The 71,677-nt window shown below is 46.6% G+C and overlaps 1 long non-coding RNA gene and 1 pseudogene across 1 annotated transcript; both read left to right on the forward strand.

The window, feature by feature from the left end:
* Positions 1-3,960: 3,960 nt before the first annotated feature.
* Positions 3,961-5,795, forward strand: LOC100971175 (protein FAM151A-like; annotated as a pseudogene).
* Positions 5,796-19,731: 13,936 nt separating this feature from the next.
* On the forward strand, positions 19,732-30,560 carry LOC130541400 (uncharacterized). The gene is made up of 3 exons (XR_008955451.1): positions 19,732-19,947; positions 20,567-20,682; positions 27,856-30,560. It is a non-coding gene; the product is annotated as an uncharacterized LOC130541400 (long non-coding RNA).
* The last annotated feature ends 41,117 nt before the right edge of the window (positions 30,561-71,677 follow it).

Below are 71,677 nucleotides of genomic sequence, written 5' to 3' on the forward strand. Positions count from 1 at the left end.
GAAAAGGTACAGTAAAAATACAGTGTAAAAGAAAATAAAATGTATACCTTGGCAAGGTATAGATTTTAAAATGTGTACATAGTAAGTGCCCTGAACCTATATACCTGTACAGCACATTTACCATGAATGGAGCTTGCAGGATGGGAAGTTGCTCTGGGCAAGTCAGTGAGTGAGTGAGTGTGGAGTGGATGAGAAGGCCTGGGAGTTGCTGTACATGACTGTAGACTTTATAAACATAAGACACTTCGGGTACACTACATTTACTCAGAAATTTTATTTTTCGAAATAAATTAACCTTAGCTTACTGTAACTTTTTTACTTCATACATTTTTAACTTTTTAAACTTTTTGACTCTTTTGTATTATAATAACACTGAGCTTAAAACACAAATGTATTGCACAACTGTATACAAATATTTTCTTTCTTTCTTTTTTTTTTTTTAGACAGAGTCTCACTCTGTCACCCAGGCTGGAGTGCAGTGGCACAGTCTTGGCTCACTGCAACCTCCCACTCCTGGGTTCAAGTGATTCTCCTGCCTCAGCCTCCCCAGTAGCTGAGACTACAGGTGCATGCCACCACGCCCAGCTAATTTTTTTTGTATTTTTTTTTTAGTAGAGACCGGGTTTCACCATGTTGTCCAGGCTGGTCTTGAACTCCTGACCTCATGATCCACCCACCTTGGCCTCCCAAAGTTCTGGGACTACAGGCATGAGCCACTGCACCTGGCCCATATTTCCTTTCTTTATATCCTTACTCTATAAACTTTTTCTATTTATTTATTTTTATTTTATAAATTTTTTGTTATAAAGATGCAGACACACACATTAGCCTAGGCCTGTACTGGGTCAGAATTATGAATATGGCTACATTCTACCTCCACGCCTCATCCTACCGGAAGCTCTTCAGGGGCAGTAGTGTGAATGGAGCTCGTGTCTCCTATGATAATAGTGTCTTCCTCTGGAATACCTGCTGAAGGACTACCTGAGGCTGTTTCACAGTTAACTTAAAAAAAATACAAAAAGTATACTCTAAAATAATGATAAAAGGTGTATTGTAAAAATACTAGACGATAGGAAGTTTTCGGCTCCATTATAATTTTATGGGACCACTGTTGTTGATGGAGTCTGTCAATGACCAAGATGTTACCATGTGGCACATGACTGCATATAAAGAAGGAAACATTTAAAATTCTAGCCTGTTTTACAGTGTTCTAAGCCAGTTTTTTCAACATTGATTATCAGATTAATTCTCACGACAGCCCCGGAGTTAGGTATGGACTTGAACTCCATACCTCATTTACAAACGAGGAGGCTGAGGCCAGGGAAGTGAAGAGACTGTTTCTACCTGGGAGTGGAGGGGCCAGCAAGGGACCAGGCTTCTGGCTGTGGTGACAGGGCTCCTGCCATCAACATGCCTGCCCCTTAAAGCACAATGCCAAGACTAACCAAGGATGGGGCAGGGCGAATTGTTAGGCAGCCTGAGACCTGTATGTGAGTGGGACAGACAGCAGAGGGGGTGCCTGGGGTTCCTGACCCCCTTCCTCTGGCTAAAGCAGAGAAAGGGCTAGACACAGGCAGTATCCACAGAGAGGCTACGTGGTGCCTGAACTTGGGCCTGTGACTTTTTTTTTTTTTTGAGACGGAGTTTCGCTCCTGTTGCCCAGGCTGGAGTGCAATGGTGCCATCTTGGCTCACTGCAACCTCCGCCTCCCGGGTTCAAGCAATTCTCCTGCCTCAGCCTCCCAAGTAGCTGGGATTACAGGCATCTGCCACCATGCCCGGCTAATTTTTGTATTTTCAGTAGAGATGGGGTTTCATCGTGTTGGCTGGCTAGTCTTGAACTCCCGACCTCAGGTGATCTGCCCGCCTCAGCCTCCCAAAGTCCTGAGAGGCATGAACCACAGCGCCCGGCTGGCCTGTAGCTTTTAAAAGCAGGGCTTGGGCCTTGAATTCATAAAGTGGTCAATGAGTTGCATCATCGGGGGGTGGGGGGTGGTGGGAAGAGGGTCAGCAGTGCCAGGAGCAGGTAGGATACCATTTCCAAATCACGTACCACCAAACAACCATTTTCCGGTCTAGAAAATAATAGCAGCCGGCCCTCATCTGGCAGCCTCTTTCCCTGGGGTTGTGGTGCCCCGAGGGTCAGAGAGCCTATTAGAGGTCCTTGGTGTTTCAGGCTGCCTTCACTCCCCCTTCTCACTCATTCTACTCCTTTTTGGAAGCTTAGAGCTCCCCAAGAGAGGAATGCAGGCCTGGTGGCTCTGGGTTAAGAAGGCTGAGACAGAAGGTCCAAGCTGTCTCAGAAACTCACACAGAGGCTGGCAGGAGAGAAAAGACAGGCCACTTGGGCTCACAAGGTTGAGGGTCCAGGTATCGGCAAAGGGGAGGGAGCATGCGGCTTTGAACACACGCTTGAGTGGTGCCTCAGCATCTCACCCTGCCCAGGTAGCACCGTTTTGCAGCATCCCCTCCTGTATCTCTAGGTAAGGTCCGCATTGCCTGAGCCCCTTGTCAGAGCACCTCCAACGTATGGGCAGAGGCTATGTCATCAGTGCCCTGAAGGATAAAATGTCGCCTTGTGGTGAGCATGGGAAGACAGCCCTAGCAAGAGCCGGAGAAGGCACAGGCCTTTCCTGCATTTGGGTGTCTCACAGGGTCCGTCTGGCTGCAGTGTGGATGAAGAGTGAGTGTTGCAGGGAAGAAACCTCCCCGGATGCCTGGCAGTGCAGGGTAACGGACAGAGCTCTTGAGGGTGAGATGCACCAGGATCCCCTGCATCGTGGGGAGCTTATTTAAAAATGCAGATTATGGGCTGTCCTCTGAGATTCTGGTTGAGTAGTCTGGGGCGGGGCCTAAGCATCAGTGTTTAAACATGTTCTCCGGACGATGCTGATGCATGTGGTCTCTGGACCACACTTGGGGATCCCTTGACTAAAAGGTTAGCCTGACTTGCCCACAGCCAGATAGAACTACACAGGCTCCAGAATATGTCCTTGTACTGACACCATCTGGTCTCTGGTCCGGAAGCCCAATTAAGGCGCCCATATAATCCACCCCAAACAGGCATCTCCTCATTCTCCCAGATGCTGCTGAGATGTCTTCCTGGGAATTTCTGCATGTTCCCATGGGAAGGAGGATTTTATATATTCTCAGTGTTCAGTTTTGGGGGACAAAGTACACATAAGTGCTTCTCACCCTGGGTTACCTGGAACTCTAGTACTCCACGGTGCCATAAGCAAGTCCTTGAACTATTCCAAAAACTCTTTATTTTTTTATTTTTGAGATGAAGTCTCACTCTATCGCCCAGGCTGAAGTACAGTGGTATGATCTGGGCTCACTGCAACCTCCACCTCCCAGGTTCAAGCGGTTCTCCTGCCTCAGCCTCCTGAGTAGCTGGGACTACAGGCATGCGCCACCACACCCAGCTAATTTTTGTATTTTTAGTGCAGGCGGGGTTTCATCATGTTAGCCACTGGTCTTGAACTACTGATCTCAAGTGATCCACCTGCCTTGGCCTCCCAAAGTGTTGGTATTATAGGTGTGAGCTACCATGCCTGACCCCCCAAAAACTCTTAACTATAATAAAACTGTAGGGCTAATGTTGCTTTTGGTGCAAAACACACCCATTTAGTATGCAGACATTGGGCTGAATCCACTGCAGTGAACGTGTATTAAGTCCTCACTGTGGGTTAGGCAGGGCTGGCCTGGAGTTTACATGTTTTTGTGTCACTGATTCATTGGCACATGGGTAAACAAGTTATTAATTAATGCACTCAAGCAGGCAATGTTGTCCGAAAGAAAGATTCCACACAGGGAACAAAATAATGACACTTAAAAGGTTTGACTGGTGGAGAATGAGGTGCTGCTGGGGCCTCCTGCCTCCCACGGGATCCCAGCTTGCAGGGAACCTTGGGGACTCTGGGTCGTGCGGAGTTGGGGGCGTTCCCCAGAGAGCGTTGTCATGGCCTGCATGGAGCAGTTATCGAAGAATCAGGTCAAGTGGGGGTTTGCTGGCATTACCTGTGTTTCTGTAGTGGTCATGGCCGTGATAGTCCTTGCCATCACCTTGCGGCGGCCAGGCTGTGAGCTGGAGGCCTGAAGCCCTGAGGCTGACATGCTGGATTACCTGCTGAGCCTGGGCCAGATCAGCTGCCGAGATGCCCTGGAGGTCACCTGGTACCACGCAGCCAATAGCAAGAAAGCCGTGACAGCTGCCCTGAACAGCAACATCACAGTCCTGGAGGCTGACGTCAATGTAGAAGGGCTCGGCACAGCTGACGAGACAGGAGCTCCCACCGTGGCACACCCTCCGGCTATCTACAGTGATGACGCACTGGAGCAGTGGCTGGATGGTGTGCTGGGCTCTTCCCAGAAGGGCGTCAAACTGGACTTCAAGAACATCAAGGCCGTGGGCCCCTCCCTGGACCTCCTGTGGTAGCTGACAGAGTGGGGCAAAGTCTGGCGGCCCATGTGGATCAACGCTGACATCTTAAAGGGCCCCGACATGCCCATCTCAGCTGAGGTCAGTGCCACACAGTTCCTGGCCCTGGTCCAGGAGAAGTATCCCAAGGCCACCCTGTCTCCAGGCTGGACCACCGTCTACGTGCCCATGTTCCCAAACAGGACGTACACCCAAGCCATGGTGGAGAAGATGCACGAGCTGGTGGGAGTGGTGCTCCAGAGGGTCACCTTCCCTGTGCGGTCTTCCACAGTGCGGGCCGCCCAGTCCCACTCCAGCTGGCTGCTGAGCCAATCTGAGAGGTACAGCCTGACGCTATGGCAGGCTGCCTTGGACCCCATGTTGGCAGAGGATCTGCCCTACGTCCAGGATAACACTGCTGTCCACCACGTCTACTGTGATATCTTTGAGCCTTTCCTGTTGCAGTTCAAGCAGGTGGCCTCTACTTGGCAGGGTGCCATGAGGCTTAGAGAGGATGGCTGTAGAGCTGTGGCCTACAGAAGGTGTTTCATGAATAGCAGCCACCTCACCTTGGTGATTTGGGGCCCCACAGTGAATGCCACATGGAAACAAATGTACTACACGGGAGGCAGCCTGATCCCTCTTCTCCAGCTGTTCGAGGGTGATGATCTTCTCAATGCTGCCCCAGGGGTACAGCAATGGTAACCCTTCCAGACACAGAAGGCATGATCCTGCTGGACACTGGCCTCAAGGGAACTGTGGCTGAGAACCCCGTGCCCACTGTTTGTGCTCCAAGTGGCAGCATCCTGAGGTTGGAGTCCTGCCTGCAGCAGCTGGCCACACATCCCAGACACTGGAGCGTCCATTTGCAAATAGTGGAGCCCACAGCCCTCTGGCCGTCCCTGGCCTTGCTGGCATCCCTGTCCAGCCTTGACCTCTTGCATCGGCCTGTGTGGATGGTGGCCAACATCTCCCACGGGAGTTTTTCAGTCCCTGGCCACATGGCTGGCAGAGAGCTGCTTACAGCTGTGGCTGAGGTCTTCCCCCATGTGACTGTGGCACCAGGCTGGACTCAGGAGGTGCTGGGCAGTGGCTACAGGAAACAGCTGCTCACAGATATGCTAGAGCTGTGCCAGGGGCTCAGCTTCCAGATGCAGGCCAGGCCACGGGGCCACAGCACGCCTGGAGCTGTTGCCAGGCTGCTGGCATCCTCCCCTGGGGCTACTGTCACAGTGGAGCACAGCCCAGCTGGGGGCAACTATGCCTGTGAGAGGACAGCGCTGCTGGGAGCCAGGGCTGTAGACAGAACCCGAATCTACTACACGCTGCCCCAGGGGTACCACAAGGACTTGCTGGCCGATGTTTGCAGAAACTGAGCACCCAGGGGTGGTGGGCCAGCAGACCCCAGGGTGGAGTCTTCCCATGGGGAGGCAGGAAGAAATAAAGACCTTTGCCTTTCTCCAGGCAAAACAAAACAAAAAAGAAAGGTTTGAAACCCTGGTCTGGATATCTAGCTTATTGTGTGTGGTCAATAGAAGCTCTTTAATAAATGAAAAATGTTTTACTCACCTTTTCACTCCTTTGCTAGAAAAGACAACTTGGAGTTTCCAAGAGAACAGTCTGTGCCCTGGCTATGTTTCAGAAATGTTCATTCTATTCAGTCCAGCTGCAGGGAAAAGGATTGTTGCTAGAAGAAAGGGCCTACTTTACACAGCTGTGTCTAGGGAAGGCTGAGGTAGTTGCTCCCCATGGCCGTCTGATTCTCCCCCTGGCCCTCTGATTCTCCCCCTGACTGTTTTATGGTCAGGCCCATGTGCAGCTACTGGGATCCCTAATGATGCCTGATATATGGGGAGCTTAAGTGGCTACATTTAAGGCTTAGATATTAGCAGGGGACTCTTGCACTGTCTGAAGACGAGCAGTTGATGTATTCCATGTGCTGTAGTCTGCCAGCCCATTAGAATTTAATTAAGCACATTCTTTCCTGACAGCCTTATGGTGCTCAGGAGCAAGATGCTTTTGGCTTTGTGGCTGCATTTGGAACTCATTCTTTCTCCTTTTTTTCTGGAAGCTCTCAGCATCTCCTCTGCCTTCAGAGAACCTGTGGTGGTGTGTATCAGAATCACTCCTGGAGATTTTGAGTCAGTTGGTCTGGGACAGCTATCTTCCTTTTAATAATCCTCCATAGGTGACTCTGAATTGCTCTGAGGCCTGAGACCTGCTGACCTCTGTAGGTTAATGATCCTCAAGCCAACACCTCCACTCCAGACCTCCCGAGCTTCAGACATACGCAACCTTCTGTCTTTTGGGCAGCTCCACCTGGAATGTCTACGAGGCGCCTCAAGCTCCAAGTAGATGTCCTATAAGTTTTGGAGTCCCTCACCTGCTCTGTATTCAGTTCATTCTATTTATTTATTCTTTCTTCCAAAATATCTCTTCATTCTCTCACCTCCTAAGGAAAATTCTGCCTTTTGTAAACAAGGTCTAGTTGTCACTGGATGGAGAAGCTGTTTCTCTGATTCACCTGATTTCCCTTTTACTTGAGAATTTCTCCCTAACCATTGCTCCCATCTCATAAATAACTTATAATAACTTCGGTAGGGGCCTGTGATTTCCCCTGCATGCATGCATGCTTCTTCCCTTAGTTTCCTCTAGCACAGCTGAGACGAGGCGGGAAAACCTGACTGGATTTGTCCCACTGGAGACTCAGTGATAAGTGAAGGGAGATCGACACAGGGTGTACTGTAACACAGGGTGTACTGTGACCCAGGATACCTGGCATTCAGCACCTTTCCCTTTGAAGCCTGAAGGGCCTGCCTCACCTGAACTCCCCCTGGCATCCCTGTGGCGGGTACTATCTTGGCACTTGCCAAGTCGAGTGTGTGCCCAGAACAGGTCTTTACCCAGAACAGCTGGAGCAAGGTCCTCTCCCTGCTTCCCCGCTTCATTTCTGCTTCTTGTCAGAGCATCCATCTGGTTCTCAAATGGCTGCTGTTGGATATAACCACTCCCTTCAGAGGAGACCATGCCTATTCCAGGGCCAGGGTTGCATAAGGTTCAGCACTGCAACCAAACCAAAATATGACATAGTGACCCCGATTTTAATGATGAACTCACATGACACCCCCTGGCCATGCCATTGCCGCTGCCTTAGTTCCAGGCTTCAGTAGCTCTTGCCAGCCAGTAGCAGAAGGCTCCCCTCCCCCCTCCCATCTTTCACCACATCCAGTCTTCCCACAGTAGCTGGACCGGACCCACAATCCTAAAACTACACAATATCACCATTTAGCAGTTCTCAAACTATTTGGTCTTAGGATTCTTTTACGCTATAAAAAATTACTGACGAGGCAGGCGGATCATGAGGTCAGGAGATCGAGACCATCCTGGCTAACACAGTGAAACCCCGTCTCTACTAAAATATGAAAAATTAGCCTGGTGTGGTGGCATGTGCCTGTAGTCCCAGGTGCTCAGGAGGCTGAGGCAGGAGAATCGCTTGAACCTGGGAGGCGGAGGTTGCAGTAAGCTGAGATCGCGCAACTGCATTCCAGCCTGGGCGACAGAGCAACACTCCGTCAAAAAAAAAAAAAAATACAGAAAACCCCAAAGATATTTTGTTTATGTGACTTATATCTGTCCGTATTTACTATATAAATTAAAACACAGAAATTTAACAAATATTAACTTACTAATTCATTTAAAAATAGCAATAATAAACTCATTACATGTCAACATAAATAACACGTTTTAACTAAAAAGTAATCGTATTTCCTAAAACAAGAAACAAAATTGCTTACAAGAGTGACATCGTTTTATATCTTTGCAAAACTTTTTAATGCTTGAATCAATAGATTAAGCCAGTGACTCATCACTGTTCCTGCATCCAATCTGTTGTGCCACGTTGTTTTGGCCAAAGAGTGTGAGAAAAATCTGGCCTTATACAGACATGTAGTTGAAAAGGAGAGGAGTATTTTAATAGTCTTCTTGACAATTATGGGTTTTTTGTGTTTTGTTTTGTTTTGAGATGGAGTCTCACTGTGTTGCCCAGGCTGGAGTGCAGTGGCACGATCTTGGCTCACTGCAACCTCTGCCTCCCGGTCAAGTGATTTCCAGCTAATTTTTGTATTTTTAGTAGAGATGGTGTTTCATCCTGTTGGCCAGGCTGGTCTCAAACTCCTGACCTCAAGTGATCCACTTGCCTCAGTCTCCCAAAGTGCTGTGATTACAGGTGTGAGCCACCTCGTCGGGCTAAGTGGTTCTTTTTTTTTTTTTGGATTCTATACCCAAACTCAAGAAGTGATAGTTTCTTAAAGGTTTATTACAATATGGAATCTGAAACTATATCAATAAACTTCTTGTACTATCTCACATTAAAATCCATCCATTTCTCCTGTACTTTGAACGTGTCTTTTGCTTGCGCGTGGTTGCCTAATATTAGATGTTGATAATTTGAAAAATATTGGTTCACTGTGTGGTATACATTTTCTAAATGTTGACGTTTTTACTATCCAATATTTAGATAGCACAATTTGTTAGTATTACCATTGGAATATCATTGGAAAACTCCTTAAGTATTATTGGGAAGCTGTCAAGCTCACAGTGGTAAACACAAGTTTTCCAAAATTCTGATTCTCACTGGAAAGCTTGGATTTTATTATTGGCAACAAATACCATCAGTTGTTTTCCTTGAAGAAACAGTCTCAGGAGATCCATTTTTGAGAAAACAGCTGCCAAAACTCCAATCTGAATATCCTTAATTTGTCTGCCCGTCGTTTCTCTTAAGTAAAAATGTATCTTCTGAAAAAAAGTGATTAGTTCACTTAACCGAAGCAGTCACACAAGTCATTTTTCCTTGAGACAATCATTGTACATCGATGTGTGGCGGAAGTGGTACTTCTAGTGGTACTTACCAGTCCACACAGAATGTTAAAACAAGGTGTTACGCAAGGGTTGATATTTCATAACGTTAATAACTTCTACTCTTTGATCATAGAGAAGCTTACGTGTGGCTTTTTAAATAATTTATTTTTTAAATGAGTGTGTGGTAGTGGAGAATACGACAGCTGTCAGTACAGTGTAGTGTCACTATCTTGATCTGTGCTGAGGGAACAGCAGTTTTACCCCCTGTTGCTTATGCACCATTATTACAAACGTCAGCATAGGGAGAAAAGGCAAATAACACCTTCATCTCATTATGAAAAGTTTGACCTCATGGAACCCCCACCACAGGGTCCTCTTGGGAATCCCAGGGATCCAGAGTGCACATTTTGAGAACTTTCCATGTTTCCCCACTTCCAATAGGCTAAAAAAAGGCTAGACCAGTGGTGGCATTTCATGAACCCCAATCTTCTTCCTATTCTTCTGCCAGCACTGTCCATAAAAATGTGATATGTAAGGAGGAATAGCTGGGAGGGAGCCTGAGTCCTGTCTGTGGGGGAGAGAACTTCAGGAGTTGCCAGCAAGCCCAGCTGTAATTGAAACATCTCAGGGAGGCTGCTGGGGGGCGGGGGTTGACATCAGCCAGGTGGCAGTCAGCCCCGGGGCACTCAAGGCTTCAGCAGTTTTGTGGAAAGTCTGGTGTGTGCTTTGCTGGAATCCTGAGGCTGTGGGAGTTGCCAGTTCCAGCAATGACCTCATTACAACTGAGTGATTGAATAAGGCAGGGACCTTTCAAGGAGATCAGCAGGTTAGAATGACTGTCAATTAAAACGCAGAGCAGCATCTGCAGCAGGTGGGAAAGGAGTGTGATTTGGCTTTTGCAGAAGGGGAAATGGCATTTACAGAGGTAAAGTGAATAGGCGACAGTCGTGGAGGGAACCGGCTTCTAAGATCTAGATTCAGAGACTTTTAGGGCTAAAAGAGAACTTAGATGTCAGCCAGACAAATTGAGTTGGAAGGAGTGGGAAGATTGCTCAGGACTCCAGCAGAGCTGCTTCGGCACATAAGTCAGCCAGACAGCCCAGCCGGTTCCTGTCCCACCTCACCAAGGTGGCACTGTACCCCTCTTTCTCTCATCTCCCAGCGGGACAGCCTCCCATAAAGGAGGCCAACTACTCCATGTATCTTTGGTCTGGTGACATTTTCAGAGTGAGGTTGGCCAGAAGACTCCCAAGTCATAGAGAAGTAATCAGGCGGGACACAGAGTTTTTAATCCCCATTTTACAGATGCAGAAAATGAGCCCCAGAGAATACGTGACTTGCCAAGATCACATTAGTAAGTGGCAGAGGACGAACTGGAACTCAGGTCTTGAGGCTTATGGTTCCACTGACATGCGATGGTGTAGAGAGGAGAGTTCAGGGTCTGAAGACAGAAAAGCAGGATTTTTAGTGCCTTTGATATTTAATAGCTGGGTGACTTTTGGTCAAGCCATTTTATTTTTCTGAATCTCGGTGTCCTCATTTACAAAATGAGCATAATATACATCGTCTATCCTAAGCTCATTCACAGGGTTGTTTTAGAGCGTCAAATTACATGGTTTTTATAAATATGCCTTATATACTGTGAATCTCTTTAACAAGTTTGAGAGGGCTCACACGCCCAGATAATTAACCATGCCAGCCCTATCAAGTGGGGCCATTCTTTTGCCCACAAGGATGATATAGACCCCTGGACTGGCATTGCCTTCCTTAACTAAGGCCCTAAGAATCCCAGCGTTTGGAAAATGTGAATCAAGAGATCCCAGAGGCTGCAAGCAGGGCCTGGTAATGGATGGGAATGGACACTGTTATTTATACCAGCTCCCTTCACTTTTCAGGAGATCTGGGGGGATGGGGACGGCTCTGGTTGTGATGTTCCCAGTGTGGCTTTGGTGCAAGGCTCCACAGTTCTTTGTCCCCCAGCTTTTGCACCACTCCGAGCTGTGACACTCTGACTGCTGTTCAAGCAGCACCGTTGTGCACTATCCTGCCTGGCAAAGTGGTCAGACGCATGTTTTCAGGGGCCCTCCCTCTAAGGAAGGAAACTGAGGTGCTGGTATTTGAATGTGGTTCTCAGATACTTGCAAAGAGCATTCTAATGGCTGCTTCACTCTGCTTTCTCCAAGGCAGCCTCTTATGGAGAGGCCATCTAGGTACAGCAGTTAGGAGCCTGAGCTCCAAAGCCAGATGGCTTGAGCTGGAATCCTTCCTTCTACTTCTGTCTGTGCCCCCTATTTCTTACCCTTAAAGTGGGGTTGAACACAGCACCTACCTGATAGCATTCTTGTGGCAAATCAATGAATTTGAATGCATATGAAAACAGGACCGCCAGGTGCAGTGGCTCACGCCTGTAATCCCAGCACTTTGGGAGGCCAAGGTGGGTGGATCACCTGAGGTCAGGAGTTCGAGACCAGCCGGGCCAACATAGTGAAACCTTGTCTCTACTAAAAATACAAAAATTAGCCTGGAGTGGTGGTGTGCACCTGTAATCCCAGCTACTCGGGAGGCTGAGGCACGAACATCACTTGAACCTGGGAGGTGGAGGTTGCAGGGAGCCGAGATCGAGCCACTGCACTGCAGCTAGGGTGACAAAGCGAGACTCCATCTCAAAAAAAAAAAAAAAAAGAAGGAAGCCAGACCACACACCATCAGCGTCTTCACAGGCCCCTTGGGATATCATTCATGATAAATATTTTATTTATTTATTTATTTGAGATGGCATCTCACTCTGCCGCCCAGGCTGGAGTGCAGTGGTGCGATCTCGGCTCACTGCAACCTCTGCTTCCTGGGTTCATGTGATTCTGCTGCCTCAGTCTCCCAAGTAGCTGGGATTACAGGTAGGTGCCACCACACCCAGTGAATTTTTTTTGTATTTTTTTAGTAGAGATGGGGTTAGGCAGGCTAGTCTAGAACTCTTGACCTCAGGTGATCTGACTGCTTCAGCCTCCCAAAGTGCTGGGATTACAGGCTTGACCCACCAAGCCCGGCCAGGAAGGACCTGTTTCTAAGACCCACTTCAGAGGAGGGGAGATTCCTCTGGGCTGTGGGGGTAGGAGTTGGACCATAGGCCAGAGCATCTCGGCTTCTCAGGAAAGAACATGGGAGAGAGTTAATGTGTTGCCCATGCAGTCTTCCTTGACCCTCTGATTTTTCATCTTTTCCTGAAAGGTGTGGATTTATTTTATTTTATTTTATTTTATTATTTTATTTTTTGAGACAGAGTCTCGCCCTGTTGCCCAGGCTGGAGTGCAATGGTGCCATCTTGGCTCACTGCAATCTCCACCTCCTGGGTTTAGGCGATTCTCCTGCCTCAGCCTTCTGAGTAGCTGGGATTACAGGTGTGTGCCACCACGCCTGGCTAATTTTTGTATTTTTAGTAGAGTCGGGGTTTCACCATGTTGGCTAGCCTGGTCTCGAACTCCTGACCTCGAGTGATCCACCGGCCTCGGCCTCCCAAAGTGCTGGGATTACAGGCATGAGCCACCATGCCCAGCCCTGGATTTATATTTTTGACATATGTAGTGAGTTGCTTGAATGAATTATGCTTCGCTTGAGTCTTAATCATGTAGTAAAATTGACTTCCTCTTTGAGGTGATGTCAAAGAGTGTAGGATGAAGACGGGGAGCGTTCCGGTGCTACTTCTGTTTGGGAAGGAGAGGAAGAAATGCTGTTTTCAACACTAGAAGGTCTTCTAAGTTGGCACGATCTAAGTGTATGTTCTCATCTTCTCCGTGCCTCTAGGCTTAGAAGCAAACCAAAATAAAGATGTTATCGCCAGTTCTTTGTTGCCCTTTCAAAAATATCACTGGCTGGGTTTGGAATGATATCATGAAGCCTCTTAGATCTTAATTTTGTTTTCTTTTTGCTTAGTTTTTTTTTTCATTAAAAAGATGATTAAGGAAACATCCTCTATATGATAGGCCTATATAAGATTCCCTTTCAGTAAGGCTTTTGTACCAATTTAAAACATTTAGTAGAAGCCAATAGCAGTGGATGTATGGGGCTGAAATTGATCTAATGCTGTGCTATTTAATTTGATTATAGGTTAGATCTCATTACTGAAGGTTCAGCTTTGGCCTAGATTTCTTAGAACAGAAAAGATTTTGGACTCCAGACACTGGCCCACTCATATGAAGCCGTGTGCAATTCCGTGTTATTAAAGTGCAGGACCGCAAGAACACGGAGGCGTTTGTTATTTCAAATCCATTTAGGAATAAGGCGAGGGAAAAGGAAGGAAAGAGGAACGGAGGAAAGAAGAAAGGAGGAAAAGTTGGAAGAAAGGAAGGAAGGAGAGATTCTAGTGAATTTCTGTAGAATTTTTTTTTTCTTTTAAATTTTATTTTTATTTTTTTTGGAGACGGAGTCTCGCTCTGTATCCCAGGCTGGAGTGTAGTGGCGCGATCTTGGCTCATTGCAAGCTCGATCTCAGCTCGTTGCAAGCTCCGCCTCCCGGGTTCCCTCCCGGGTTCACGCCATTCTCCTGCCTCAGCCTCCCGAGTAGCTGGGACCACAGGCGCCCAGTAGAGACAGGGTTTCACCGTGTTAGCCAGGATGGTCTTGATCTCCTGACCTTGTGATCCACCCACCTCAGCCTCCCCAAGTGCTGGGATTACAGGCGTGAGCCACCGCGCCCGGCCAGAATTTATTTCTAAGGGCTTAACATACTGAACACTTTCTAGTATTCTCTGGAGGGAAGATTCTGGAAAATAAAATTAAGAAATGCTTCACTGAAACAAAGCCTCTTCAGGAATTCATCATGAATTTTCCTACCATCAATTTCCCCTTCCTTCTCTTGAGACAGTCTGTCACCTCATTGGCCCACACTTTGGTCCTGCAAATCCTGCTCCAAGGTCTCAAAGAAAAGTTTCAATTGAGCGATTGGCTCTCAGAGTTCTTACATTACACGCTTAGGTTTCTTTATTTTTTATTTTTTTTAAATTGATGCATAATATATCACATATACACCATGGAATACTACTCAGCCATAAAAACAATGAAATAACATCTTTTGCAGCAACTGGGATGGACCTGGAGGCCACTATCCTAAGTGAAGTAACTCAGGAATGGAAAACCAAATAGCATGTGTTCTCACTTATAAGTGAGAGCTAAGCTAAGCTATGGGTACACACAGACACACAGAGTGGTATAATGAATTTTGGAGACTCAGATGCAGGGAGGGAGGGAGGTGAGGGATAAAAAACTACATATTGGGGCCGGGTGCAGTGGCTCAAGCCTGTAATCCCAGCATTTTGGGAGGCCGAGGTGGTTGGATCACCTGAGGTCAGGAGTTCGAGACCAGCCTGGCCAACATAGTGAAATCCCATCTCTACTAAAAATACAAAAAATTAGTTGGGCATGGTGGCGGGCGCCTGTAATCCCAGCTACTCAGGAGCCTGAGGCAGGAGAATCGCTTGAACCTGGAAGGTGGAGGTTGCAGTGAGCTGAGATTGTGCCATTGCACTCCAGCTTGGGCAACAAGAGCAAAACTCCATCTCAAACAAACAAACAAACAAAACAACAACAACAACAAAAACCACAAAACAAAACAAAAAAACCCTACATATTGGGTACAGTGTACACTACTCAGGTGATGGGTGCACTAAAATCTCAGCCTTCACCATTATACAATTCATCCGTGGAACCAAAAACCACTTGTACCCCTAAAGCTATTGAAATAAAAAAAATAAAACTGATGCATAATAGGTATACATATTTTTGGGATACCGTTGATAATTTGGTATATTGACATAGTGTGTAAACATCAAATCCGGGTGATTCAGATATCCACCACCTTAAATATTTGCCTTTTCTTTATGCTATAATCATTCAAATTATTCCTATCTAACTGTTTTGGAATGTACAATAGATTATTGTAAACTATAGTCATCCTGCTGATCTATCCAACACTAGGTCTTATTTCTTCGATCTAATTGTATATTTGACCGGTTAATCAACCTCTCTCCGTCCTCTCAGGGCTTTCTTTAAACATAGATCAAAGAAAAAAAATTTGAATTGGGGGCTAACCCCTCTGTTTTTCTACGAAACCAGAAACCTTACGCTGTCTTCACACTTTCGCAACTTCCTTTTATTGGCATAATTTGAGCAAGTGTGTGTGTGAATGCGACTCTTGCCAGTTAGTTTTGCACCACTGGAGAGATGTGAAAGTATTTGCTCTTGCTGAGATGCAACGAGGGGTCGGGTCAGTGCTAACTTGACTACTCATTTCTATTTGACCTTGCAGAGAAGGTTCTTCCAAGAGCACTTAAAAACAATAGCCTTGCTGGGACAAAGTGAAAAACACTGTGAGAGCCTAGAACGTGTACACTGGAGAAAGACACAACGGGACACGAGAGCTGTCCCAGATATCCGAAGGGGGCTACCTGGGGAAGGAAGCAGATTCATTCTGTGCAGCCCAAAGAGGTGGAACTGGGCTGGGAGGGAGGATGTGGGTCTAAGGAAAGTCCCCCACGGACGCCGCTGTCTAAGAGCAGTGCTGTTAGCTCCCCATGGGTGGGGTTGTTGCAGCCGAGGCTGGGGGGCTAGTTGGCAGCCATGCTGCAGGAGGGGATACCAGCCTTGCGGGAGAGCCGTCTGTTAGCTCCTCACTTCTCGGGTCTTGCCCAACCCTGCCTTCATAAAAACTAGAAGAATCCTCCTTGTGAGTGGGATGATATGCCCAGGAATGTTGTGGTAGGGCTAGGAGAGGACAGGGAGAGTCAGCTGGGGCCTTGCCAAGAGCCCAGGAGGGGAGGTCCTGGGCCGGGTGGATAGCACCTCCCTCAGCCTCAGAACTCAGAGGCTGGCTCAGAGCCAACACCATTCTGCCCAGTTGTCAATGAAGACTTTCACTCTTAAGAGGGTGAAAGGCAAAACCTAAAGGATTTTTCCAACAGTTGTACTCTGTGGAAACCAAAGGAAAGAGTCATGGGTTCTGACAAAAGGTTAGAAAAGCTTTTGGGAGGAGAAGGCATTGAACCTTGATGAGTGGGAAGTTTAACTTCTGGGAAAGTTAAACTGAAATTCATCTGAGCTACATTATGCTCTTGGCTATCCTTCCTTTTAGCCTATTCAACCCAATTTAGTCAGCTTACCTCCCATCTTGGGCAGGGCCTGGAGTGGGAGTAGAGCTGGGGTGAGGTGGGACCACAGTGAATCAGACCCAGCCCCTGCCCACCAGGACCTGTAGTCTGGTCACTGATAATCCAGTAGAAGGCAGTAAATTGTGAGTGCCATAGAAAAGGTACCTTGTTGGGGGCTTGCAGGACAGACCATCACACCTGGCTGGGGATCAGGAATGCTTCATGGGGCAGTTCCTCTTTGAGATGTGTGCTGAGGGATGGGCAGGGCTTTTGAGTGAAGGAAGGAGGGTAGATGTGAGTCTCTATTATAATTCTTCGGCAAAAATATTCTAGTTTCTCTCTCTTAGTGGGTAGATTGGTAGGAAGATAAGGTTGGCTTTGGTAGGCTTTTTCTCTTTCAGGTATCCGATACCCACTCCTCACCTTAAAAGGTATCTGTGTCTGTAACTGTCCTTCTTAGGTCCAGAACAAAACTCATCTGTCAATGGGCTCCATGGATAGGGACCAGCAGGGGAGTTAATGGCCCTGGAGACAGAAGGGGCAGGAGGTCAGGAGTCAGGGCTTCGGGAGCAGCCAAGGGGCATTGGGAGGAAAGAGACTGCAGAGAGACTGAAAGGTAACTCATTACGTGACAAAGACTTATTGTTATTACTGATAATTTGCAGCAGGCACTGTGTTGGGAACTGGGTATCCTAAGATGAGGATAGCAGGGCGTCTGCCCCAGGGACCCCCCGCACGGAGGTGGCTGTGTCGGCAACAGTGGTGTCACAGTAGGTAAGTGCAGCGAGCAAAACAGGCCACAGAAGTGCGCACTGGTCCACGGTGACCCCAAGGAAGACATGATCCCCCTTGTCTGGGAGGTAAGGACAGCAGGCAGCCCACCTGCAGCTGGGAGTGGTGATGGGAGAAGCTGCCGGGCTGGCTTCTTGCAGGTCGGCTCTTAGAGTTGGGCCTTTTTGGCCAATTAAATGGTCTAACCTCTCCCTTACATTCAAGAACTTTCTCCATGAATTCTCAGTCCTGTGCTCACCCAGCCTCTGCCGCCTCTTTTGCTGTTGGGTGGCTGTGGTCGCCACAGGTTCTGCTGCACTTTAGAGACCGAGTCAGCCTTCTGGACTTCCCACCTGCTGGGTAAAACGCAAGTAACATGTGAGAGCCGCGCTCCTCAGGCCCCACCCCCTGTGGGTGATTGATTTCTAAGTAGGGGAAGCCCGCCCTCCTCAGGTCCCACCCCTTGTAGATGATTGATTTCTAAAGTAACAAGTGAGAGCCGCGCTCCTCAGGCCCCACCCCTTCTGGATGATTGATTTCTAAGCAGGGGAAGCCCGCTCTCCTCAGGCCCCACCCCTTGTAGATGATTGATTTCTAAAGTAACAAGTGAGAGTTGCGCTCCTCAGGCCCCACCCCTTGTAGATGATTGATTTCTAAGCAGGGGAAGCGCGGCCGCCCCGGGTTAGACACGCGTCTATTTGCTTGCAGATGTACACACACTGTCTCCGGCTTCTTCTGTGGCTTGGTAGAAGCCCCAGCTTTTTAACTTATTAAGCACAGCTCTTCCCTCTGTAGGACTGCAGGCAGGACAGTCCTCTTCCCGGGCTCACCGCAGCATTCAGTAGCTGCTTTGAAGGAACAGAATAAGGTTGCCACATGCCAGTCTGTCCTCCGGTCACTTCAGGGTTCCACTCACCGTGGGTTCAGGGCTTCTTTGATTCTTTGTTTCCTTTAGTTTTCATTCTCTCCTCTTCAGAACAAGAGTAGATGGTTCGGTGTATGCAAATATCACAGTTCCAGGTAACTTGAAGGAGCAGTTTGGATTTAGGTATTCATTCTTACTTTTATATGACCGTAGATATCTCTTTATGCAAATAAGACTTACTATTGTATTATAAGAGCAATAACCATGCACTGCTTCAAATGACATCATTTACATTTTTATTTTTGCAATAATAATATATTTAGGCAACAGAATCAATGCTACTTTCTGAGAGGTATTTTCTAATTTCTAATGTTGATGGGTTCAAAGACTTGCTATGAGTACATGGGTCACAGACACCACCTCATGCAAAGCAGAAAGGAAATAAATCAAGGAATGAGAACGAGAGCCAACACCATTCTTTCTTTTTTTTTTTTGAGACAGAGTCTTACTCTGTTGCCCAGGCTGGAGTGAAGTGGTGCAATCTTGGCTCACTGCAACCTCTGCCTCCCGGGTTCACACCATTCTCCTGCCTCAGCCTCCCGAGTAGCTGGGACTACAGGCGCGTGCTACCATGCCCAGCTAATTTTTTGTATTATTAGTAGAGACAGGGTTTCATCATGTTGGCCAGGATGGTCTCGATCTCCTGACCTTGTGACCTCCTGACCTCGTGATCTGCCTGCCTCGGCCTCCCAAAGTGCTGGGATTACAGGCATGAGCCACCGCGCCCGGCCGAGCCAACACCATTCTGCCCAGTTGTCAATTAAGACTTTCACTCTTAAGCAGAGTGAAGGGCCAAACCTAAAGGATTTTTCTCACAGTTGTACTCTGATTGTTTGTGGAAACCAAAGGAAAGAGTCATTGGTTCTGATGAAAGGTTAGAAAAGCTTTTGGGAGGAGATGGCATTGAACCCTGATGAGTGGGTCATTTGGGTAAACTAAAAAGTGGTGGTGGGGAAAGGAGGAGGGACGTAAAGGGGGAGCAGTCCCCTTGGCCCACTGCCTGTGTCCCCTTGGCTTTTCACTGGTGCAAGCTGAACTTGCATGCCGAAGAGTCCATGTCCCTCCCGCCCAGCAGAAACCCACACCTGTGACTGATGGGAGTGGTGGACAAATACCCACAACTTCCTCTCTCTACTCTTGGCTGAGGACAATTCTGAAGTGAGCCCTACACTGTCTCCCAGGTAGGATCAACTGTTAGTTGCTACAATGAGAACCTGCTGAAAAAGTACCCTTTATTGACTTCTTTTTGTTCCCCACTATCCTGCTGGTTTTTTCTGTCCCAAATATACTTGCACTTGAATCCTTGTCTAAGGGTCTGAGAATCCAACCTAAGATAAAAGATGTTTCAGTAGCTGGAACAAAACATGTAAATGGAATGGGTTGGGTGTATTTGAAAGGCATGAATGCTCCAAGGGGGCTAGTGGCTTGGAAGTTTAGAAGGAGATGAGACTAGAATGATAGGAGTCATGATGTGAAGTGTCTGAATCCTGAACAAAATGATCTAACTTTTTTGTAGACAATGGGAAACCATGGGGCTGATGAGGGTGGTGAAAACTTTCTCCAAGGTCTGCAAGCATCCGCTTCTCTGGCTCAGGCTCATGGGGCTATTTGCTTCTCTTTCAGCCCCTCCATTCTGAATCACTTACTTGTTAGGGATTCTGCAGGATGCACCTATGGTCCACCAAGTTGGTGTCTGCTTTTGAGGAGAACACTGAATTTCTTCTGGAGCTTCTTGAGCTTCTATGTGGAAAGAGCTAGGGTTTTTGGAAAAGGCCAGACTTTTCGAACAGTATAGGCTATTTTGGCATTAATTGGATTCTTCCTCATAGGCAGAAGAAGGTGAGTGGCTGGAACTAGTCATTCTAGTTCTTACAATCTCAGGAGGAACGTTTGATGCAAAGGAGTCAGACAGCTGTAAGAAGAGCTCAGCTCACTGAGTTTGGCATTCCTGGAGGCAAATAGGAAAAGACTTCCAGCCAGTGCTAGGGAGTCAGATGGCAGTTGCTGGTGACATTAGAGCTGTTCACCAGGGCTTCGCAGGAGGGAAAGCTGTCCATCAAACACACCCTATCTGCTGAGGGCCTCCTGGGCTTTGGAGAATGCCCCTCAGCCCTGGTGATTATCTGAGACAGTGGTGGGTGTCCAGGAAGTTTGCAATAAGGAGGCCCAAGAGGCTGTTCTTGTTCATCCAAAAGGAGTGGAAAGGAGACAGGGAGGTATGTCTGCTTTGTGGGGAAGGCCCTGGTGCTGGCTAACAGTAAGCAATGTGGTCTTGTAATGCTAGTGGGCAAAAAGCAAAGGGATGTCAGCAATCCAGCCTATGTTTGTTGAATGCATTTGAGTCAGGTCCTAGGCTGGGCATTGAGCGAGGGAGTCAGGAGAAGGAGCAAGATAAGCCCAAGGAATTCATGGTCAGGGGTCATCAAGAAGGTATACGCACATCTAACTGTAATTCCAGATGCAGTCTGACCTGAGCCACGAAGAAGTGCAGAGTCCCCAAGAGGCCAGAGAGCTCACGTCTGGTTAGAGTCAGGGTGTTTGATGGGAAGATGAAAGGAGGAGCTGGCATCTGAGGTGAGCCTTGTGGGATGTGCAGGGTTTGGATATATGGAGAAGGGCGTCGGGAGATGGGGAGTTTTATTCCCAGGGACATTACTGGGAGGGACTGAAGAATCACTCTAGGTCTAGCTCCTGGGGAGGGGTTCTTGGCTTACTGCCTGCCCTAAGGCCACCTTTCCCCTATGTGAGTTCCCCCTCTAGTCTTTTAGTCCTGGCACTTGGGTCCAGGAGCAGGAGTCCTGGCTCATCTTAGCATTTAGGGAGGCCACATCCCCTCTCTGGGGCACTGTTCCACCACTTAGAACACAAGGAAGTTGGGCTGGTCAAAGAGTATCTGTGTTAGGGAAGGGCCGTCTAGTTACATCCTCCACCTACCCTCGGTGAGAGGCACCGCCGGGCTTAGCCTGGTTTCTGACAGGAGCAGGGATGTCCCATCCCTCAAGGGTGTTCAGGTGTGTGTGGTAGGAAATTCACTGGAATGGCATTCTCTCACATTTTAGAATTCTTTCAGAGTAACACTTACCCCATACATCTACTTCCCCCTCCCACACTTACCACCCCCAATGAAACCACAAAGCCAGGTTGCCGGCGATACATGATGTGCTGTGCCCAGCCGACTCCGAGGGAATGGGCCTGCTGCCAAGCTCCGTGCAGGCTTGCCTTGCGGGGAGAGCTGCCGGCTCATTAAACCCCTTCATTTGTGAGCCCATGAATGCACACTCCGCATGCCGAGGTGCAACGTGAGTCTAATGAAAGAATTATTAATGTGCACACCTCAAATGCAAATAGAATAAGGCCCCCACAAAAACACTCTCGGAAGTTAACCGGAATGCTTATGCACTGCCAGTAGAGGGGTGGCTCACCCTTTTTCTTGCCAGCCCATTCTGAATCTGGGCATTTCTCCTGGGAAGTTCTTCCTCAGATGGAGTGGAGGTCAGTCTTCCCGTGACTCTGACTTCAGGGCCCAGGTTATCTTGTGGCAAGCCCGAAGCCCTGCTCTTTCTTGTCTCCCAAATCCTGCTCTTCCATGCTCTTCTCTGACACTTCCTGTTAGTCACTTCTTGGAGTTCCTGGCTGGGTCGTCTCTGAAGGGCGTTCCTTGGCTCTGTTGCATCGTCTGCTCTGCAGTCTTTGGCTTGCCAGTACTGACCTCCTCAGGTCAATAGGACATTTAGTGTGTGCTGGGCAATAGGGCAGAGGAGGGATAAAGGATGAGTCACACAAGCCCTATGGGGGCTCACAGTCCAAGAAAGGAGAGAACATCCACCTGCAGATAAGTGCACAATGCTAGGTGCCTGAAAAGAGGCACAGAGGGGGCTCTAGAAATTGTAGGTGGGAATTCAGAGTCCTGTCCAGCTCGGTGGTGTTGGGAGAGAGGGAAGGGGATGGGAATGGGATGTTAGAAGAGATGTCTGGGAGAAGGTGGCTTTGAATTGGATCAAGTAGGATATACAGGATTTGGTCAGGCAAAGATGTGGAATAATCTAGAGAACAGTGAGCAGGAAGATGAAAAAGGCAGGGCAGATACATGAGACTGTGAAGAGGTCAGTTTGGCAGATGCAAAGTACACAGGGTGTGGTTGGGGTTAGAGAGAGTTGACGCTGGGGAGACAGGTGGTTCCCATTATGAACAGACTTGAGTGTCATTTTATGGACTTTAGATCTGGGAGATGCCTATTGTCTGTCTCACTAGATCTAGTCTCCACTCCACGGTGGTAGACTGTTTGCAAACCCATCCTTAGTTATTCCCCTCCTGGATCCATGCCCCCTTGTGCTGTAACTTTGACTGCTCTCCCACTCTGATTCTGAGCTCTGACATGTAACTTGCTTGGTCAATGGGATGTCAGCAGTTGTCTCTGCATAAGCAGAGACTTGAAAAATGATTGCGCACTGGTGTTTGTCCTCTCTTGCTGCTCCTGGAATCCTGCTGCCACATGAATGAGCATGCTGAAGGCTAAGAGGCTATGTGGATGGAGAAGCACTGAAGCTCCCCGTCTGGCACTCAGCCGACCATAGATGCCTGAGTGAGTGCTAGCAGAGGTCAGTGGGGCCTGGCCCAGAGCAGCGGAACTGCCCAGCTGAGCTCAGCCCAAATTGCCAAGCTGCAGAATTGTGAGCTAAAAAATGGTTGTTGTTTTAACATTCTAAATGTTGGGGTGGTTTATTATGCAGCAAAAACCAACTGCCATAGGTATAATCCCAGATTCAAAGGATCCAGGTTTCGAGGTCCTGGGATATGGTGGAACATATTTTGCATGTGGGAGGAATGTGAGCAACTGTGGCTGCAGCACAGACTATAGGTTGAAAACCAGCCACTAGCCACATATTATTCCCCTCCTCTCAAGTGATAGAATCTATTTTTCTTTTTCTTTCTTTTTTCTTTCCTTTTTTTTTTTTTATTTGAGTTGGAGTCATGCTCTGTTGCCCAGGCTGGAGTGCAGTGGTGTGATCTCAGCTCACTACAACCTCTGCCTCCTGGGTTCGAGTGATTCTCCTGCCTTAGCCTCCTGAATAGCTGGGATCACAGGCACCTGCCACCATGCCCAGCTACTTTTTGTATTTATAGTAGAGATGGGGTTTCACCATGTTGGCCAGGCTGGTCTTGAACTCCTGACCTCAGGTGATTGCCCCATCTCAGCCTCCCAAAGTGCTGGGATTACAAACATGAGCCACCATGTCCAGCCAGAATCTGTGTTTCTAACCCTTGATTTGGTGATGACCATGTGACTTATTTCATCCAAGTGGACAGAAGCAAGTGTGATGTAGGCAGAAGTATGAAAAGTGGTTGTACTTTGGGGCTTGCCTGCTTGCTATTCTTGAAACTGTTTGGCTGCTTTATAAACAAGTCCAGGCTAGCACTCTGGAGAGTGAGAGATCCATGTCAAGAGAGGCCCCTATCTTTCTAACCATCTCCAATAAAGCCATTCTAAAGTGACTGGTCCTAGATAACTCGCCAATCAACTGCAGATACATGAGTGAGCCCAGCTGGGATAGCCAAGATCAGCCTACAGCAGACGAGAAGAACTGTCCAATTGAGCCCAGCTTTAATTGCTGAATTGCTAGACTGAAAAACCAAGGGCTAAATCAATGGTTACTGTCTTAAGGCACTACATTTTGGAGTGGTTTGTAAAAGAACCCATGCTTCCTGCTCTGTAGCCAGGAGGCTGTCCTGTACAGGTTGCATCAGTGGGTTCCCATGCTCTTTGCCTTTGGCCAGCAAGAAGATATTGAGACCGAGGCATTTGTTTCCCTGATTCTTATCCTGCTGGACTGTGGTTTGGCCACAGCCTCTGTCAATGGCTCTGTCCACAGCTCACTTTCAGGGTGCTAGCAATCACTCCTTTCCACGTCTATTCAGGTCCCTGGTGCTGCCAGCTCTGGGGTTCTTCAACATTCCTCAACACTCCCACACCTTTGTCTCTGCTCCGTTACCCCATTTGCATGGCCACCTGTGTCCCGAAAAGACCCTCACTGACTACTTTGTTCTGTGCACAATGAGCAGCTGAAGATTGTCCAGTAAATAGAAACATCCGGTTTAGGAAGAGTGAAACAGAGCTCCTGCTCTAACGGGTCCTGCTGTGGGCACCCCACAAATGCTGCCTTGGCTTGGGCATTTGGAAAGTCATGCTGGAGAATGAGGCTGCCAAGGAGCAACTTTTCCCAGCTGGCTCTCAGGAGCCATCTGGATCTTTGCTTTCTGCAGGGAGTAGTCATCACCCCCTTTCCTGCCAATTCCCCTAAGTTAAAGAATAAAAAATGAGCCCTTCCAGTGCCCCTGGCACCCTTCCTCTCCTTGACAGGATTTTTCTTGAGCACTTTTAGTCAAGCATTAGGCAGCGCATTAAGCAAATCAGGAAGTCAGTTTGGCTCCAGGACATTTGTTCAAAGGACCACAGCCTTGACCCATCTTTTCCACACAATCACCCATGCAGTTAGGACCCTCCAGTGACAGAACTCCCACCAGTGTCTGCCTCTGTGCAAGGCCTCATATGGTTAATAATAGTAATAATTAATGGTGGTGGTGGTGGTGATGATGATGATGATAAATGGCAAGGCAAACTGAGAATCTGCCTCTTCCACCACCATGGCTATTACCTTTGACGGAGATGAATTTGGACCTCTGTGTCAAGTTCATACGGGAAGTTTGTAATGGAAGTCAGAGCTGGAATGAGGAAGCGTTAGTAGGGGTGATATATGTTTCTCATCTAGAAGGGTAGCACTTGGAAGGACATGTATCTCCTCAGTGGTGAGAAGTGTTTGATTCTAGCTACTTCAGGGGAGAATCAACCACACACAGCCCAGCTTGGAAGCCCTTTCCACCATTTTTCTCCACTGGCCCAGACACAGGATTAGAGCTGACCCCTCCCTTTGAGGGAGCCGCAGGTACTCAGAGTTGCTCTTCCTCTCTTGGTGGAGCAGTTAGAGCCACTTGGGGATGGAAGGCACTGACACTGCACATGTGAGGCTGTCCAATGGACAAGACACACTGTGGGACTTGGGAGACTGAGACTTGATTTTTTCCTGAAGAGATAAAGGACAGAATCCAGGTAGGGAAGAAGGGGATTTGGTAACATTTGAAGGGATGTTGAGAGATTCATGTCTGCATTCACCTTTTGGGCAGGACAATTCTTTATTATGTGGTACCATCTTGTACATTCTAGGGTGGATTGTGTTCCTGATCTCAGTCCACTAAAGGCCAGTAGAGTCTCCCAGTCATTGTGACCATTAGAAATGGCTTATTCCTCTTCCAAGCACTCCTAGGATGGGCTGGAAGGACAATACCGTGCCTGGTTGAGAAACACTGGAGGGAGAGGGCTGCGGGAAGGGAGAAAGAAAGCAGAGAGCTAGGGAAGAAGGGAGATACGTGTGGGAAATTTGGATCGCTAGTTTCCAAAGGCCTGGAGTACCCTCTCCTGAGAACTCTCACTCCCTTCTTTGACTCTGTATGGCACATGACAGTGACAATGACCCTTGAGTACAGAAATACTTAAACCTTCAGTGGAGACTAGAGAAGATGAGGCAGTGAAGCAGGCGAGGCAGCATTTGGAACAGATAAGCGAAGTCTCCCTGATCAGTGATGGCCAGTGGCCTCCATTACCATGGGTTCCTGTGTGCCGAGGATCATCTATCTGAAGGCAAAGTCCTGAGTAGACTGAAGATAAGGTTCATCTCCTGAGCTTCCCCTAGATCAGAAGACACAGTCTGAGGGGCAGAGGAAAGGAAGGACCTGGCCCCTGGGTTACAAGTTAAATTAACTCAGACTGATTCCTGCTGGTCCTGCCAGAAATGTTCTTCCGCCAGGTCTTGCATGGCTGGCTCCTTCTCTTAATTCAGGTCTTTGCTAAACTAGATCTCTCCTCCTTACTCCTCAAACCTCTATCCTTTATCCTAGTTTCTTTTCTTTTCTTTTCTTTTCTTTTGAGATGGAGTTTTGCTCTGTTGCCCAGGCTGGAGTGCAGTGGCATGATCTGGGCTCACTGCAACCTCCGCCTCCCGGGTTAAAGCGATTCTCCCACTTCAGCCTCCTGAGTAACTGGGACCATAGGCATCCACCACGCCTGGCTAATTTTTGTGTTTTTAGTAGAGAGGAAGTTTCACTGCCCATTTAGGTCCCCAGTGCTGCCAGCTCTGGGGTTCTTCAACATTCCTCAACCCTCCCACACCTTTGTCTCTGCTCCATTACCCCATTTGCATGGCCACCTGTGTCCTGAAAAGACCTTCACCGACTACTTTGTTCTGTGCACAATGAGCAGCTGAAGACTGTTTAGTAAACAGAAACATCCGGTTTAGGAAGAGTGAAACAGAGCTCCTGCTCTAAGGGGTCCTTCTGTGGGTGCCCACAAATGCTGCCTTGGCTTGGGCACTTGGAAAGTCACGCTTTCCAGTGATCAGCCTCCCAAATTGTTGGGGTTACAGGCATGAGCCACCACACCCAGCCTCTAGTTTATTTTTCTCAAAGTACTTGTCAGTATCTTATGTTAGATTTTAAAAATTCATTTATTACCTTTTATATAATTCTGCCCATGAGGGCAGTGGCTTGGTCTGTCACATTCACTTCTGGCATGTAATATGTGCTCAACAAATGAATAAGTGAGTGGATTACTCAGTTTGTACCAGGTGCTGTGCTAAGTAATTTGCATCCATTGTCTCATGAAAATCTCAAGGATTCTTTAAGGTAAGTATTATATCATCTCCATGTTTTGCAGAAACCAAGACTTAGTGAGTTTAAGTAACCCCCCCCCAAGGTCATATAGCTATTTATTAAGTGGTGCAATAGGATTTGATTGACTCAAGTGCCCACAGTCTTGCAGGAAAACAAATACAAAGATATAAATCATTGTACTATAGGGAAGCAAATTCTTAATGTCCCAAGAGAAGAGCTGGATGCAGGACTATGGCAATTTAGGAGGGGACAAGTATTTTCAGTTGAAAGTGGGAATGAATTGGAGGAGGAGATTAAATTTGAGCTGAGCCCTGGAGGATAGTATGATGGCTAATTTCCTGTGTCAGTTGGCTAGGTTATGGTGTCTAGTTATTTGGTCAAAATTAAATCAGCAGACTTTGAGTAAAGATAATCCTCCATAATGTGGATGAGCCTCATTCAATCAGTTGAGGGCCTTAAGGGAAATGTCTGATATTCCCTGACAAAAAAGGAATTTTGCCTCTAGAGTACCTTAGGACTCAAACTGCAACACCAACTCTTTCCTAGGTCTTCAGCCTACTGTCCTTCCCTGTAGGTTTTGGACTAGCCAGTCCCCAAAATCACATGAGCCAGTTCTTCAAAATAAATCTCTCTCTCTCTCTCTCTTTCTCTGTATAGATATATATGCATACACACATCCTACTGGTTCTGTTGCTGTGGAGAACCCTGACTAACACAGATGGACATTTAGGTGTTTAGGTGTGTGGAATTGGGGCAGGGAAAAGAACTGTGAGCAGGAGCTGGAGAGGCGTGGACGGAGCTGTAGTGATCTGGAGGCTCTGGAGCAGAAGATCACCATAGGGAGGGAAGTGGTGGGGTGGAGACCGCCCTGGACAGGAAGCTGGGGCCAGCATGTGGAGGGCAGGGAACGCCAGAATAAGGGTTTTAGGAACTCTCATTGTCTTAGGAAGTAGAAGATCCTTGAGTGACAAGGGTAAGACAACAGGGTCCACTCCCCATCAAAGGCCTCCGATGCTTCTCTTTCAGCAGGAAATCAACATTCAAGGGGAGACCCAATGAAGAAGATAGTGCCAGAACTTAATGGAGGCAGCCCAAGAGGAACGTGTACCTGGGGAAGTCAAGAGCTATTTCTTGGACATTTGTGCCTCTATTCCAAACTCTTCTCTCAGAGTAGATGACAACTCAGGAAGGAGCCAGAGATCTTCCTCAGTTGACTTGTTCAGAAATATGATTTGGGATTCAGTCTGGCCCGAAGCCATGCTTCCAGCCTCATCTCCACTGTGCACTTTCCATGGCGTTCTGTCTTGGTCCACTTGGCTTGTGTAGCTGCCTGGCCTGGGTTGTCCTCCCCACCCTTGTCTGCTTGGTGGCACTTGGCCCTGTTCTAATTGCTTCTGCTCGGGCAGCTTCTCTCCTCCCTCCTCTGTGCTCTGAGCACACTGGACAGATTCCTGTTAGAGCTGTCACTGTCTTCCTGCTGTCTGCCCACTGACCTTGGAGCTCCAGGAGGACAGGAGCCTTATCTTACCCCACGACATGGCTTATGCCCAGCCTGGTGCCAAAGTGGTCTGGAGGTATCTGTAGGCTGAATGAAATTCTTCCCTCTGGGATGCCCTTTAAAGTTGTTTTCTTTCTGGAACCTGGGGCAGTGACTGGAATGGTTGGAATGTGGCCTTGGTTTGCCATTGGGTGTTTTGTTCCTCCGAGCATTGGCTGGACTCTCTGGTGATTTCTGGTCTTGGAGGACTTCCTGTTTTAAATGTCCGTGGGGTTGTGGTTCCCGAGCTGCTGCACTGTCTCCCATAACCTTTCTCTCTATCCTGGCCTGGTCTCTCTTCCACACCAGAACTTTCCTCTAGATCAATGGTCCAGGACCATCAGAACCAGTGAACCACACTCCTGACCATTCTCCAAATAGTCATTTGGCCAAATACGAGGTACGTGGCAGCTCTTTCTTTTCTGGACCCCAATTCACCTCTGAGCAGCTTCCTTCTCCCAGGAGCTGAAGCTCCCCCACGATGTCTCAATGCCAGGCAGATGCGTTTGACCTTCTGCCTCTTGGGGCCCTCACCAAGCTAAGGGATTTTTAATCATTCAACTAATGTATTACAGTGGGAAAGACACCCCACTAAGGGGCTTCACTAAATATCCTTTCCAGTTGATAAGATCATTTTTTTTTAATCCATCTACAGACTCTTGAGTTTTAAACCCCATAAGTTATTTACCATACGCTTGTATCCCCTACAGTGATTTTTAAAGTGCCATGGCTGTTTCTCCACTGGCTGTGGAGTGAGCTGATGTTACTGCAGGTTGAGGTTGAGCCACTTTGCTTCACCGACGGTTCCAGGAGTCCTTTTGGGCACTGACTGTGGGTCCGGTCCTGAGCTGAGTGCACAGAGGGGAGGTTGAGGGAGTCAACACAACTCAGAGGTGTCCTTGTTCTCCAGGGGCTCTAGGTTCTGACCTGCACCCAACCACAAGCTGACTTGAGTCAAAAAGTCACAAAGTGTGACTTGGGGTTTTCTATCCCAGGATCTTGGCCAGAGCTTCATTTGGAAGCCCCAGAGACCTGGACCAGACTTGCAGGTAGACATTCACCAATGTGTGATTTGAGGGCTGCTCAAAGGGACCTCCCCACTTCCCACATGGAGCACTGTCGGGATTAGCCATCACCAGAAACTCCTTTCCCACAGGACAGAGCCCAGACAACTCATTCTGTCTTCAAAAGCCACCACTGTCTGGCACCAACCCACTTTTCCAACCTCCACCTCCTGCGACTTCAGCCACATGGAACAAGCATGGACTGATGTTCTCTATACCTTTCCAACTCCAGCTCTTGGCTTCTGCGGTTTTCTCTGCCAATGAGGCTGTGCTGTCTATTACTGAGTAAGAATATTACCATACACTTAGCACCTTTAAACAATACACACTTATTATCTCATAATTTCTGTGGGTCAAGAATTCAGGTGTGGCTTAGCTGGGTCCTCTGAAAGGCTGCAATGAAGATGTCAGCCAGGACTGTGGTCTCAATCCAAGCTTCAGCTAGAGAAGGATCTGCTTCCCAACTTCGCATATGTTGGTAAGATTCAGGCTCTTGCAAGTGATCGGACCAAGGCCCCCAGTTTGTTGTTGGCTGTTGGCTGGAGGCTGCCCTCAGTTTCTAGCTGGTTGTGGGCAGTTGCCTTGAGTTCCTTGCCACATGAGCCTCCTCACCATGAATGCTTGCTTCTTCAAAGCCGGTGAGAGAGAGGCTCTTCTAATAAGATGGACTTTACAAGCTCACATTATGTAATCACAGAAGCAACACCTGTCACCTTTGTTATACTTTATTGCTTAGCATCAAGTCACAATTCCTGCTGATACTCAAAAGGTAGGGATTACATCAGGGCGTGGGCACCAAGAGGTGGGGATCATGGGGCCACTTTAGCCTCTGTCTCCACCCATCTCCTTCTCCCAACCTCCCTGTCCACTCTAGAAACAGCAACCTAGTAAAATTCATGAAAACTTCCCTTAGTCACCTCAACCACAGGGCTTTGCTTACATCATTCTTCAGTACTTCATTCATTTATTCAACAAAAGACATATTGAGCATCTGCCGTATGCCTGGAGCTGGAGGTAGTATAGTATAATGGTTAAGGCTTCAAGTTCTGGAATCAGAGTCTCTTGTTCCAAATCCTGGGTCTCCACTTCATGCTGGGTCTCAATAAACTCATCTCTAAATAATACTAGGAGATTTGTAAGTTTGAAGGTTAATTGTATGTGTCAACTTTCCTGCGTCATGGGGTGCCCAGGTATGGGGTCATACATTATTGTGGGTATTTTTGTAACATTTAATGTTAATCTCATCCAAAATTAATAATGAGGTGAGTGGGCTTTATCCAGTAAGTGGAAGCCCTGTGTGGAACAAAAGTCTGACCCTCCCCCTAGTAAGAGAGAATTCTTCCTATTTGGTGGCCTTTATCAGAACTTCCTGGTTCTATGGCAGCTGTCATCCTTCTGACTTGAACCGGAGCATCAGCTCTGCAGATTTTGGACTTGCCAGTCTCCATAACTGTATAAGTCAATTCCTTATGCTAAATCTCTTTTTATATATCCCCTATTGGTTCTGTTTTTCTGGAGAACTTGACTCATACAGTTAGGTTAAATGAAATCGCACATGTAGAAAACAGCATGGAGCTGGGCTCCTAGTAAGAAATCAATGAAGATTAAATTTTATTTTAGGGGCTGGAGAACCAGTAATGATTCAGTGGGATGTTGTCCAGCCTTCATGGAGCCCATGCAGCCTTTCTCATGAGTGATTGCGTGTGTGCTGTACCTCCCCAGCAGGGCTCCAGGGACGTGTCTGAGAGCAGATCACACTGTCTGTCTTCTCTGTCACCTCCCTTGCCCCTAGCTTGGGTCTGGAACACTCAGGGCTTCAGTGACTGGGCGCAGGATGGATGCCCGCCAACCCAACACCCCTTGGCAGTATGCCATCGGCAACAGGGCAAATCTACTTGATGCCAGTCCTCACGCCCCCTCCGTGCAGCCAACCACGCTGGTTTTCCAGCTTCCACATTTGTCATGTAGTGTGCTCAGATGCTCCGTTCTTCCTCTTCATTCTGTGGATGAGAAATTATGGCCAACCAAGAGTTCTGCCTTCCTCCTTCCGTGCTTGCTGCTTGATGAAAGTGGGTTGCTAGTGTGTCATGTGGATACATTTCTCAGTCTGAGAACACAGGGAGTGGTGCTGGGAGTGAGTGGGCAGAGGGTGAAGGGTGGTGGCTGGGAGGGGAGAGCTAGAGCCTCTGAAACCACATGGTGGACATTTGCCTTTGATTGTTTGCTTGCCCGGAATCTGACCTGTGCTCTCCTATGTTGTGAGAATCCTCACTGTGTGGGTCTTACTGGGAGGCAGGGCTCTGTCATACACAGTGAAAGCCAAAGGCTCAGGCTGCCCTTTCTCTAAGTGCTGGCATCCAGGGCCTGGGCACTAAGGCAGATTTGGTTTTAGGCTGCTGGCTTGGGTTAGTTTAGGATAACTCTGGTTATTTCGGGTTATTGCAGAAGTCCTAGACAGATTGGAGAGATCAGCCCATCAAGTATATGCTGATCTGGGGTCCATAGAGAATCCAAAACAGTATACTCTCTGCAGTCAACATTTTCTCAGCTCAGACTTTGCTTCCCAACATCCTTTTATTTCTTTTTTGTAGGGAAGCTGAGAGGGTAAAACTGCAATTAGCTGCCTGCCCTTACTGTCTGGGCCTGTACCCAGCTCATCGGGACTGTGTTTGCAGTGTTCACATGGTAAACGTGTCACCAGGGGCAAACTGCAGCCTCAAAGGCAGGGAGTGGGATAGGAAAATTGGGCTATAAATAAGTCAGAAAAGCAGCTTTTTGAAAAAGGAGTGGCTACTTACAAAACTTAGGATTCTCGAACTGGAAAGAACCTTAGAAATTTAGAAATGGAATCAGAGTTGGAATCTACCTCAGGAGTTTAGGCCAATTATGCGAATTCCTTTCTTTTTGGAGTGATTGGCTGAGGCGTGGGAATATGACTTCACCCTAGCCAATGAGATGGAAAGGGGAGCCTGGGAGGACATCTGGGAATGTTTCCTTCATTCATAAAAAAAAATAATACCAAATACTTGCTTTTTCCTATATCTGAGTGCGTTTGTATGAGGGAATGTCACCTGCAGCCGTGGGTGCCATCTTGGACCAGGAAGGGGAACCCAAGAAAATCTCAGATAAGCTAACCCGGAACTCACTCAATTTAAAGACTCACCTTCAAGCAGACTTCAAAATCCCGATACAATACATTCCTTGACTTTGTCTGACTCCTTCCTGGACACCCCTAAGACTCAGTGGAAGTAGCACTCTCCCTTGCTGAGGTAAGAATAAATACAGTTGTTTCTTATCAACAGGTTGCTTTGGTGATTTTTGGGGAGCCAGCATTAGACACCAGCAAACAATAGGAAAAATTAGTGGGATGTTGTCCAGGCTTCATGGAGCTCATGCAGCCTTTCTCATGAGTGATTACGTGTGTGCTTTACCTCCCCAGAGGGACTCCCTCGTCTCCCTCATTTACTCTGGCTTGTAGGGGAAGATCATGCTCCAGCCCTTTGAGTTGCCATGTGCCTTCCTTCCACAGTTTCCAAGGGGCCTCCAGGGGCCTGTCTCCTTTCATACTCTCTTGTCTTCTTGCAACTTGGACTTTTCTCCCTGGAGCTGGAGAAAGGAGAAGCCATAGAATTGCCTGACCTGCCCACCCCCCACCCTTCCCACCCTTCCCCACCCTCGTTCATGTGATACCGTTTCTTTTACTCAAATGCTTTTTTTCTCTCTCCCAATACACAGATGATGGAATATAGGAATATCGGTAGACACATAGGCAGAGATTGCTTTTTCATCCCAGGGGGCTCAGCATTTTCCCACTCAGTTATTGAGCTTTAACAAGCCCCTGCTCAGGATGGTCAGACTCAGTTTTTTAGCACACCAGTCATTGCCTCTTCCTTTTTTCTTGGGGAAATTTGAGGCCACACTTTCTGTAGCAGCCCATGCTCCAATTGGACTAGCTGTGGAACAATTAGTTTCATAAATGAATGTGTCTGGAAAATGGATTCCAAAGTCCTCTGTCTGGTGTGTGACCTTGAGCTGTGTGATCTTGGACGAGTCCCCCCCCTTTTTTTTTTTTGTGAGCCCAGGTTCCTCCTCTGTCAAAGAGAGAGTTGGGCTAGATGATCTCCGAGGGCTCTATGGCTCCTTGAGATCCTGCAGTTCGTCGATTCTATGCCTCAAGGGGAAAGCATTTGGAGGGAAATGATTTGTTTTTAATTATAGAAACAAAACACACTTTTTATTGTAAAAATTAGAACAAGTCAAAAGTATGCAAAACCTAACACATTGGTGTTCCTTCTTTGCTCCATAAATTCCCCTAGAGAGAGTCTTTTGGGGGCAGTATTTGCCAAGAGCACTCAGTGCCTGCTTTTTGATGATGTTGACACCAATGACTTCCAATTCACTGAGATAACTAAGGGCTGTTTTGAGAAGCAACTGTTTGTGTTCTTATCGTTTCCCTTTCCTTTGGAGGAAAATTGCAGAAGTTTTTTTGTGTTGTTTAAGGGTTGCAAAGCTCTGCTGCCTGTGACCACGCCTATGTCTTTGTCAGAAAATAGGACACATAATCCTGGCCTTAGCCCAAGACTCAGATTTGTGAGGTGCGTGTCTTCAGGAGGGCCTGTGACCAGGTTGCTGACTGTCCCACAGAGCCATGGGCTGGACACGCAGGTCCAGAGATTAGGTCCTAGCACAACAATATTGATCTCAGCACTTTAGTCTTCCCACAAACATGAACATTACCTTGTTATGTGTGTCTAAAATTTTAATCAATTGCAGTTGGACTCTGTAGCAGAGAACTGAGAAAATACCAAGTGTTGGAGAACAACAATGAAAAGCACTTTTATTACCTGCCATTCTGGGGAAGCAGCCCATTAGGGAGACATAGATCAAGGGCACTGGCCACCGAAGTTCTCAGCCACATGCTTAATCCCTTAGATTACAGCTCATAGCTGCCTCAATGAGGGTCAGACCCGAGGAAGGAAGAGTAAATAGAATCCAGTGTGGCCCCAGGAAATTTGGGCAGGGCCATGCAGATGTGGGTGTGAGGTGAGGCTCAGTGTTGAGGAAGGGGTCGGGCGGGGAGAGTTGTATTCAAGGAAGGGGGATGTATTAAACTGTTTCTCCCCACCAGAGAGCAGAGGGAAGGAAGAGAGTAGAAGGCTGATGGGGCATTCTAAGGGTTAGATAGGGAAACTGATCGAGTGACAGTTGGCTGATCCTGGCTGATGGTGGAGAGCAGGCCAAGCCACACAGCCAGCCCCTGCCTCGATCCTTGAAGGCCCTGGAGAAGCTCATTGGGGTTAAAGAAGCAGGGGGCAAGGCCAGGCGCCATGGCTCACGCCTGTAATCCTAACACTTTGGGAGGCTGAGGTAGGCAGATCACAAGGTCAAGAGATTGAGACCAGCCTGGCCAACATGGTGAAACCCCATCTCTACTAAAAATACAAAAATTAGCTGGACATGGTAGTGCATGACTGTAGTCCCAGCTACTCAGGAGGCTGAGGCAGGAGAATCGCTTGAACCCGGGAGACGGAGGTTGCAGTGAACCGAGATGGCACCATTGCACTCCAACCTGGTGACAGAGCAAGACTCCATCTCAAAAAAAAAAAAAAAAGCAGGGGGCAAAAAGTACAAGATGTTAAAAGACTGTGCCATAATACTACTAACTCATTCATTCAGTTACTCAATCATTCATTCGTCTACCCAACAAATGTTTATTAAGCCCTTTCTATATGCCAGGCGCTGTGCTAGGCCCTGGGGATATAATGGTAATAAGACAGCTGTGTCTCCTGCTCTTGTGAAGGCTCCAGTCTAGTGGAGGAGATTGACGCTGAATTAATTCCAAGGTGAAAGGCCAGGCAGAGGGGTGGCAGTAGAGAGGGTGGGGGCCTGGGGGCCTGGGCAGGGTCAGAGAGTGACCAGTACTGCAAGCAAGAGGGCAGAGGGAGTAGGTGCTTGTGAGGTGTAAACAGTATGAGGTGGCCTTGGGAAGGTTGTGGGGCAATCCTAGGGAGGCACGGTGGTCCTAGGGCAGGACTGCAGCTTCTGGAAGAGTCTGACAGGTGTACCCTGCCAGAACTGGTCCTGGATTGGACCTGTGGGAATGGAGAGGGAGGGGTGATGATTGACCTCTGGGTTATGGCTTGGGGGTCTCACAGGATGTTAAGATGGGAGGTGGGGATGGGGTGAGGGTGGGGAGAAGTGGCACAGAGATGCTGCCCTAGCCACAGCTCCAGGTTGCACAGTCCCATGGCCCCGATTCCAAAATTGGAGGCGCTTCAGGTTGAAAGCACCTCCTCTCTGCAAAGCCCCAGGGAGAGGCTAGCAGTCTCTCTGCTCTTCCTGAGGATTAATTCATTCTGAACGTTTTCTTCTCAAGAATGAATTGAGATAACCAAAATTAGGAATTGGAATTTGAAAGGGGAGACTTCAGGGCACTTCCTTAAAAGGAAGGGAAGGTGAAGTGGATGGAAGATACCAGGAGTGACAGGGAGTGGGACAGTGCAAAGAATTTGAACAACCTCTAGGAAAATTCTATGATCTCACCTGGCACTGGATATTCTCTGTGCTGTTTCCTCACCTGTAAAATGGAGGCAGCAATGTCATCTCACAGGACTGTGGTGAGAATTAAATCATAACCCCAAGCCCTTGAAGTACAGCATGGACTTAGTAAATGTTAGCACCCATCCTTCATGCTTGGCCTCCAGCAGCCCCTGTGGAATAAAGGATATTATGAATTGCCCTGGCTCACCTTGGGGACCAAGAGAGAGAAGTATGCGGAAGTCCTTGGCAACCTGCACACACAGGTATACTTATCATTGAGATGATGGCGATTAATGACAACAATTTTCGTGAAATGTCACCCGAAGGGCCAGTAGGCTTGTAAGTAGCAGGGACAGCTGAGATCCCCATAGCAACTGTCTTCCCTATGCAACAAATATGGGTGGGAAACAGTGCAACTGTCTAGAGAGAGCTTGGGCGGTGGTCAGAAGGACTTGGAATTGAATCTTGACTCTGCCACCATGAACTGCGTGACCTTATGAAACTACTTAATGTCTCTGTGTCTTATTTCTTCATCTGAACAACATAGATAATGCCATCTAGCTCACAGGCTGTCACCAGCAAGAGACCTAGTATGTAGAACTTCCAGTGCACAGCAGGCAGAATAGCATCGTGTAGGGTCCAGGTTAAGGAGTGACTTAAGTTCATGGGGCCTCAGGGTCCTCAGCTGTGAAATGTGGATGTTAATAGTAGCTACTTCCTAGAGTTTGTTGATTAAACACATCATGTAAGGAAAGCACATAGAACAATGCCCAACAGTCACTGTTAGTTATCAAAGTAGGTTCTCCAGATGGCTCTTCCCTCATCGCAGGCCTCTTCTGACTCCCACCTGTGACATTTACCCATGGGAAGGAGGCTCCTTTAGTACAGGAGTTTCCTGGAATCCAGAGAGGGTTTTTGTCCCATCTCATGGTCCCTGTAGGGAGCAGTATGAAAATTGTTAGAGAGGTAAGGCTGAACTCAGAATCTTCTGGTAGCCTTGACAAAGCCAGTGGTGCTTTTATGAGTCTTAGGCCTTTCCCTCCTGTAGGTGGAAGGGATATTAGCCCGGGTTCTCTAGAGAAACAGAACCAACAGGGTGTGTATATATACATCTGAGAGAGAGAGAGAAAGAGAGAGAGAAAGGTGGCGTAGGCTGGCAGGCTGGAGATCCAGGAAAGAGTCTGAGTCCAAAGGCAGCCTGCTGGTAGAATTCCTTCTTGCTCAAGGGAAGTTAGTTTTTGTTCTATTCAAACCTCCAGCTCATTAGATGAGGCCCACCCATGTTATGGAGGGTAATTTACTCAAGGTCCGCTGATTTAAATGTTAATCTCATCACAAAAACACCTTCACAGAAACACCCAGAATAATATTTGACCAAATATCCGGGCACTATGGCCCAGCCAAGTTGACACATAAAATTAGCTATTACATCTTCCTCACACTTCTTCTTTTTTCTTTAATTAAAAAAATTGAAGTTGATGCATGGTATTTGTATCTATTTGTGGGGTATACAGGCAATTTTGTTACATGCATACTATGTGTAATGGGCAAGTCAGGGTATTTAGGATATCTCCATTACCTCAAGTGTTTATCATTTCTATGTGTTGGAACATTTCAAATCCTCTCTTCTAGTTATTTTGAAATATACAATACATTGTTGCTAACTATAGTCACCCTACTCTGCTACTGAAGAGTGGAACTTATCCCTTCTATCTAACCCTATGCTTACATCCATTAGCCAACCTTTCTTCATTCCCACCCTCCCCAATGCACATACCTTTCCCAGCCTCTGGGATCTATCATTCTACTCTCTTATCTTCATGAGATCAATCTTTTTAGCTCCTACATGTGAGTAAGAACATATGATATTTGTCTTTTTGTGCCTGGCTCATTTCACTTAACATAATGACCATCAGTTCCATCCATGTTGCTGCAAATGACAGAATTTCATCCTTTTTTTATGGCCTAATAGGATTCCACAGTGTATATTTATGTATACCACATTTTCTCTATCCTGTCATCCATTTGATGGACACTTTGGTTGATTTCATGTATTTGCCATTGTGAGTAGTGATGCAATAAACATGAGGTGCAGGTATCCCTTTCATATACTGATTTCTTTTCCTTTGGATAAACACCTAGTAGTGTGATTTCTGGATTGTATGGTAGTTCTATTTTTAGCTTTTGAGAAATCTCCATATTGTTTTCCATAGTGGCTGTACTAATTTACATTCCCGCCCGCAGTGTATGAGTTCCCTTTTCTCCACATCCTTGCCAGTATCTGTTACTTTTTATATTTATAGTAATAGCCATTCTAACTGGGATGAGATGATATCTCATTGTGGTTTTGATTTGCATTTCTCGAATGATTAGTGGTGCTGAGCATTTTTTCATATACCTGTTGGCCATTTATGTGTCTCTTTTGAGAAATGTCTGTTCAGATCACATGCCCATTTTCTAATGGGATTATTTGTTTGTTTGTTTTACTGTTGAGTTGCTTCAGTTCCTTGTATATTCTGAATTTTAGTCCCTTGTCAGATGAATAGTTTGCAAATATTTTCTCCCATTCAACAGATTATCTCTTCATTCTGTTGCCATTGCTGTGTAGAAGCTTTTTAGTTTAACGTAGTCCCATTTGTCTATTTTGGTTTTTGTCACCTGTGCTTTTGAGGTCTTAGCCATAAAATCTTTGCCTAGATCAATGTCCTGAAGTGTTTCCCCTATGTTTTCTTCATGACTTTTATGATTTCAGGTCTTACATTTAAGTCTTTAATCCATCTTGAGTTGATTTCTGTATACAGTAAGAAATAGGGGCCCAGTTTTAATCTTCTGCATATGAATATCCAATTTTCCCAGCACCACTTATTATAGAGGGTACCCTTTCCCAAGTGTGTGTTTTTGGTGCCTTTGTCAAAAATCGGTTGGCTGTAAATATGTGAATCTATTTCTGGGTTCTCTATTCTGTTCCGTTGGCCCATATGTCTGTTTTTATATCAATATTATGCTGATTTAGTTACTATAGCCTTGCAATATATTTTGAAGTCAGATAGTGTGATGCCTCCAGCTTTGTTCTTTTTTTTGAGACAGAGTCTCACTCTGTCGCCCAAACTACAGTTCAGTGGCACGATCTTGGCTCACTGCAACCTCTGCTGCCTAGGTTCAAGCAATTCTTGTGCCTCAACCTCCTGAGTAGCTGGCACACATCACCATGCCCAGCTACTTTTTGTATTTTTAGTAGAGAGAGAGTTTCACCAGGTTGGCCAGGCAGGTCTCAAATTCCTGACCTCGAGTGATCTGCCCACGTTGGCCTCTCAAAATGCTGGGATTACAGGCATGAGCCACCATGCCCGGCCCCAGCTTTGTTCTTTTTGCTCAGGATTATTTTTGCTATTCAGGCTTTTTTATTTAATTCCATATGAATTTTAGGATTGTTTTGTCTATTTCTGTGAAAAATGACATTGTATTTTGGTAGGGATCGCATTGAATCTGTAGATTGCTTTGGGTATTATGGTCATTTTTTAAAAATTATTTATTTATTTATTTTTTGAGAGGGAGTCTCACTCTGTCCTCCGGGCTGGAGTGCAGTGGCATGATCTCGGCTTACTGCAACCTCTGCCTCCCAGGTTCACACCATTCTCCTGCCTCAGCCTCCTGAGTAGCTGGGACTACGGGCGGCCCCCCACCACGCCTGGCTAATTTTTTGTACTTTTAGTAGAGACGGGGTTTCACCGTGTTAGCCAGGATGGTCTCTATCTCCTGACCTCATGATCCGCCCTCCTCGGTCTCCCAAAGTGCTGGGACTACAGGCATGAGCCACGGTGCCTGGCTGGGTAGTATGGTCATTTTAACGATAGTAATTTTTCTGTTCCATGAGCATGGGATGTGTTTCCATGTGTTTGTGTCCTCTTCAATTTCTTTCTTCGGTGTTTCGTAGGTTTTCTTGTAGAAGTCTTTCACTTCCTTGGTAAATTTATTCCTAGCTATTTTATATTTGTTTGTTTGCTTGTTTATTTATTGAGGTAGAGTGTTGCTCTGTCACCCAGGCTGGAGTGCAGTGGCATGATCTCAGTTCACTGCAACCTCTGCCTCCTGGGCTTAAGGGATCATCCCACCTCAGCCTCCCAAGTAGCTGGGACTACAGGTGCTTGCCACCACATCCAGCTAATATTTTAAATTTTTTGTAGAGATTAGGTCTTGTTATGTTGCCCAGGCTGGTCTTGAGCTCCTAGGTTCAAGTGATCCACCTGCCTTGGCCTCCCAAAGTGCCAGGATTACAGGCACAAGCCACCATGCCCGGCCCACGCTGGTCTATTTTTTTGTAGCTAGTTTTTTGGTAGCTATTGTAAATGGGATTGCCATCTTGATTTCGTGTCAGCAGTTTATTATTGGTATATAGAAATGCTATTGAGTTTTGTATGTTGATTTTGTATCTTGCAACTTTACTGAATTTATTCATCGGATCTAAGGGTTTTTTTGTGGAGTTTTTAGGTTTTTCTAGATATAAGATAATGTCATCCTCAAAAAGGGACAATTTGACTTTCTCATTTTCGGTTTAGATGCATTTTATTTCTTTCTCTTGACTGACTTCTTTGGCTAGGGCTTTCAGTACTATGTTGAATAGGCATGGTGAAAGTGGGCATCCTTGTCTTGTTCCAGTTCTTAGAGGAAAGGCTTTTATGTTCTCCCCATTCAGCATGATGTTAGCTGTGGGTTTGTCATATATGGCCTTTATTATATTGAGGTATGCTCCTTCTATGCCTACTTTGTTGAGAGTTTTTTTATGAAGTGACGTTGGATTTTATCAAATGTTTTCTCCGCATCTGTTGAGATGATCATGTGGTTTTTGTTCCTCATTCTGTTGATGTGATGTATCACATTTATTGATTTGTGAATGTTGAACCATACTTCCACCCTGGGAGAAATCCTACTTGATCATAGTGTATTATCTTTTGATGTGCTGTTAGATTCAGTTTGCTAATATTTTCCTGAGGATTTTTGCATTATGTTCATCAGGGATATTGGCTTGTAATTCTCTTTTTGTGTTGCATCCTTTCCTGGTTTTGGTATCAGGGTAATGCTGGCCTTGTAGCATGAGTTAAGGAGGAATCTCTCCTTTTCAATTTTTTGGGAATAATTTGAGAAAAATTGGTATTAGTTCTTCTTTGTAAGTTTGGCAGAATTCAGCAGTGAAGCCATCTGGTCCTGGGCTTTTATTTTTCGGAGACTTTTCATTACTGATTCAATCTCATTCCTTGTTATTGGTCTGTTCAGATTTTCTATTCCTTTCTGATTCAACCTTGTTGGGTTGTATGTGTCCAGAAATTTATAAATTTCTCCTAGGTTTTCTAGTTTGTCAATGTATAGTTGTTCATGATAGTTTCTGATGATCTTTTGTATTTTAATGGTATCTGTTGCAATGGCTCCATTTTCATTTGTGATTTTATTTATTTAGGCCTTCTTTCTTTTTTCTTGGTTAATCTAGCTAGCAGTTTATCAATTTTGTTTATCTTTTTAAAGAAGCAATTTCTTGTTTTATTGATCCTTTGTATTATTTTATTAGTCTCTATTTAATTTAGTTTTTTCTCTGATCTTTATGTTTTTTCTTCTACTAATTTTGGGTTTGGGTTGTTCTTGCTTTTCTAGTTCTTTGAGGTACATTGTTAGATTATTTATTTGAAATCTTTCTACTTTTTTGATGTAGGAGTTTTTTGCTATAAACTTCTCTGTTAACACTGCCTTTGCTATATTCCATAGGTTTTGGTATGTTGTGTTTTAACATTCATTTGTTTCAAGAAAATTTGAATTTCCGCCTTAAGTTCTTCCTTGATCCAATGATCATTCAGGAGTATGCTGTTTAATTTTCACGTGTTTGTACAGTTTCTAAAGTTCCCGTCATTATTGGTTTCTAGTTTTATTCCATTGTGATCTGAGAAAATGCTTGATATGATTTTGATTTTTAAAATTTTTTTGGGCCAGGCGCAGTGGCTCACGCCTGTAATCCCAGCACTTTGGGAGGCGGAGGTGGCAGGATCACAAGGTCAGGAGATCAAGACCATCCTGGCTAACACGGTGAAACCCCGTCTCTACAAAAAGTACAAAAAATTAGTCAGGCGTGGTGGCGGGCACCTGTAGTCCCAGCTACTCGGGAAGCTGAGGCACGAAAATGGCGTGAACCCAGGAGGCGGAGCTTGCAGTGAGCCGAGATTGTGCCACTGCACTCCAGCCTGGGCGACAGAGTGAGACTCTGTCTTAAAAAAAAAAAATTGTTGAGACTTGTTTTGTGTCCTAACATATGGTCTGCCTTGGAGAATGTTCCATGAGCTGGTGAGAAGAATGTGTATTCTGTAGCTTCTGTATTAAATATTCTGTAAATGTCTTTGGTTTCATTTGGTTTAAAGTGCAGTTTAAATCCAATGTTTTTTTTTTTAAATATTCTGTCTAGATAATCTGTCTAACACGGAGAATTGAGTATTAAAATCTCCAGTTATTATTGTATTGGAGCATATGTCTTTCTTTAGATCTAATAATATTTGCTTTATGTAACTGGGTGCTCTGGTGTTTGGTACACATCCATTTAGAATTATTATATCCTCTTATTGAAATGATTCCTTTAGCATTATATACTGACTTTCTTTGTCTCTTTTTACTGTTTTCGACTTTAAGACTGTTTTATCTGATATAAGTATAGCTAATCCTGCTTGGTTTTGGTTTCTGTTTGAATAGGTATCTTCTTGTATACCTTTACTTTCACTCTATATGTGTCTTTACAGGGCAGATGAGTTCCTTGTAGGAAGCATATGGTTGGGTCATATTTTTTTTACCCATTTAGTCAGTCTGTATCTTTTTTTTTTTGAGATGGAGTCTCACTCTGTCACCCAGGCTGGAGTGCAGTGGCGTGATCTTGGCCCACAGCAAGCTCCACCTCCCAGGTTCATGCCATTCTCCTGCCTCAGCCTCCCGAGTAGCTGGGACTAAAGGCCCCCCCCACCACACCTGGCTAAGTTTTTGTATTTTTCTAGTAGAGACGGGGTTTCACTGTGTTAGCCAGGATGGTCTCAATCTCCTGACCTCATGATCCACCCGCCTCAGCCTCCCAAAATGCTGGGATTACAGGTGTGAGCCACCATGTCTGGACCAGTCTGTATCTTTTAAGTGGAAAGTTTAACTTGTTTACATTCAAAGTTGTAGTGATGTGTGAGGGCTTATACCTGTCATTTTATTAATTGATTTCTGCTTGTTACATATATCCTTTGTTCTTCCCTTTATCTCTTATTGCTTGTCATTGTACTTTTTTTGTGGTAACATTTTAGTCTTCTCCTTATATGTGTGTTTGCTCTACCAATGGTTTTATACTTTTGTGTGTTTTCCTTTTTTTTTTTTTTGAGATGGAGTCTTGTTCTGTTGCCCAGGCTGGAGCGCGATCTCGGCTCACTGCAAGCTCCGCCTACCGGGTTCACGCCATTCTCCTCCCTCAACCTCCTGAGTAGGTGGGACTACAGGTGCCCACCACCATGCCTGGCTAATTTTTTGATTTTTAGTAGAGATGGGGTTTCACTGTGTTAGTCAGGATGGTCTTGATCTCCTGACCTTGTGATCCGCCTGACTTGGCCTCTGAAAGTGCTGGGATTACAGGTGTAAGCCACTGTTCCCAGCCTCTTTTGTGTGTTTTCATATGGTAGGTATCATTCTTTTACTTCCAGGTGTAGGACTTCCTTAAGCATTTCTTATAGGGTCTGTCCAGTGGTGATGAATCCTCTGAGATTTTGCCTGTCTGGGAAATACTTTATTTCTCCTTCATTTATGAAGGATAACTTAGCTGGGTACAGTATCTCTGCCTGACAGGATTTTTTTCCCGCAGCACTCTGAATATATCATTACAGTATCTCCTGGCCTATAAGGTTTCTGCTGAGACATATATTGTTAGTCTGATGGGGGTTCCCTTTTAAGGGACTAGATGCTTTTCTCTGGCTGTTTTTAGAATTCTCTCTTTGTCTTTGACTTTTGACAGTTTGACTATAATGTGCCATGGAGAAGACCTTTTTGAATTTTATCTATGTGGGGATCTCTGAGCTTCCTGTAACAGGATGCTTAAAATCTCTTGCTACACTTGAAAAGATTTCAGCTATTATTTTTCTAAATAGAGTTTCTTCTGAGACACTGAATGTTCAGTGTCTCAGCAAACAAAGAGTTGGTCAAAGAAGACAAGTAGTTGATCATTTTATGGTGTCCCATATGTCACATAGGCTTTGTTAATTCTTTTAAATTCTTTTTTCTTTATTTTTGTTTGACTGGGTTATTTCAAAAGACTTGCCTTCAAGTTCTAAAATTCTTTCTTCTGCTTGACCTAGTCTATTGTTGAAGCTTTTGAATATACTTATTCATTCAATGAATTCTTCAGTTCTAGGGTTTCTGTCTGGTTCTTTTTTTAAAAAATATGTATATCTATCTCTTTAGTAAATTTCTCATTTATCTCCTGAATTATTTTTTTCTGATTTATTTGTATTATGTATGTGTTCTCTGGTATCTCGCTGAGCTTCTTTAGCATCATTATTTTGAATTCTTTTCCCGTTATTTCAAAGATTTTTTTTTCACTAGAATCTGTTGCTGGAGAATTATTATGTTACTATGGAGATGTCATATCTTCTTTCTTTTTCATGTGTCTTGTGCTCTTACATTGATATCTGCACATTTGATGTAACAATTACTTCTTCCAGTTTTCTGGGTTTGCTTTGGTAGTGGAAGACTTTTTCCTAAAAACGTATCTATGGTGTTGATTGGATAGGCCACTTTGGCTTTTATTTTGTGTGTATGCAGTAGTGTAGTTTCCAAGTAATTTCTTCAGCTGTAAACAGCATTAGTGTTGTCTGTGATTTCCTCAGTGGCTTATGGTGAGTTTATTAGTGGAGACTGTGTTGAAGTTTTGTGCACACAGGGACACCAAGTGGGCTAGTCCTTGGGCCCCAGTTGTGGCAGTGGTGGGCCAAGCATGCCTGTTCTTGGACCCCAGGGTGGTGTATGCTGACACCAGTGTTAGGGGATCTAGCCAATTCTTGGGCCTCTAGGTGCCTTGCTTAGGTGCTGGCAGTGGCAGTGGTGGGCTGAGCAGGTAGGTGGGCCCTTGGGCCCCTGGGTAGCAGGTGTGCATGGGCAGTGGCAGTAACAGTGGAGACAGCCCCCTGGATCCTAAGCATTTCATGCTGGTGTTAGCAGTGGCTAAAATTGGGTGGTCAAGCCAGTCCTCAGGCCTGTAGGTGGCTTGTGTGGGTGGATGCCAGCTGTGGTGGTAGTGGCAGGTTGGGTGGGCCCAACTTTGGGCCCCTGGTAGGAGTGCTCAGGTGACAACAGTGGTGGATGAAGCTGGGAAATTCCCAGGCTCCTGGACGGCATGCTCAGGCCCTGGGGGGGACGGGTGGAACCAGACTGTCTGGGCAGGTCCTCAGGCCCTCAAAGGGTATGTGCAGGCACTGGCTGTGGTAGGCAGAGGTGGGATGATCTTTGGGCCCCTGGAAGAATGCTTAGGTGGGAATGACAGTGGCTGCACTGAGGTCCTGTTACTGGCGAGAGTGGGGTTGCTTTCAGTAGCAGCAGCCATAGGCAGCCCCACTGCTGAAGGCAGTGGGGTTGCTGCCAGTGGCTCATGTTTTAGCCCTGGCAGCAGCAGCCAGCAGCAGTGGAGGCTGCAGGTGGGGGATATCAGTGAGACTCCAGGGATGTGGAGATGCAGGAGCTGTTGGGCTTCTGGGCACATGCAGTCTGGTGGGAGCTGGGTGCTCCAAATGATGCCATGCTGTAGCTGTTTAGGACAGCTAAGGGGGTGTGGGACCCAGTTTGAGCTCCCTTTCTGGAGCAATATCATTGTGCAGTCTCCAGGCAGCCCATTTCAGTTAGTCTAGGGGCCGGCAGGAGTTGAGAGTCTCTCTTGTGGCTAAGGTTGCAAGAGTCGAAGGTGGGAATGCAGACCACTGGGGATCCCTCACTTACCCTTTCCCCATATTGCAGATCCTCTCCCAGCTTCCAGCCGATCCTGCTTCCCTCTCCTTCCTCGCCTCAGGTGTTTTCTGTCACTTCTTGTTGAATTCCCGTGTTCTGTCTTAGATGATTTATTGGAAGCATGATTATCTACTTGCTGTGTTGGTTCCTCTCTGTGGAGTAGGCGGGTATCAGATGTCCTCAATCAGCCATCTTGAGGCCCCTCCTTCTTTGTTAAATCTTATGGATTCAAACTGAGGTTTTGCGAGAAACAGAAACAGCTTTAGCTTCCCACGGGCTCAGAACAGACCCTAGGACCCTGTAAGGCTCACCTACCTCCTTTTAGATAACTTAGTGCCAGCTTAGCTATCAGTGAGTACAACTAGAGATGAGGAAGCAGGCCCAGAGATGGGGCCTCACTTACCCCAGGTCACACAGCAGAGCCAACCCTGTAGCCTAGGGCTTTTGACCAGGTCCCTGCTTTCTCGTCTCAGGGTGATTGCTAGCTCCACACTCACACCGCCCAAATGCTGAGGAGATGAACTCTGATGTAGGCCGAGGCCTCTGGGTGCTCACTGTCCCTGTCTCTGAAAGGTCAGCTGTTCCTGAAAGGAACCCTTCCAGCCTTCTATTTCCAGCACAGTCTTTTCCTCCACATTGATTGCCTTCTGTTGAGCAGACCAGATTGAGGAGATCGATGACATTAATTTGCACTGAGAAGAAGTTGGTGATTTTCCTCCTTCAGCTGTGACAAGGCTGCCTGAGGCTTTTGGTCAGAAAAAGATGCCAGCTTTAAAAAATCTCTGCAGAAGTTTTCTCAGAAGAATTGCAGAATCTTGGAGCAGGAAGAAGCTTCCAGAAGACTTAATTTTATCCAGTTTCTTCAGGGCGGATGAAGGCACACGGAGCCCACAGTATGGAAAGAATGTGCCTCAGGAAACAGAGCTAAACACTTGCTCTTTTCCTGCTTTCCTCTTTTATCTGGACCTTGGCCCCCGGGTAGGAGGCACCTGGGGCTGGCTGAGGCACCGGATGAGTGGAGAGGGAGGCTCTGTGGGAGCCACTCCCATAGCCCAGGTGCGATGTGATGGGGTCTGGGCTCAGGCAGTTGTTGGATGGATGGGGAGGATGAAGGTTAAACACTGTATCCAAAGATAATTGTGAGACAGAATTGATGGGGTATAGTGACTGGTTACATGTGTGAGTTGGAGGAAGGATGGAGTTTGGGGCTTCTGTTTTGGTTGCTGGCTGAATGGCTATTGCTGCCCAGGACCAGGAAAGTATAAGAGGTGGTGAGCAAGGAAGTGGTGGCATTTCAGAGGGATGAGCAATGAGCTTTGGATGTGTTATGGGACGTCCAGAGGAGGCTGCTAGGTAGTGAGATGTAGGGCCTGAAGCTCAGAGCACAGGACTGAGCAGGAGATGTAGCATTTCACCAACATGTTCTGGACGCTGAACCTGTGGGAAGGAGGATTTGCAGGGGCGAGTTCACGGCCAGGTAAAGCGGAGTCCGAGTTGATTCCCAGGCCATGCTCTTTCCACTAAACCGTATGCCCAAGGGAAGATACCAAGGATCATAGGCCAATTCCCAGAGAAGGTTTATGTCCCCAGTGTTCACAGTCATTTCCTTCTTTGACTAGCATTGCGTACATTGGTAGATATGACGCTGTCCCTCCCTGCTGACACTGATGAGCATGGGTTCTTTGGAGCAGTGAGTCTGATGTTTTCTGGTCTTGGTAAAATGATTCCTTGGAGTTGATGAGAGGGCTTGGACGAAGTGGGTACAGACATGGCTGGCACCTCAATCTCCCACCATTCCAGGGACTCCAGGCCGGGCAGAGCGTCTCCAGATTTCTCTGACCCCCTTCCCACCCAGGCAGGCCCAGAGCCACAAAGAGGGGATAGATCTATCCACTGAAGGGCTAAGTGGCTTTCTCTGGTGTCCTGAATACAGTATTAAGAATCAGGCATTAAGAACCATTGTCAGTAATTTGTCACCTTGATTTCTCTCCAGCTGTTTGGTAATTCGTGTTAAGTCCCAAGTGAGTATGTGTGCTGGTTCCTGGCAGGATTCAAAGAATAGAGGTCAAAAGAAAATAAAAGCCTTTCTGGGATTTCTTAGATCAGGTGGCTTCACCTTTTGAAAAAGATTTTTAAATAACTCACTCCAGATTTAGCAGAGATTCTGTTCGGAAGGATTCTGGCGAAACAGCGTGAGTTGACAACTCTGCTTCTGAATAGTACATTATTTATTCAGTGCCAGCCACGAGCCCGGCAGGTGATGAGCTAAACTAAACTTGCTGGCGCACGCACGCAGAACTCAGGAACAGCAGAGTGATGGCAGCCTCATCTCAAAGTGGCTCCTTCAAGGAGGAGGATTAAGAGTGTTAAGGTGAGGATCTCGCCCTGCTCTGAATGGGGGGGGAACTTCTGTGTGCGCCCCTGTGTGCCAGCTTTCTATACTCGATAACATTTGTTCTCCACCACAACCCGCAAGGCACGTGTCACTCTCAGGGACCCTGAGGGTGGTAGTGACTTACCTAAAGGCTTGAACCCAAGTGTCCAATTCAGAATCCGGAGCTCTTTTCAATAACGCATTAGAAGAGGCTGCTGGTTGGTGTGGTAACTAGTCTCCAAGATGGCACCACTGAACTGGCTTTAGTATTCACACCCTTGTACCGCTGCCTCTCACATTGAATCTGAGCTGACCCCGTGTAGCCAGATAAATGTGGCTGAAGTGATGCTGTGTGACTTCTGAAGCCAGGTCATAAGAAGCCTTGCAGCTTCTTGATTCTCAGAATGCTTGCTCTGGAAGAAGCCAGCTGCCATGTAAGAAATCAGATGTCTCTGAGACCACCATGCTGTGAGAGGCCAAGACTGCCACATGCAGAGGCTACATGGAGAGAGAGAGAGAGAGGAGAGAGACAGAGAGAGAGATGCTCAGCCATCCCCGAGCCAAGGCATAAACACATGAGTGAGGAAGCCAGGTTGGATGTTCCCACCCCCTCCAGTCCTCAGATGACACCAGCCTCAGCTGCCATCTGACTGCAACCAGAAGAGGCACCCAGAAAGACCTGCCCAGCTGAGCCCAGTCAATCCTTAGAACAATGAGAAGTAATAATAAATTTGTGTTTTAAGTGACTAGGTTTTGAGGTGGTTTGTTTCACAGTGATACAGAGAAACCCAAGTGAAGCAATTGGGTTTCAGGACCATTTTGTCTATAATAGTCTTTATGACCTATATTCTTGTCCATTTATTATATATCAGACACCATACTAAGCATTCTACATTTATTACTCTATTTGATTTTTCCCAAGAATTCTATGAGACAGCACCTGTCATTGCTAATTACACCTGCTTTACGTATAGGAAAAGCTCAGAGACGTTAAGTAATAAAGCCAAGGTTACACAGCAAGTGAGTGGAAAGGCCAGGATTTAAACCCCAACAACCTAACCTTAGACCTTATGCCATTATGCAGTGCTCTGTACTGTGACTGGAGGCAGGTGACCCAGAGGACTAAACCCCTGATGGACAGACTCAGATCTGGGGGATTTGCCTCAGCAAGTTTTATTTTGCCCGGAGAGCTTGCTCTGGGAGGTTTGAAGCAGCTGTCTGGGCTCATGCTGAGGCTTCTGGGGACCAGCAGCCAGGGCTTTGTGAACTCATTCACATGGAGAAACAAATGGTTCTGACCTTTTCTTTTAAAATGTTTTTCAAGGGAAGTCAGTGCTGGCAGCAGGGTCTAGATTGATGGCATCAGATGCTGAGAAGTGGAGCCTCCGCCTCGCGTCGCTTCAATTGGTACCTTGGGTCGGATCAGCCAGAAATACAGCAGGGCTGGGCGATGTCCCGCTGATTGCCTATGCAGGACACATTCCCCTCTCTTCTCTCCTCACTTTTATTGCTTTTCTAGTCTGCTTCTCTAGTCACGGGGGCTGCTTTAGATTTTCTGTCCTCAGAGCAAAAGGGATGGAAAAAGGAGGATACAGTCACATGTAATTAGAGGCACGGATGGGGGCGGGAGGCAAGAGGAGGGTGGAGGGCCGTGTCTCCGAGTGGAGACGCAGGAGCCACCGGGCACCGATGGCTCCCTCTCCATGCACGCAGGGCTCTGTGGAGGCGCCAGGGTAGACCCAGGCAGCCCCTGCTCCTCTGTGGCACGTCCCTTCGCAGGATGTTCGGGGACAGGATTCTAAGCATGAGGGGCTGCAGCTCTGACTCACGATGGCAGCTCTGGTCCTGGGTGTAAGTATGGAAAAGTGCTGATCACCAGCCTGGCCTCTGGGTCTCTCTTCTCTCTTTCCTTCCCCCAGGCCTCTCTTTGGTGTCTGTTGTCCACGAGCACAGCCCTGTCTTCAGAGCCAGGGGATCAGGAAACAGCATGGGTCATGTTGAGAGACACAAGCTCACCTCTGCCCACAGGACGAAACATTAGCCTGGCGGGCACAGGCCTCACATCCAGCTCCTGGGCGTCCCTAGCCTGCCCTCCCTGACCCTCCATCCTCACCCAGATCCTCCGCTGCTCCCTGGGAGCCCTTGGCTTGCACAGCTTTCACCTTGGCTGGGAAAGTCTCTCTTCTGCACACTCGCTGCCATGTTTGCCAAGCACCAGACCTTTAAGTACCATGTACCATTTTTTTCATATCTGCATACCACATGTACTGTTATTTGCTTATTAGTTTTCTTTAGAGTGACTCTCTTTATATTAATTGATTTTACAAGTGAAACGAAATGATGAAAACCAGAATCACTTGCTATAAATAGACGATGCCTGAGTAACGGAATACAATAAAAACAAAATACTATCATTTTAGCTCAATATCGTTGTCTTCCAAAGATCCAGGCTTGAGACCTTCCCTGTGTTTACTGAATGGAATATCACCATCTGTTCAAGATGTACCAGTGAGACTTTCTTTTTAATGTAAACTAAAGAAACCAAAGAGAATTGAAAAGGGCAAAAATCTTCTTACTCTGTGATTTAATGCTATTCAACGTTGTGTCTGTATCTACCTCAAATCATTTCTCCTCCCTCCTGTGGCCCATATTTCATGCTTTGATAATCACAGTTCTGCCCAAATCCTGACTTGTTTTTAAAGACCAGCTAAAAGGTTCTACTGCCTCCAAAAGTCTTCGGAGTCTTTTCTTACTACTTCTGCCTGTATCTTTTTCTTCTTTCTCTAACCCCCGCTTCCAGCCTTTTCCTGGTAATTTTTAATTGAAAGCCAGGCATTGTATACATCTGCATCATCAAACATAGTCGTTCCAAGTCACGTGTAGCTCTTTGAATTAAAATAAAATAAAATATAAAATTCAGTTCCTTAGTTGCACTAGCCACATTTGAAGTGTTAAATAGCCACATACGGCTAGTCCTTACTGTCTTGGCCAGCGCAGGTTACAGACCATTCCCATCATTGCCGAAAATACTGATAGTAACAGGTATAATAGTAACCGTATAGTAAATATTTATAGTAACAGGTACCATTTTATAGTAAAAAGTACCAATTATTATGATACTTCCTGTAACCTAACTGTTCTGGGGCTCCATGCCAGGAGACTCCCGCTCCTAGAAGGCAGAGACTGGAGCGCGCGTGGGGAGGGAGGGTGGTGGGGATTTTATGCAGCATTTTTCATGCTGCTGAGCACAAAGGTGATGCTTGGTTGACCGTGCTGAATTAAATTTAATTCCTTATGACTGCTAATTGTAATTATGTTGCTCTAAAGTTGGTTTTATGCCATTGTATCAAATAATATGTATATAAATAGCAAAATAACTTTTCAGCTCAGAACGCTTATTGTGTGCAATGTGTGATACAATAAAATTCTGGTATAGAAAAAGAATTTGCAAAATTATCTATCTTGGTAAAGGCTACATTGTCTAGAGTTAGAGTTTTATGAATTAGAAAAAAAAAAGCATTTTCCCTCTTGGACTAAATTTATTCCTTACTCTCTTATCCTTTCAACAAACCTTGACAGAGTACCTACAATGTGCCAGACCTTAATAAACTCCAGGGGAATAAAGATGAAGAGTAAGTTGTATTTCTGATTTGGAGAGGCTTATAATTTAGAAAGGGAGATGATATGAAAGCCAAACCAATTATCCCAATTCCATACAAACACAATACAGGTAGGCACAAAGTGCTGTGAGAACCAGGAGAGCGGCTTTGAGTATGACTAGGAAAGCTGGAAAAGATAACACAAAAGGGATGACCTTTGGATCATGCTTTGAACATGAGCCAGACTTGCCAGAAAAAGGGCATTCCAGGCTACAGAAAGAGCAGGGATTGAGCTATAGAGGCTTGTATCTGGGGTTTTAGAAGCAGTCAGTGACAAGAGGTGGCTGGTGTGTGGAATATCTGGGGGAGGGATAGGAGACAGAGCTGGAATGAGGGGTAGGGGCAAACCAGGAAGGACCTTATGTGCCTAGCAATGGGTAGTTGTTGTAGGTCTCTAAATATGAAAGTTTAACAGAGATGGCTGGTTATCTACTCTAAGATTTATTATCTCTTCCCCTTTTACTTACAGAACTCTGCTGTTTAGTTAGGCCTATTAATTTCTGGAACAAAAGACTACATTCCTCAGCTTCCCATGCATTTAGTTAGCCACATGAGTAAGATATATATGAGTGAGTAAGTCTTGACCAAAGGGAAATAAGGAGAGTGTTGTGTGGAACTCCTAAGAAGATGCTTAAAGGGAGATGAGTTATAAAGCAGAGACCCCTGTGTCATTCCTACTTCCTCTTGTTTTGGTTTGCAACTTGGACATCATGCTTGGAGTTTCAGCAGTTCTTTTGTACTACAAAGTCACTTTGAGGATGAAAGCCACAATTAAAAATGGCAGAGTAGAAAGAGGAGGCACTAACCCTGTGTGTCATCTTTTATTTTATGTGAGAAATAAACAAGTTATTTAAATTATTGTCACTTGGGGATTTGTAATATTCAGCCAAACGTAATGAATACGGGGAGTCATTGCCTCTCTGATTTAAACACTGTATCTAGTAACTCCAATATTCTGGATTTCCTTTGGATCTATATGTGCCATTTCTTTTTCCTCTTGGTTTTCAGTCATTTGATCTTACCTTCTTATTTTCCTGGTAATTTTTTTCTTTTTTTTTTTTTTTTTTTTTTTTTGAGACGGAGTCTCGCTCTGTCACTCAGGCTAGAGTGTAGTGGTGTGATCTCGGCTCACTGCAAGCTCCACCTCCTGGGTTCACGCCATTCTCCTGCCTCAGCCTCCCGAGTAGCTGAGACTGCAGGCACCCAGCACCGTGCCAGGCTAATTTTTTGTATTTTTAGTAGAGATGGGGTTTCACCATGTTAGCCAGGATGGTCTTGATCTCCTGACCTTGTGATCCACCTGCCTCAGCCTCCCAAAGTGCTGGGATTACCGCTCCTGGCCTTTTCCTAGCAATTTTTAATTGAAAGCCAGGCATTGTATACATCTGCATCATCAAACATCGTAGTTACAAGTCACGTGTAGCTATTTGAATTAAAATAAAATAAAATATAAAATTCAGTTCCTTAGTTGCACTAGCCACATTTGAAATGTTCAATAGCCACATAAGGCTAGTGCTTACTGTCTTGGCCAGTGCAGGTTACATACCATTCCCATCATTGCCGAAAATTGATATTTCTGCTGTAGAGATTATTTGAGGCTGAGGATGATGTTATCTTTCTCCAGAGAGGAAACTCTCATTTTTGACCAACAATTAGATTTTAACTCTTTTAGATTGATAGACCCTGCAGTCCCACTTTTGTCTCTCTAGCCCCATAAGGCTGTCAAATGGTCTGTTCAGTTTCTCAAACTCTAGACTGCTGCGTATGAACGGGCAAATGCCTCAAGAGCAGCTAAATGTTGGACTTACCTCTTTGTATTTACCTTCTTTCCATGATCTTGGCCCTTCACGTCTTTGATATTGGTCACTTCCCAATGACTTCAAATGGATTTTTAAAATACAGTATTCAATTTTGTAGTTATTATTGGTAGAAGGGTTGGTCTAATACAAGCTAGTCTGCCATAGCTGGAAGCAGAAGTCATATCTCTGTCTTAGGCGTATAGCTCAGGAGACAATAAAGAGGAAGTCTGTCAGGATAGTTTAGGCAAGAAACAATGAGAGCTTAAACTCTCCAGGGAGGGAGAGAGGAGACAGATTTCAGAAATTTGAGCAATTGAAGAAAGCGAAGTTACCTGGAATTGGTGTCAAAGTGGATGTGAGGCAAGAGAGACGGGGACGTGGAGAGGGAGAGGAAGAATTCGAGGATAACCTTCAGGTCATGGCCATTAGATACCTCGGGTAGCACGGTGGATGTTCCCTTCTAAAGTGATATAAAGAGCAGGGCCTGGGGAGAATTCTCTCTGGTGGCTCTGGAGGTGGTTGCATCAAGTGTGCCGTGTACAATGCCCTGTTGCGGTGAGACCTGGTGGAGCAGCTGTTATGCCTGGTGTTCAGTGGCAGGACAGCAGTACCTTCCCCCAGGCTAGTTCTGTAGCATGGCTTCAGTTTGGTCTGGCTGCTGCTGCTTCTCCTCCTCTTCCTCCTCCTCCTTCTCCTCCTCTTCCTCATCCTCCTCCATCCCCCTCTCCCTCTTCTTCTTTTTCTTCTTTTCTTCTCCCCTACTCTTTTTCTGCTTGCTACTCCAGCCTTCTGGCAATTCCAGTACTCTTTGAATGAACTTCTTGTCTGTTTCTGGAGTCCATTTCTGTTGCTCGAAACCCAGAACTCTGATGACTAGAGAAGTATACACTCATAATATCCAATGTATACATTACAGAGAGTTTTCTCCCTATGGACTGAGTTTCTTAATATAACTCTGGTATGTATGCTTGTCCTATTTTCTAGATATTCTCAGAAGTGATGAGAAAAAACCAGAATGTAGAAATGGAAGGTGGAATAAAATGACTCTTTCAAGCAGTGATAGTTTAATGATGGCTTGGTTGAAGCCAAGAGAATGGCTGATATTTCCCAGACACTTTGAAGCCTGAGAAAGAAAGAAAGCTTATGGATTTTCATTTAGTCTATCTCCCTCCCCAGTCTAGGTGAGGTATTCCCATCTAGGGATGCTAAGCTAATTCCAGGGACTGTGGCTGTGTGACTTCCTCCTAGCATGCTGCTCTGCTGGTCAAAGGCCAGCCCAGCATTTACCCTTCAGCTGAGGAGGAGCAGGGTCTGTGCCGGGTCTGGGTGAACCTTTCTCCTCCTGAGCATGACTAGTCTGACCTGAGAGCGAGCAACTCTGCCCCCTGCAGTGCCTAAAGGCTGCCTGGGGTGCAGACCACTCAGCATCCCTGGGGCAAGTGTCCTGAGCTGGAGGTCCAAGAGCCAGAGTCCAGACTTAAGGCATCACTACATCGATGTGGTCCTTGAAGCTTAGCAGGCCAAAAGGGGAACAGGGAGGATGTCTGACACCTGGGCTTCTGCTACTCTGAGCTCTGCAGAGGCCAGATCATGGAGGACCCTACTGGTCAAGTTCAGACATTTGGAGTTTAGGGGCACTGAGGAGTGAGCAGCTTAAGTGACTTGGTTTGCATTTTGGAAATCTGACTCCTAATCAGAATCGATGGAAGGGAAAGACATTATATGTTGTGAACCCAGTTAGGATCCGCTGTGGTGGTCCACACGAGAGAAGAGGCAGACATGCAGAGGAGAGTGTGGTAGTGACGCGGTGGAGGAGACAGACATTTTAGAGGCAGTCTTGATAGGCTGTGGACAAGGTCAGAGTGACCTCTAGAAGCTCTTCTCTCAGGCAGATCCAGAGGAAGAACCACCAGATTTGGGGGAAAGATAATAAATTCTGTTTGGACATGACAGTTTGAGGAGTCTGTGAGAAACGCAAGACGCTTGGGCAGACTGTGTGTCTAAGGATCAAAGGCAATGTCTGGGTGAGAGATCTGGGTTTTGGAATCCTTGATCAGAGCTGGCCTCTGTCTGAATCACCCCTGAAATTGATGGCTTGGGTGTCTGCATATGGACTGCCCCTGGCCCCCTGAGGCCGGATGCTTGTTCACAGTTTCTTGTGCCATCTTCTGCTGGGACCACCCCAGATGACCCACCATGCCCCGTGGACTGGCTCTGCCTGTGGGACCCTGTCCTTGCAATCCATCCCACCTGCCCCTTGGGAGCTGGAGTTCTGACAGGGACAGTCCTGACCATCTCAGTCCTCTAGCTGGGAGAAGGCAAGAGCTCACCATCTAATGAGGCTTCTAACTTCTCAAAGCTGCCTTTGTGGACAGACTCACAGCTCTCATGAGAGCCACCTAGAAAGGCTACAGAAATATATGCACTTGTCAGGGGAAACCAGGAGTGCTGACATAATCTTGAGGAAAGTAGCATTCACTTAGGTTGCAGTGTGTGGGCTGTGGCCCAGAACTTGGCTCCCATCGATGGCTGAGCCACAGTGGACTCTGCTCTCCCACTGCCAGCACAGACCTTGAGCTGACCTCAGGTGGTCTCCTGATCATGCCCAACTTGCAGCCTTTCTCTCTGGGATGAGCTTCCTCACAGCTTCTTCCCAATGGATGAGGACACATTTTTTAAGGCCAGTGTCACATGTCACCTCCTCTCTGGATCTTTCCCCAAGCCAGGAGCAGTCGCCCCTCCTCTGAGCTCCCATGATGCTCTGGGTAGCTTCTAACCTGTACCACTGAGTACCCCGCCTGGGACAATGCATATGCAGGTCTGTCTCTCCTGTCCAAGTGTAAAATCTTTGAAGACCCCTTCTCATCTTTCTGTGTCTGGTGCCTAGTTCAGGGTCTGGCACAGAGGAACTTAGTAAGTATTTGTTGAATGCATATATTAATAAAATAATTACACACAAGAATTAGAAAGAGCCACCACCTGGTGGACAGCAGACTGGCGTCCAGTCTCATCCCCTATCCCCGTGCTCCCTGAATCTCCCTGGGTAGATCACGCGTCCTGTCTTCAGCATCCTCATCTGTAAAACAAAGGAGGTGGAACCAGCTGCTAAGGATCATCCTACTTTGATGCTCTGTCATCTATGAACTAATCCCACCCTACTTGCAGTCTGCAAATAAAGAGACTCTGAAAACACAAAGCTCTAATCAGAACTGAAAGGCTCAAAGACTTGAGATCTTGCCAAACTGAATAGCCACAGAAGAGTCAAGGAAAACATCGGGGAGGAGGGCTTGGGAGCAGCAGAGGGGAAGTCCGGGCCATTGCAGGTGCAGGGAGCAGAGGCGCAGCAGGAAAAACACTCATGGTTGGTATTAAGGGGTGATGAGGCACTGGCTTTGGGGGAGCCAGGCAGACCCTCTTTCTTCTTCTCCTTTGTGGGTTGGAATTGCTCATTGCATTTTGTGTAGCCTTTTAGAAAACTGAAGAGCAGGATTTTTAGAGATGAAGAACCGAGTCCCCTCATCTTTCAGCCAAGGAAACAGAGAATAACTGGGCTGGCCCAGGGCCTCAGGGAAGATCTCATGACCCCGAATCTGGGACTCGTTTTGTCTCCCAGTTTTACTGTGAGTCACTGGAGATTGGCACATCTGTCTTCCGTATCTCCCAGCTGCCTCATGCAGAGTTTCATACCCAGAAGGTGTTTCATAAGTGCTCAGCAGAGACCTAACATCCAAAGAACCTTGAAGGACTCTGTTCATGTGCTGAGCAACTTCAGCTGTTGGAGGGGGTTGTCGGGGAGAAGGTTTGGGTAATTTTCCAAAGCTTTAGAGGCCTGGCAGGGCTCACGGTGAACTTATAGGAGTAAATTGCTTGCCTCTGTGGAATGAATGAACTCTCCCAGGGCACCAAGTGCTTAGAGAAAGAAGTAATTCACTAAGTGGTTCCTTCCCGCAGCAGAACAAATGTGCTTCACACAAGCGTGGAAATGACTTATCACGGGAACATTTTGGGGGAGAATCATTTTCTCAGGGCTGTTGGATCGTGACTGGAGCCAGCACAGTGACGCCAGAGCCAGCTAGTCCTTTGAGAGAGATGGCCGAGAGGTGGCACCTCTTAATTTTTACCAGAGAGACCCTTGAGATGGGGGGAGGGGTAGAGAGAGGCAATACTCATGACAGTTAAGGGTCACCTTTCCTCATTAAGTCATCCTCAAGACTCGGAAACTGAGGCCCAGAAAAGGGAGAGAACTCTTAGAGCCATTCAGAGGGTGGAGCAGGAGCAAAAGGACCCCGGCTCCCAGCGTGGGCTCTGCCCTCAGCAGGCCTCTCAGAGTCCTGAGGACATCTTCCCCGCCCCCGTTCCTAGGTCGCTGGATTAGTGATTGGACCCTCCTATTGCCGCTCGCTCTTCATCACATTCACAGTTGCTTACCCTGTATCCAGAGGGCTGGGGCAGGGGACCTGGGAGCAGAAGGAGCTCCCCCTGCCTTTCTGCGGGTAGAGCAAGTCTTCTCCACTTTGTTTCTGAGTTAAGAGAGCAAATATTCATTTGTACAGTACAAATGAATGAGCTATAGCTACACGACATTCAATACAGTATATACATAGACCATGTAACATATATAACACAATCCTATATACACATGCATAAAATACTGAGTGAAAATTAAGATCCAGAAGAAGAATATTGTTTACTATTGTTTACTATTTAGTAAACAACTACATCTAAATAAAACCATATGTAAAATAAAACTTTAAAACAACCGAGGTAATGATAAATAAGTGGTTGGCTCTGGTGGGAGAGGCAGAGAAGTCTGATGAGGAAGAGTAGTTCATTGACGTTAAGTATATCATAATTAGAAGAAAATCAATTAATTAATGAATCAATCAATCAATGAAAAGAGGGTCATTCATGAGAGTGTGTCAGGACCTAAGGCCTATACAAGAAGAAGAAAACAGAAACAAAGGCCAAGGAATATGTGATGAGATTTCAGCCCTAGGAACCAGGTTTCTTACTAAAGGGAAGTCAGGATTCTCAACCTCCCAAGTTGGGATCAGGGGACTTACAGAGGATGTTGACACATTCAGCGCAGCGTCCCCTGCAAGAAGCCTGGGTGGCTTTGTCAGAACAAACAACATGGACCTTTTGCCACAGCAGTTCTCTTGGGTATAGATGATGTCAGAGTCTGTCATCCAGAAGGCCTGGGAATGATTGGTTTCTTCCCATTTTATGTGTTTCATCCTTTGGGGAAAAACACTGTCTGGAAATTTTTATGTTGCCTTGGAGTGAGGCACCCATTGGTTGGGGTGAATCAGCACCAAACAGCCACACACTAGTGTCTGGGGTTCAGCGTGAGGCTACCTAGAACTGGGCAAACTGCCCAGAGAGAAGCCCTGTTCTTGCCCTGCAAAAGACACACTCACCTCCACATCACCTCTCTGCTGTTCCAGCCAGCTGGCAACACCCCCAGGCCCAGGAAGGATATGATGGATAAAAGGGCATAGCAGATTGGAACGGGGATACCTGTCATCAGGTGGAATTAACAGGGACCTCTTCTAGGTGGGGCTACCTTGGCTTCAAGACAGGGATGTTTGGTCCCGCCCCGAAATGTTCCTGCACTAAAACAATCACCTTCCCTTCGGAACTGGCTTGGTTGCCAACCCCTTTGATAAGAAAGGGGCTAAATTGCTCATTATGATGGGGTCCTGGCTAGGTGGGTCAGGATGGGAGCACAGGCTTTCCGTCAGCTTCTGTATCCTGGGGTTTAGAATGGAGTTGTCTTGGGGAACAGCTGTCACTGTTTAATGGTAGATGAAATACTCACTCTCTCCAACAGCATGAGAAGATGGTGAGCTGTTATTGTTATTATTTTTGATTTACAAAAAGAGCAAGTCATAAAGCCCCAGGGTCATTTAGCTAATGGACACATAATTTTCCAGGCGCTCTCTCATGCATCAGATTATAGGCAAGAGAGCCAGCTCTGTGCTCCTCTCCTAGGCTTGGTCTGGCTGCACAGTTAGGGCTACACCAACACAACCTGGACAGCTCCAAACAGTCTAGGATGTTTGCACCAGGTTTCCGCTCCCAGGCCTGAGCGCTCGAAGCTTCTTATAGCAGCACATCTTGATTTGTCAGTAATAGGAAGATTATCCACTCAAGAAGATAGAAGTGCATTACTAGTCATCTACCTGATCCATGGTCATTGCGGGGACTGCAAATGTAGGGAACTATTCGCTCCACTCTGACGCTTCTCCCTTTCAGTAAATAAGACCCAGCTACATGGGTTTACTTGATCTCTAAGGAGTCTTTGAAGTTTTGCAACATAGTCTGTTTACAATGACCAGATTCCTCTTCCCAACTTCCCATCTTGAAATTCTGCTCCTTTTTTTTTTTATGGAGTTTATGGGAGGGCTGGGGCTTCTCCTAGCTGAAAGACTGTTACAATCTTCCGATAATCATGAAAAAACTTTCTCTGAAATTTCCATCATTAAAAGGCACATCACATACTGCCTCCTCTTTGGAACCTCCTTGTTTCTCCAGTTGGAATTGAGCACCCCTCTGCCTGCACATTCCCTTCTTGTGACATGGACACTGTGCACCGTGTTGTGGTTGTACACAGTTGTGTCTCTCCCATTTGCTTGTTAAGTCCCTTGAGGGCAGGGAATGAGGTCATGAGGGAGAAGCTGTGCCAGGTACGTAGCACAGAGTCAGAAGGTGATGGGCGCTAACGGAGGTCAGCTGCCACTCTGGTCTGCCCAGTGCCGGGTATAAAGTGGGTCAATTTAGATTTTAGTTGAACACACATGGAACTGAGAGGTCAAAAGGACAAACAAGCTAAAGCAATAAGAAACAGGATAAAGGTTTTGTGAGACTCCTGAATTATTTGTTCTGAGTGGGGAAAGAGAGGGGATATGTCCAGTTTTGTTATAATACAATTGTGGGTGGCGGGGAGGGGCTTTCCAGATTTAGTTGCACTGAGCACAGGAGACAAATCAGATTGTGTGATTTGAATTTCTTGATTTTGAAAATTTGAGATGGGTTCCACTTGCTGCTGCCACCTGGTCTCTGGGGTATCTAAACCACATGTACTGACACCGGGACAAGGGAAGGGACCATAGTGTACCCCACACATGTGGGTTTCCTGTTTGGCTTAAACTGAGGGAAGGGTCATCATTTACATTTGAAGTATTTTTGTTTAATGATCATGCTATTTGTAATAGTGGGGCTTGGCCTCCAAACCTAGGGGAGCAATTAGAATTATTTTACTGCAAAGGGCAATCTGTTGCCATTATAATTTTTTAGTTCTTCAAATAATCTCCATCTGATTTTTTTCTTTAGTTAGAACAATGTAAGGGGAAATGAACTGGGGCCCTCAGGAGGAGGATTATTAATAGTTGCTGCCACCCCCATCAGCTCCAGTTAACCAGCACCCAGCCTTTGCCACTATCTCTAAGCCATACAAGAGTCTTGCCAAATAATTATTATTTCCTTTACTTTAAGATGGGGGAACTAAGACCCCAAAAGGATAAGTGACTTCAGCTCAGGACTGAAGCCAGGATTCAAAATCAGACCTGCCAGCCTTCAAAGCTTGTGTCCCTGCCTCCAGACCTTCTCCTTTCCAGAAGCCAGGCTGGCTTCTGTGCAGGAGCCTGTGCTGCTGGGGTGTGTCACTGAGCCCAGGACGGGCCCCACAGGCAGGAAATGCACCTGAGAACTTTTGCTGGGGAGTCTATGGAGGGCGAGGGCTTCTGTTGTCTGAAAGGCCCTTCTGATCTTTTGATATCATGAAAAAATCTTCCGCACAATTTGCATCCTTAAAAGGCAAATCAGGATAACAGATAATGACCCCTACGGTTTGAGCTCTGGTTTTCCTCCGGGCCTGAGCAATCGCTCTAAGATGTAGCAGAAAGGTCGCACAGGCCGTGGACTCAAAGCCGTTGACCTTGACCAAGTTACTCGGCATCTGGGAGGTTTAGTTTCCTTATTTGTAAAATGAGGCTAATAAAACCCCCTTCTTGGGGGTGATATGACGATAAAATGATGCGTTGAATGGCAGTGCCTAAAACAGTACATAGAACACGGTAAGCACACCGTAAAAAGGAGATTAAAGCACATGAACGTAAGCATACACTCTCAAAAGACTGGCATAGGTATTGAGTATATGAATATATGGCGAAGGCCACAGGGCTTTGTTAATATAATGCGCTGGATGCTGCTGTGGGATGATTACAGGTGATTTTGCGGTAGGGACACTGAGCCTTGGGGCAAGCATGCGATTCGTTGGGGTCGTTGCCATTTGCTCAGTGAGGGAGTGATGAGTTACTCCTCCTCTGTAGCCTGTCACCCACTCCTCAGGGCCCCACCCATTAGGAAATGCTGGACAGCGGTAGGTGGAAGGGTGGCCTGAGCTCAGCCCTGCAGGAGAACAGAGGAGAGGAGAAAAGGAAGGCCCACACTCAAGAGCTGAAAGTCTCCACCATTTTACTTTAGTGGTAGACTCCAAGCAGTTTCACTACTTCGAAGGGCTGAAAAGACAACAGACACCAGCCTATTTAAATAGCCCAAATCTTGTAGCAGGAGAGACACAGAGTTGTTAAAACTCAGCGAACATTTATCAGTCCCCGAAGCACCTCCAGGGTTCACCCAGGGGCTTGGAAGGAGGCTGTTCAGTCTGTGGGAGTGGGTGATTGATGTGCATAATATGCCACAGTGGCTCTGGGTTGGGCCTTTATTGCATTAGCTCCCACGCATGAAGCGTGATGCATGGACTCAATTCACTTCACATGGAGGATGGGCCTGCACTGACATGAGAATGCCTCTCCCCGGACACATTTGAGGCCAGGGAGGAGATCATGAGGAAAGATGCAGGGTGACAGGAAGGGCTGGGGACATGGGCTGTCCTGCTGCCACCCGTGATTATGCAGTTCACCTGGGGCTGGAGCACCATGTGGCAAGAGGGCTTTTCTGTAAAAATGGACCATTCCTTCACTGGATCTGCCATGGCCCTTCTGTTCCATTTAAGATGCAGTGGGGAAGGTAATCAGAGAATGAGCAGCATCATGGATGCCTGGAACCTGCTCATTTTGGTTTAAAATTTGCTCTTTTTCATGCTTCTGGCTTGTTTTTCTTTGCAGTTTTGAACTTGCTAAACAATGTTTATTTATTATTTTCAAAAACTTTGGCTCACTCAGACAAAGGGAACTCAGATTAGTGGAGAGAACATTTGATTAGGATCTCAGAGACCTAGCGAGCTCTGTGATCTTGGCAATTTCACCCTTTCAACAAACGTTGAGGGCCCTCATTCTGTGCAAGGGAACCCATTAGATGCCATGGAAGATGCCAAGATGTGTGAACAGCCTCTGCCCCCAAAGTGCCATAATCCCTCCCTGTATCTCACTTTATCTGAAAATTGAGAACTGTGGGATATGCCCAGCATCTTCCATAGAGTTGCAGATAGGATGATGCATGAAAGCACTCAGCACCTTCTCTCTGTCCTCGAGTATTAAGAGAATCACTAACCAAGATGTCATCAAGATGTGAGTGCTAACTTTCCATTTTTATTTAAAAACGAAACTAATTATGACCCTTTTTACTTATCCAAAGGTTTGAAATGTAAGAACCAAATAGATCAACTAAACCTTTAAGTCAGTCTCAGGACATTGGCAAGTAGGGCCGAAAGGGGCTGGCTGCCCCTCCATTCTGCTGGGGCCAGTATCCCTCTGGTTTTCCAAGGGGCCATTAAAAATACATAGTGCCCAAGAAGTGACAAAGAAATGGAGTCTCTGCTTGTCCTTGGAAAAAAATGTAGGCCACAGTAAGACCCCTGAGAAAAATCTCTAGACAGTCTGCCAACCTCTTTCCATCATCTGGAAAGGAAAGGAAGGTCCACAGAGGCAGCTCAGTAAGGGCAGAGGGTGGGCCACAGGCTCTCTGAGTGTCCTCCATGATTCATCAGTGTGGAAAAGCGAACATCAGTCCTCAGAGCCCAGCTTCGAGGCACAAAAAGGCTGCAAGACTCAGCCAGAAAGCTGGGCCCACACTTGGGGATGAGGGTGAAAATGGCTCACAGAAATGGTTTCTCAACAGCATTGACTGCCTATGGGGTGTGCATGAGAATTGCAGCAGGATCCTCACAGATGAAGGGGGGCTCCCTGAATTCAGAGGCAGGTGCAATATCTCAGGTGTTTAAGGAGTCGGGTTAAGTTGTGATTATAAGGACTATGCAATCAGATGACTGTCCTGAAAGGCCACATACTCACTGGAGCAAGATAATAAAAGGCTGAGAGTGACTAATCACATTTAAGATAAAGTGTGAAAGTTTGAGGGTCCCCTTGACAGCATAGAAAGAATTTTCATCTCCTGCACCTGGAGGGCAGAAAAAGCTCAGGATCAGGCACAAGACTGAATCATGAGGGTAGCTGAGCTCCAGAGAAGGTTCAGTTCTTGACCACAGCAAGTCTGCAATGCCACCATTGTCACGGTTGGGAAGAAATAAGACCTTGAAATGGGATAGGGACATCTGGGCCAATACACTTGAGGATCATGAGCCCTCTGGGCCTGGAGAAGGGGCTCACTCCTCCCTATTAAAGGCTATTCCCCTCCTTTGCTTAAAGATGTTGTAACCTCTTTCAACAAAAATTCAACAAAAATTGAATGATCATGGGAGTTTGTTACTAGCTGTCTTCAATAAGAACAAATAAATTAAAAAGGGCTGAAGAGAGAACTATGAAGCACTTACTTTAAATTAAAAAAGAAAGGGTAGGTTTAGAATTGAAATGTTACTGTCACCAGAATTACCACATCTCAGATAAATGTTGCTGTAAGTCCATTCCTAGGGTGTAAGTCAGGAAGGAGTTGTTGGGCTGACCCTGGCTCTGAGTGAATGGCCCAATACATGGTGGGTACATAGTGACTACCTTGACATCCAGAGAAGGCACAGTTTATGTAAAGGGAGACTGGGAGCTGTTAGAGTTTTAGAATCTTCTTCCCTCAGTCTTCATGGGGCTTTAGTGATCAAATGGGGGGCACAGACTCATGTCAGGCAGCCCTGGCTGGGTGGGGATTCTTCTTTTGCCCTTTGTAGGTTGTGTCACCCCAAGCCAATTTCTTAGCTTCAATGAGCCTCAGTTTCCCCATGTGTAAAATAGTGTTAATAAAACCTCCTCCCAGAGTTGCTGAGAGGGCATGTAAGAACAAATGAACAACTCATAGCGCCATGCCCACCTGCAGTGTGAAGGGTGGGAGGGAGAGTGAACAGGCAGAAGGGGTCTTCTACCAACCCAGCTCTGGGAGGCCTCTGGGACCCAGAAAACCACCTAGGGTAGCAGGAAGGGAGGGCCTGGTCAACTGTGAGAAGGCAGAGGGATTGAATCTGGATGGCCAAAGAGAGAAAGAGGCCATCTGATGATGTCCCTGTATCCAGGCAGCATTCTGTCAATTACCCGGGCTGGGATGCTTCCCAATTTCATAAATAGTCAAAGGGCACTGAATCATCGAGAGGCATAAAGAATGGCTTCTTTGTGCTAATTTTATTTCCTAGCCCAGCTTGCCTTTCCATCTGTTTTCAGCATGACCCCGATTTCTGCCTAATTTCCCAGTTGGATGCTAGAAGCCGAGAAAGGTTAAGTGATTTGCCTGTAAGCCTGTGGTGTGGTTACTTTTTATAGTGGTGAAGTCTCCATGGCCCTGTCAGGGCCTCCTCCACAGTAATCCTTTAGCACAATCCAGGAAAAACTGTGAGGCGAGGAGTCAGGAGGACTCGGTATTGAACTCCCACCGGAGGAAGAGTTCAGCTGCTTATCCTCTCTACGTCTCAGTTTCTCCGTCTGTCAAACGGGCTAAGCCACACCAAGCCTGCCAGGCTGTTGTGAGGATTACGGGAAGTGTGTAGCCATCTCCAGCCACCCTTGGCATGTGGTAGGGACTCACTCAATATGAGGTGCTGTTCTTTTTGTTAACTCCATACAGAATCTTATGACGGGAAAGCTCAAACTTATTATCTTGCAGGTTTCCTTATAGAGGTTTTTTTTTTTTTTTTTTTCACAGACTAGTAAGATTTCCAGAAAACAAGGGATCAGTACAGGGTTGACAACTTTTATTTTTCTGAGCAAGTCCATTGAAACAAACTATCATTCATTAGTACCATACTTTCATTAAAAAGGGATAACTTCACACACATACACGCACACGCACACGCACACACTCAGATTAGAAATGACATAATATCAGGATAATGCAGCCTTTTAAAGTTGGGAACAATTCAATTTGTAAAACACGTACTACAGGCCAGGCGCAGTGGCTCACGTCTGTAATCCCAGCACTATGGGAGGCCAAGGCAGGTGGATTACCTGAGGTCATGAGTTCAAGACCAGTCTGGCCAACATGGTGAAACCCCCTATCTACTAAAAATACAAAGAAATTAGCTGGGTCTGGTGGCAGGTGCCTGTGATCCCAGCTACTCGGGAGACTGAGGCAGGAGAATTACTTGAACCCGGGAGATGGAGGTTGCAGTGAGCCTAGATTGCGCCTTTGCACTCCAGCCTGGGCAACAGACTGAGACTCCATCTCCAAAAAAAAACTACATTGTGATTTTTTTCATTTCCCCATTATTCAGATTGGTGAGAACTGTGTCATATGCTGACAACTCTCCGAAGATCTGTACTTGAGACCCATTGCTTCAGTTCATTTGATCCCCAAAACAACAGTGTGAGGAAAACTGGGTAGGGATTAAAGCAGTATTGCCATTTTATAGGTAAGCAAACAGTCGAGGCAAGATGATGTTCTTTTGAGCTCGCAGTGTCTGTTCTATTCGTTAGGATCACGTTCATCGTCATCAGAACCCTTACTGGAGTATTTCCCAAGTGCCATACAGGGTGCTAAGTCCCTCACAAGCATGAGCCCCTCTAATCCTCACAGCCACCCAGTAACTGAAGGGTGCTATCATTCCTCATTTTAATAATAGGTAAAGCAAGGGTTAGACAGCTTAACTCTCCAAGGTCCAGGGTCACACACAGAGTGAGTGGCAGAACCAGGATTCAAACCCAAGTTTAGACTACTCCAAAGCTGCCCCGCTTCACGGATTTTGATCTGCCTGCGGTCACTAGCTGGTAAGAGGGAAACTGACTACAAACCCTGAGCACTCTGACTCCTGGCTCGCTGCTTCCCCCTGGGGTAAAGGTCTGAGTGGGTGTCTCTGCCTCTTCCTGCTGCTCCATCTGTCCGGATACACCATCACTTGGCTCCTTTAAGTTTTGTTGACTAAAGAAAGAAATAAGCTTTTAAAGAATTAAAGTTAGTTTTATTTGAACGTTTTATTGAGGACTGTCGCCTGGGGGGTAGACTTTTAGAGAGGTTTTATTAGACTGTGTTAAGTTAGTATTTTAGTTTATAGTTTATACACAGATTGTGAAGATTTAGTATGTGTAAAAGTTTGTCTAAGTTTGGGTGTACGAGTATATTTGGTTATAGTTTGTAGGGATAGGTATTAACCTAGACAGGTATTATTTTACGTGTAGGAGAAGGCAACTTAGATATAATTGCCAGTGGGAACCTGGGACTGGGGTCAGAAGCCGAGCAAAGAATCCAGCGTTAAGAATTCTTTACATTATCGGCTTGACTTTTATAACCAGCAGTGAGCTAAAGGCACTTGCCTCTTCCGCCTACTGGGACATAAAACTCTCAGCCAGGAAAGGCAAAGAACCTCTTAGCACACTACTCTTAATGGGTTATGAGTCTAGCAGATACTGGTGAAGGTGGAACTCTCCAGGACTGTTTTAATCTGTTTTGTGATCTGGATTAGGGGACAAAGCTGCGTCCCTGTTCCCTGTCTGAATGAGCAGTTCCCATTTTATAAGCGCAGAATAAACACGGAAAGTGAGTTGTTCCTAGTCTTCCAGTCAACTGAACGTTAGGTGCAGAATCTCCCATACAACTGGGCAGTCCAAGTCTCTGCCTCAACCCTGCACTTCAGATGGCCCCAGTGTAGGCCTTACTCCAGCTCCAGGTGGGGAAATCCACGGGGTCAGGGGCCATGCTAGCAGCAGCCCCTGCAGCCCCTTCCAGACCATGACACAGACACATGGGATGAAAGAATTTCTGGATCAAATGGCTGGGAGCCACCTCTGTGGCCTGAACTAGCCTCTTGCCCAACCTGCAGAGGTCAGGATGTGCCTCAGACAGGAGAAGAGGGGCACTGTTTCCAAGTCTGACTGTGGGTCGATCGTGCATGCTCCTTACCCCGCCTCACACAGAGACTCACACTCCTTCTCTCCCTAGCCCTTTCCCACCAGAGCCAGCAGGAGAATGGAGATTCACTTTCTAAATAAGTTTAACAGAAGGGACTTTGACTTTAGGGCCACTAGGATCAATGGAGGGAAGTGGGGTGCCACACAGGCTGCAAACAAGAGGATTCAGTGAAATCTACATAACGGACAGTAAGACTCTGCCCCTCTCCCTACCCTGCCAAGGAGCACCTGCAGCCAGGCACGTGCCCCCCGGGAGACTGGGCTCTGCCTCTCTAGAGAAACTGAACAGATGACAAGAACCGACCTTGAGAGACTGGCATCTGGGGGTCCTCTGATGAAGTGTCTGGCTTGTTCTCTGGGCATTCACCATGCAATAAGCTGGTGTCATCACTCTTTGCCTGAAAATGCCCTCAATTCTCTTGCCAAGCCTCCTCTGTTGCACTCAAAATCACACACCTCCGTGCTGTCCAGAGACCCTTCAGAGTTCTTCTGGAAAGCTTGCTGTCCCCCTCTGCAAGGGAATAATTGCATACTTTACCCTTTCTCTTTAAACCCTGTCACTTTCACCGGGGAACCTTGTCTCATGTCTTTAATAGCAGCCATCAGGGAGAACCAGCCTCTTCGTCCTTCTCCCAGTGCTGGATCCGTCCCTCCATCTGCACCAGCTTCTTCCCTCGGGCTCTGATGGACAAGCAGCCTTCCCCCTGCCCACAGAGACCCCCTCACCTCCCACTCGAAGCCCTCTTCCCTCTCCTTCTCACCCACTCTAGGTTTCAGCTCCACTCTCTCCCTGTCTCCGGTCTTGGTCATTCCTGTAACACACAGTTCCCCATCCTCTCCCATCTCTGACCAGCTTCTGCCTGGCTCTGTAAACAGTAAAACTTTCCGACCACATTGGCTGCACTCGCCAGGCCCCTTTTCTCACCCCCGTTCACTCTCCTAATCTTACTTATGTAAAGTTCACTCTCCTAAGCTTACTTATGTAAAGCCTCTTCCAGGTTATCCTTTCTGTGTTGTGGCTGCTGACTCTCTAAGACTGAGGTTCATTTCCTTGCCTAGTTGTCTGGTTTTTTTAAACAGTAAGCTCATCATCACCAAGGGGTATTTTTGGGGCATTCCATGTCCCTTGAGTTAAGAAGATTTCCCGGCCAGGCGCCGTGGCTCTCGCCTGTAATCCCAGCACTTTGGGAGGCCGAGGTGGGTGGATCATCTAAGGTCAGGAGTTCGAGACCAGCCTGGTCAACATGGTGAAACCCTGTCTCTTCTAAAAATACAAAAATTAGCCTGGCGTGGTGGTGGGCGTCTGTAATCCCAGCTACTCAAGAGGCTGAGGCAGGAGAATCGCTTGAACCCGGGAAGTGGAGGCTGCAGTGAGCCGAGATCATACCACTGCACTCCAGTCTGGGTGACAGAGCGAGACTCTGTCTCAAAAAAAAATAACAAAATAAAAATAAAACAAATAAGATTTCCCTGCAGGTGGTTCTGCCTCTCCCATGCCAGATCTTTTGGGTTTTGCTGTTCTGTTCTGGACTGGTTCTGAGAGCGCTGATGCCTGAGAGCTAATGAGACACAGCCTCTCCTGACAGCTCCCACCTGTCCAATCTGGATCTGACAGCTCCTGCCTGTCCAACCTGGATTACTTCTAGATCCCTGACCCAAGATGTAAGATCCAAAATCACCCAGAATGTTTCTTGTTCCCCCCAGATCTCATGCGATGTGTGGAAACAGGACGAGTTTTAATCTGCTCAGCATGCAGGTGTACATGTGGGCCTCACTGTCCTCCACAGGATGCCCCCAGGAAGGGGTGGGAGGATGGATTACAAAATCCAACAGGCAACTATCGGGTAGTACAGCTCCCAGAAGTCTGGTAATCCCTCGTCGACATGTCCTATAATGGAAGTAAAGAATGTGAGAAACCAAAAATCCTGTGGATGGGAAATGGGGATGAAACCATGTCATTAAATAGCATTTTAGGGAAATGTGCTCAAAAATGTGGTTTAGGCTGAGTGTGGTGGCTCACGCCCGTAAAGGCCGGGTGCGGTGGCTCACGCCTGTGAAGGCCGGGTGCGGTGGCTCATGCCTGTAATCCCAGCACTTTGGGAGGCTGAGGCAGGCAGATTGCTGAAGCCCATGAGTTCGAGGCCAGCCTGGGCAACAACAAAACCCCACCTCTACAAAAACCATAAAAATTAGTGGGGTATGGGCATGGCGGCACGCGCTGTAGTCCCAGCTACTCAGAAGGCTGAAGTGGGAGAATCACTTGAGCCTGGGGGGTGAAGACTCATGCAGTGACCTGTGTTTGCACCACTGCACTCTAGCATGGGTGACAATGAGACAATGTCTCAAAAAAAGAAAAAAAGAAAAGAAAAAAAAAAGAAAAACTTGGTTTACAAACAGGTTACATTAGGTGGAATGATTATGTACATTGCTCTTTGCCTTACCTAAGAATGCATTTAAAAAATCACTGTGGCCAATGGTCAGGAGCCTGGGCCAAACTTCCACGAACCAGCTGGCTACATCACCTCTGTAAACTCTGCTTCCTCGTTAGTAAAATAAAGCTATTCATACCCCTTTCATATGCTCAAAGCCAGGACATCAGTTTGTAACTCAGCACCGGTGAGGGCTCCAGTCACTTTTTGAGCTGTGGTCACAGGCTAGACAGGGAGGAGGAGGACAGCTAAGTTTGCTCAGTGTTGAGAGTTTTGGAGAGTCTTGAGTGAGTCCTGTCTGTGCAATGCAAAGGAGAACCATGGAAAGGAGGGGAGGCTGGACCGGGCTTCACCTCACACCGTGCAGGAATGGCCACAAAGTCCTGATGAAGAGCAGCCCCTGCGGGACGTCCCTGACAAACAGCCCTACAGCTTCTGCTTGAGTCTCCCCAGCATGGGGAACTCACCACCTTCCAAGGCACCTGTAAGTACTATTCTTGCTAGTGATGAGTTGAAACCTGCTATCTTCTCTCCCTCTGGGTTCTCAAGAGGTCAACCTGCCTCCCAAGAAGATTCCACAGTTCTAGAAATATCTGTTTCCAGATGCCCTTCTAAGATAGGAAGTGGTAACCCCACTGGGCTCCCATTCTTTATCCTAAGGGAGAGAATCCTCCCCACATTGTCCAAACAATCAGGGTCAGAAGAGTCATGGAAGAAGAAAAAATGGCAGCCTGGAGGCCTGGAACAGTCAATACTGCAGGGGGCTTGCCAGGGTCAGGGATGGTATCTGTGGTTGAGGGAAGCAGAGGGTGGGGTGGGGTGGGGGACTCAAATGGCCTTTGTAGGGCTGATGCATACAGGGTCCAGGGGCCCACACTCTCTAAGAAATCTGGTCTCGAGCTAAGATGGCTCAAGTTTACCATTTTAATACACCATTGTACAGTGTCTCTGCGTGTGAGTAAGTGCTTTGCTATTGATAGCATGAACATGGCTCCTTCTCACTGTCCCTCGAAGACAGGAGGGACAGTATCACTTTCTCAACCAAGGCCTAATGTGGGGTGGGAAAAAATAGCTTTATCTCAGGATAGCGTATTACTGTCATCCTCATACTTATTTTTACCTAGAATTCAGAATTAAGAACCTTTTTTACTTAAAGAGAGCAATTCACATGTCAGAAATTTTTCCTTAAGAAGGTATTGAAATGTATTGAGTTAAG

This window comes from Pan paniscus, chromosome 2 (genome assembly GCF_029289425.2).
Source record: "Pan paniscus chromosome 2, NHGRI_mPanPan1-v2.0_pri, whole genome shotgun sequence".
Taxonomy (NCBI): Eukaryota; Metazoa; Chordata; class Mammalia; order Primates; family Hominidae; genus Pan; species Pan paniscus.